This window comes from Cavia porcellus, unplaced genomic scaffold, assembly GCF_034190915.1.
Source record: "Cavia porcellus strain 051 isolate PalLab524CR breed Dunkin Hartley unplaced genomic scaffold, mCavPor4.1 scaffold_2, whole genome shotgun sequence".
Classification (NCBI taxonomy): domain Eukaryota; kingdom Metazoa; phylum Chordata; class Mammalia; order Rodentia; family Caviidae; genus Cavia; species Cavia porcellus.
This window is the reverse complement of record NW_026947485.1, coordinates 111,520,610-111,592,698: the sequence shown is the minus strand read 5'-3', so window position 1 is coordinate 111,592,698 and position 72,089 is coordinate 111,520,610. Positions and strand designations below refer to the sequence as shown.

Sequence of the window (72,089 nt, the reverse complement as noted above, 5' to 3'; positions counted from 1 at the left end):
CCTAACTAACAGCCTGTGCATTTGTGAGGTGCCTCTCCCACTCCAACTCCAGGGGCTCCTATTCTCCTGGGCATAGCAACGATTCAAACTAGGCTATATTAGAAAAGCAAATAGGCCACTGAATTCTGTGCTCGATATATAGACAGCAGGACTGGGGTGTCAAGCAGACTGCTGGATTTAAAGCCAACACTTTCAGGCCCAGCCATCTCCAAAACCCATTCAAAATTGGCTTGGTTTCTCACCATGGAGGTTAGGCCGCTGTGTCCTTCATGGCATAAGCCATAAATTTCTCAGGGGAGTCTATGGTTAGCCTGCACCTTCTCTGCAAATGTGTTTTGTGACTATCTACCAACCTGACCACTGAGGCATGATGAATCAGAAACCCTGAAGAGCGAGTGTACTTGCTCTATAGCTTAGTTTTAAACTATTAACCCTTTCCCCACATGTCTCCTAATTAAACCTCAAATATGGTAGGTGCTGCCCTGGGTTTCTTCTCCAACTCCAGCCTGTCACAAGGAAAGAGTAAAACTTTCAGAGTAAAACTTCACACTTTTTTGCAGTTTAAATAGCTGTGGGGTCTTCTTGAGGCTAGTACTGTTGGCCTGTTATGGCTTGTTTAAGTGTGTCCCCAAAGCCTCATGCAGTCTTGGAAGTGGCTGAATCTAGCATTTGTGATTAGTGCATGGTCTAGTGCTGGGATTGGTGATGTGACTGCTGCACCTGTCCAGGGGTGGAAGTGCCATGCAATATTTTTCCACTCTTATCGCTTGCAGCCACTGTGAACAATTGCCGCTAGCCATGCCACTCTGCTCAGGAACCAGCTGATTATGGACTGAAACCTCCAAAAACTGTGATCTAAATAAACCTTTCCTTCCCTGATTTTGGGCATTAGTTATTTTGCCTCAGTAACCAGAGAAAAGTAACCAAGATACAGCCTGATCTTTTGTTTTTCTCAGGAGCCACCAACCCTCCCTGAGCTTCCTTTCCATCACTATAAACAGGTCCCTCTCCCTTTCAAGACTGATTGGTTCTTTTCTCTACATTGTGCTCCATTTCTCCAGTTACTGGTTTCCCTCTCAATGCCCTTCCATTTCACAGAGATCTACTTTTCTCTCTCTCTCTCTTTACCAAGTTTTTGTTTTCTAGGAGTGGCTATATCCTGGAGAAGCTATATTTTACTGTCAGTCTCCACTGTGCCATTTTCCCACAAGAAATCTTAAACTGGAAGGTAAGACATGGAAGTGGGTATACTCCTTTCTTAACTCTGGGAGAATTTGATGGGGTCAGCTCCTATCCCAAGATTGAATGGACTGTCATGATGTGGGAATCCCAGGCCTGTGGCTTGTTCTACTCTTATGGTACTGACTCTGGCATTGCGAACAACCCAGAGAGGAATAACCCAGAGACAACCCAGCTTCTTTAGTTTCCAGTCTCAAAGAAGTGAGCTTTGTGAGAAGGCCTGCTTGGGAATGTGGGATAGACTAGATATAGCTTAATCTAAACATTTAGTAAATAGCACTTCTGCAAATGTCGGGGTAGTATTGGTCCTTCTGGCTCAACATTGCAAGCCAGGGTTTGAGTGCCGTAAGTCAGATTCAGACTTTGTGGGCCAGTCCAGGCCCCAGCTCCAGTTTTTTTCTCTTCCTCCTCAAATCACTATAGGAAACAGACTGCCTTTGGCACTACTGAATTCTGAGCATACTTGAAATCTGGCTCAGGGCTGCTGCATTTCCTGGTGGTGATGGGGGGGGTGCAAAATTTGAGGAGAACACAGAGGCAGCAAGATAACCATCTTGGTGCATCATGGAATGCCCTTCTCTCAGGCTTCCAAACAAAGGAGGACACTTCTCAACTGCCACACTCCTGACACACTGTGACACTTTGGTCATAGATGATTAACCTTGGAATTCTCTTTTCAGCTCCAGAGAGGCTGAACACTTCTGAACTAATTTTTTACTTATTTTTCATCTTTTCCTTAAATTATGTGATGCAATACCTTTCAAAAAATTACTTTTTGTTAATTTGAAACCTAGATCAGCTTCTATTGCCTACACACACACACACACACACACACACACACACGCACACACACACACACACATACCACCGCTTAACTGAAATTGTTAAAGAAGCTCTGGATGAAGAATCAAGGCAACTGGATTCATCCTTTTCTTTCTGACACTCCCATCCCTCTCTTCCTATCTTTAAATCCAAAACTTATTATCCAAAAGTAAAATATGAATAATACAAGGAAACGTAGTGATGATAGTAATACTTATTTTTAGTGCCGTTCATAACAGAAATTGTGTTAAGTGTCTTACAGAAATCCTTTTTTTGAGGTAAATCTTCATGACTCTGAGTCCATTGGGAGGCTTTTGACTTTACATAAGAGAAAGCTCAACTCAAAATAGCTCAAACACAAGGAAATTTGGAGTGTTCTCTGTAACAATAAGTCCTAGCAAGGGTAGCTTCAGGGTTCCAGGTTCTTGCCCTTGCTTTGCTCAGTTAGTTTAGATGTCCAGGATATCTCTCTTTATGACAGAAAATGGTTGCAGCACTTCCTGACATCCCATTTGAGTATGACAATGATTCTCAAAGGGATGGTAGCATTCTTGCATCTCTTTTTGAAGTGCAAAAAACCCCAAACAAACAAAACAACAGAAAACCTTTCTATGAAGTCTTCAGTTGAGTTAGCTGTCTCATTTCTGGCCAGAATGGCTCATTCACACATACCCAATCCACCTATTGGCCAGACAGTGGGGTTACTATGATGGGCTTAGGTCAAGTTCATTTCGTCTCTGAGTTGAAAGAGCAATAGACAAAACACTCAGGAGAGAAAAATAAAATGAAGGCTTGTCCTGCAAATGAAGAATGTTGTCCAATAGTGTCTACTACAAACGACAGGAGATAAATTAGACTAGCCCATAGTCAATGAACCGGTTGATTGCAGATGTGGAAACTGAACCCAAAATTGTCAGTCTCTAAAGCCCACTCACAACCTATATTCTGGGGGCAGTTACTCCTCATAAGACTCTTTTGCCTTTGAGGGACTCGAGTTTCCATACTTGTCATGAGTTCCATTGAAAAATTGCTCTGAGGACTACATTTAATCAGATTCATGAGGCAAAAGCACCGTAACAAACTTGTCTGATAAGTACAACATCTCATTCGATCAGTTTGCTCATGTCTCACTCAAGGCCCCTCACACGGCAGAGATGAAACTAAGAAGAATGTAAACTCAGCACATAGCAGGCTTCAGTACCAGGCTTTTGGCTTTCTGAGGAGGTATCACATATGAACAAATATTGTTTTCCATGTCTTTAGAGTCCTCCTCTTATTCTGCTATTTATTATCATGTTTATCCAAGATATTTTTTCTGTTCAGCTTCAATCACTTAATTTTTTCAATGACAACACTGAGAAATGATATCAAAATAGTTAAAAGATAGTAAAGCACAGACACCAACCAACCAGAAGGGACTCTTGTGGCAGAGGTACAGCAGGGTTTATATGTGGCTGTATTTCATTTAATAAGTTCTTAATTTCATATATTATACTTTTTGGTTCTAAAATGTCCATTTGATTCTTTTTTATAGATTCCAACTTGTTGAAATTGTCCCTTCATCTTTTTAATAGATGTGGTCCATGGGTAACACATGCCTGTGTTACAAATTTTTTTGTCTTTTTGAGACAAGGTTTCACTATACAGTTCAGGCTGGCTTTTAGCTGCTTCATAACCTAGGCTATCTCAGACTCACAATGATCCTCCTGCCTCAGCCTCCCAAGTGCTAGGATTACAGGTGTGTGTCACAATGCGCAGGTTTAAAATATCTTTAAAAAGGGAGTTTTGTTACTTTAATATAGATATAGATATGGATATAGATATATATGACAATGCATCTCCCTTCAGTGCAGCCCAGGAAAAACATGTTTAACGTGCAGCCTGAATTGTGTTGTTTTCCTCTAGTTTCCTTAACATGTTCATAAAGTACTTCTCTGCTAACTCAAATATTATAATAATTTGTGGGTCTGCTTCCATTGTCTCCTTTTCTCTTGATTATTGGTCACATTCTTTGCCCTTCACATGTTCTCTAATTGTAAAAATCACCCACAGAAGTAGCAGGAGATATTTTCCTCCAGAGATGATTCTCCTCCTCTTCTGTTAGCAAATGGAGTGAGGAGTCCATCATCTCAGTTTAGGTGGGGTAGGCTGGGTTAGGGCTTGAGTGCAGTGTCAGTTTGTCTAAGTCCACCTCCCGATCTTCCTAGTTTTTGCCCGGAGCCACCTGAGCTTTGGACTGACAACCTGGCCTGCCTGTCTCCTCATCCCTGAGAGCCTGTGGAAGAGTCAGTTCTGTTAGAAATTTGAATTAGCTCTTTGGTCTCTTGCCCTGCAGACTTCCGTTTAGCAAATATCATAAGGGCTATGTCTGATGCAGGCCTCCTCCTGTCCACAGGGCTTTGTGCCCAACATGCAAGTCTGTGGGAAATTTCCCTTGCAGTTAAGAGTCCAACCTCTTCTGCTCCATCCCAGAATTCAACAAATGCTCCATGGAGAAAAGTGGCCATGTGTTTAGAGCTCTTTTGAATTTTAATTTCTGCCAGAGCTCATTGATTTTCAAAGACTCCACTAGAATCTCTTTGCCCCAGTAGAGAGCATATGTCTGGATCAAGCCATAGCCTTGGCCTATACCCGGATTTGGCAAATACTCCCACAGGGAAGAAAATGGCCAGGGGTGATCAACTTATTTAGAAAGGTCTATTTTCTCTCAGAATTTTAGTTCAGTCATCCTCATTGCTGTCAAAATCTTCCCTACATTTTAAAAATATGATTTTTATAGCTTACCCGGGTTTTTTCCTAGTGTTTCAGCAGGAATGTTGGATTGTTAGTACATGTACCTCTATCCAGAAGAGGAAGTCCTATAAAATATTTTAATATTTAACTATAATAAACCTTATAAGTACATGTGACTAAATCAGCTTAGCTCGTACTCCAGCCCCTTCCCACGCCTGTACTGCCGTGACGAGCGGAGGCCCCCTTAGGCCGGGCAGAGTCTGGGGGCACTGAAGCTGGGGATCGAGAGTCTTCTTGTTTTTCAGTGGGTAGAATGTGCGGCAAAGCTGTGTAAGGAAGTCTGGAAGATTTCATTGGTTATATCCTATTCTTTTGGAAGAAACCAGACTCCAGCAGAACTAAGTGAAACCCTCACACAGGAAGGAGAGGCACACTGGTGTTCTGGGGATTCCGGACACTTGCACATGCTCCTGCTGACTTTAGCCACACATTCCAAGCTCTCTGGAGAAGCTTTTCTCTCTCTCTTTCTCTCTCTCTCTCTCTCTCTCTCTCTCTCTCTCTCTCTCTCTCTTTCTCTCTCTCTCTCTCTGTCTTTCCATTTTTCTCCTTGGGCTTTATGAAACACCCCTGTGTCCATATAATACAACATCCTTTTCTTCTTAAGCAAAGAAGAAGGGGGTCATGTTACCTGTAACTCAGAGTCTTAACTAAGGCTGTTGCTTTAATGATGGATTGTTTAGAAGAGCTAGGTAAATGGTACCTCTCTCACCACACACAGAAAGAAGAGAATGGATGGCAGTATTTCTGAGTCCCAGCTTTGGATCATGAATGCTCATTCCCAGGAGATACTGAAACTTTTGGCATCTGATGACCCAGGTGGTGGGAGGAACTTCAGACATGCCTAAGAAGTCATTTATATCTGTCTGCCAAAGCCATGCTCTTTGTCCTATAATAAAAATCAGAAAATGATGTTCCTATGCCTAAACAGTATCAAAACCAGGAGAGACTCTAAACAGGAGAGAGCCCTTGTTTGCACACATTACCTATTCCTGGGGCTCCACTTGCAGATGAGCCTCAGGTTTACACCAGAGAGTATACAAGATATCTTCTTGGACATCACACACCACTTTGCCAGTTTCCGTTCTATTGAATTATTTACCATCTAATTGTCTGCACTGAAACAGAATCTGGAAACCGACTCAGGCACACAGCCTTATTTGAGAGACAGGGAAGGAGCACTGGCTTTTAGGGGAGCTCCTGGAGTAGGAGCTCACCATGGTTTCCTGGAGGTTGCTTGCCTCGGGACAGCTGCGAATACAGGATAGCACAAGAGAGAGAGAGTCACAAGCTGGAAGGTGCCTCAGAATGCTCGGTCCGCCTGCTCTGAGGTCACAGTCGCCTGCAGGACTGGTCTGGGCTTTAGTCTGAATTTTGCACTCCGCTGGTTATGTCACCCAAGAAGACTCCTGAGCCTTCGTTTCTTCATCTGAAAAAGGCTGAGCATAGAAGAAGAGACAGGGAAAACAAGCCTCACTTTAGCGTGAAAGACTGTCACCGCAGTTTTCTTTTCATTTCCCACAGGAGAGCAGTTTTCCTCTTCTTTCTTTTCCAGTTTGGTATTGCTGTTTGTGGTGCTGCAAATCTACCCCGGAGCCCTCTGCATCTGGGCTGTGCTTCTGAACTTACCCTCAAACCAAGAAAAATATTTTAAAAATAAAATAGTAAAGTAGAAAAATTAGAAAACTTAACAAAGCACACTGACAGAAATAAAACTCACTTGTATTCCTACTGTTCAATATGAATTCCTCATAATTTAAAAAAATATTTTCTTACAGTCTTTTTCTAACAACTATATACAATTGGGGAATAATTTGTTGTTTTATAACCTAAGGTTTTTTGCTCTTCGATATTTGTAGTTAGCTTCTTCACGTTAATAAATGTTAATCAAAAATAAGATTTATAAGAGCTAATTATTTTCAAACAATTCATTGTAAAGAGGTACATGATTAGGATCCAGTGGACTCAGTTTGATTTCACGTTAAAATCTAATTGAATTGGATTAAGGAGGGTTGGAGCTCTAATTTTGTTCCTTTGTAGCTTTTAGACTATTCTGAATCTTTTTTATTTTTACAGGAATGTAAGGATTAAAATCTTAATCTATATGAAAAATGATGTTGACAGTTTGAAAAGGAAAAAAATAAAATAAAATCTAATTGAAGAAGTAGGAAGGATGCTGACAACTACCCAAAGTCACCACTGATAGTGAGGAGAACAATCTGGAAACAATGATTCCTTGCCAGGGCAATCTGAAGCAGCACAGTGACCCCACCATCATGCTGGCCCTGAACAGAAAGTGTCACCCTTCCTGTTCATATGGCCTTCCAGTACTTTTCTAGTGTGGCTTTTTCCTATTCACACAGTTGAAATCTATAGTATGAACACTACTGTTATGATTTTTTTATTTATACAAACCAGCCTTTAGGTTTGATTTGCAAGCTTAGGATGGAGGAAAAAGAACTGTGTAGCAATGGAACATGAAGACTTTTCCATTTATTAGGATCTTGTTTACACCAACAAAATTTCAGCTCAAATTGCCCATGCTTCTGAAACTTGGCAGGCAAACGAAGTCCTTCTTACAAGTGGATTTCAGAGTGCGGATGGAAGAGTGAGCAGACATAATGTGGAGCGGGCCTTTTCCTCACAGGCAACCAGGCAGAAAAGGAAGGAGGTAGGTAAAGGCATGCTGTGGAAAGTCACAGCAGCATCCCCACCTGCTCCTTATATCAAGTGTCTAGAGACACTCTAAATAATTAAGGTGCACTCGGCTCCCTCCAGGGGCAGGTGTGGAGAAGAGTTTCCAGACAAGCAGCTCCTCTTGCAGAACTGGAACAGACTGAGGATCTGATTACTTGCAGAGGGGTCCAGTTAGTAGCCATGGCAACTTCCTTCTCCAGCCTTAGAACCTCTGAGCTAAGGCGCAAGCGTTTTGGGGGAAAACTCTACTGCTATAGCCCCAAAGTGGTTATGAACTTTGAAGATCAACTGTCTGGGGTTTGAGTACAGATTCCTCCACCACTTACTAACTGTGTGACCCCGGGTGATTCAGTCCCTCTGATTCTCAGTTTTTGTACTTGTAAAATAGGTATAACAACCCCCTCACTTAGATTATTGTGATATCATATCCTACTAGGGTGCCTGATACATAGTAGACATGTTCCAAGACCATTTCTGTCTTAATTTCCTAGGAAGAGATGGCAGTCTTTAAATAAAAGGGCAGTGTTCTTAACTAAGAAAAGTTAATTCCTTAGAAGCATTATAATAATAACTAATAGGTTTGTCACATGCTGGATGTTATCTGAGAGTTTTACGTATCTCACAAATATATGGATAAATATTATCCATATATTTTCCCTAGGTCAAACAACTAGTAGATTAGAAACTCATGTCCAAATTCTGTTTTGCCTTGTAGCCAAAAAGTGTGAGTTCTTGTCCTGGAGTAAATGTGTTACAGGAGTTGTTTCCTTGTGCTAGTACTTCACTTCCCATAGGCAGTCCAAGGATGGGGTGGGGTCGTTTTGAAGCCGAGAAAGGATAAAAGTTCCTTAGGAGCCTGAAGCCAGACTGCCCTCTAGTGTGGCGAGAGGCTGGGGCCAGATGGCCTAAGAAGCAAGGCGTTTTTTCCTGTAGTGTGGTGCAGCCTTGTCTCTTCCCACTCAGAAGTATAATTGTTTAGTCTTGTGCCTTCCTACCGGCCAAAGAATTCCTCCAAGGAGTGGGGTAAAATAGTCAGTGAGTCCTGCAAGTTAAGGAGGGAATCATCTGGGCTTAGAGCAACAAAATTAGGTTAAGGTTTGAGCCAGCAGATGATGGGGTTGCTTCATGCCCTCAACCTGGCACATAGTAGGTGCTCACCGAATACTGAATGAAAATTTTCACTAAATGTGAAGTTCTGCTGATTTAAATGAATTTTTCTTGACAGCAGTTATAAAGTTATTAACTGATTTTTGCCAGAAGTACCAGTAGAGAAAATTTTGTAACATTTAACCCATCCCCCACTCTAAGGGATTCCAAGGGGACCTTCACAAGTAAACAAGAACGACATTCAACTGTAAAGAAATAAGTCGGGTGAGGAGAGACTTATAATCATGTTAGGCTGCCCTTAGTGTTCTATGGGTTTCAGAGAAGGCCCTCTTCACCTCCATAGTTTTCTCAGGTAGTCCTTTTCCCTTAAAAACTATACTCATACACTTCTATCTGCATGACTTCTCCTGGCCTAAAGGCAGGCATTCCAGAAGCCCCTGCTTGTGGGTTATACTAATGGCATTTCTTCCAGACCCACGTGTCCAGCCTATTAACTGATACTTTCATGGTGAGAACCATTCAGGGTAGTATTAGTTTTCAATTTTGTTCCAGGTAAGGAAGTTGAGGCTTATATCAGTAAGATAAATTTTGTTAAGTTCACAAAATATACACGTGGCAATCATATGACACTCATACATACTCTTCCACAAGGTCATTCTGACCACTTTTTTTTGAATAATCAGACTCCTTTTCTAATTTGCACATTATACTTACGGATTTACATATGTTGAACCATCCCTGCATCCCTGGGATGAATCCCACTTGATCTCTGCCATCTGTTTGCCAGTATCTTATTGAGGATTTTTGCATCAATGTTCATTAGGGAGATTGACTTATAATTCTCTTTCTTAGTGGGGTCCTTCTCTGGTTTTGGCATCAGAGTAATACTTGCTTCCAGAAATGAATTTGGGAGTATTGCTTCCCTTTAAATTTCATTGAAGAGTTTGAGAAGTAGTGGTCTTCACTAACTTCTAGTAGAATTCAGCAGTGAATCCATCAGGGTCTGGGCTTTTCTTTGTTGACAGGTTTTTAATTACATCTTTAATTTCATTTATTGATATTGTGTTATTTAGGATTTTTATATCTTCTTGATTTGGCTTTGGTAATTCATATGTTTCTAGGAATCTTTCCATTTCTTCTGTATTTCCCATCTTATTAGAATACAAGTTTTCAAAGTAAGTATAGATGATTTTCTGGATTTCTACAAGGTCTGTTGTGATTTCACTCTTTTCATTCCTGATTACATAAATTTGACTCTTTTCTTTCTTTTTTTTTATAAGATTGGCCAAGAGTTTGTCAATTTTAGTTAATCTTTCAAAGAACCATTTTTTCAATTCACTGATTCTTTGTAATTTTTTAATTCATTTTTTAAATTCATTTCTGCTCTGATCCTTATAATTTCCTCCCTTTTATGACCTCTTGATTTAGCCTATTCCTCTTTTTGTAGAAGTTTAAGGTTCAACATTAAGTTGTTCATATGTGCTTGCTCTATTTTCCTGACATGGGTATTTACTGCTGTAAATTTCCCTCAGGACTGGTTTCATTGTGTCCCACAAGCTCTGGTATGTTGTATTGTCATTATCATTGAACTGTAAAAGCTGTCTAATTTCTTCTTTAATTTCATCTGTGATCCATTGATTATTCAGTAGGGTAACATTTAATTTCCATGTGTTGATAAAGTTCTTGTGGTTTCCTTTGGCATGAATTTCCAATTTCATTGCACTGTAGTTTGATAGTATGCATGGGATAATTTCAGTTCCTTTGCATTTACTTAAGCATGTTCTTTGAGCCAGTATGTGGTCTGTTTTGGAGAATGTCTCACGTGCATTTGAGAAGACTATATATTCTGATGTTGTGCGGTAGAAACTCTATAGACATCTACTAAGTTCATTTGCTCAAAAGTTTGATTTAGTTCTAATATTTCATTATTGATTTTTTGTCTAGTTGATCTGTCTTTTTGTGTCAGCAGGATATTGTGGTCTCTCAACACAATTGTGTTGACTTATTTGATTTTTCATGTCCATTGTTTTATATAACTGGGTGCACTAATATTTGTTGCATATATATTTATGATCTCTTCCTCTTGGTTTGTTCCTTTTACCAGGATGTAGTAACCTTCTTTATCTCTCATAATCAGTCTTGGCTTAAAATTTACTTTATCTGAAAATAGAAAAGCAACTCCTGCTTTTTTCTGAATTCTTGTTGAATGGAACATTGTTTTCCACCTTTTAACTTTCATTCCATGAATTTTTTGGATTAAATTGTTTTTTGTACACAGCATATTGTTGGATCCATCCTGCCAGTCTGTCTTTTGACTGGTGAATTGAGACCATTAATAGTTAAAACATATGCATTGGTTTATTCTTGTCATGTTACTTTTCTATTATCACCCCCACCCTTTTTTTTTCTTTTTTCCCTCCCTCTAATTGTTTGCTTTTCCTGGTGGATTCCTTCTGTTGGAGTTCATGGAGCTGTAGTCCTTATTAACTCTTTCTGGAATGTCCTTCAAAACATTTTGGAGTGCTGGTTTCATGGTCATAAATTTCCTCAAATGTTCTTTATCATGAAAGTGTCTTATTTCTTCCTCAGTTTTGAAAGATAGTTTTGCAGGATACATCAATCTGGATTGAAAGTTGTTTTCCTTTAGAACTTGAAGTACTCAGAGCTCCCGAGATCTGGCGATGGAGGGACTCTGGCAGCTTATTCACCTGCCCTCTTGGTAAGCACCTGCAAGTTGGGCCTGGAGGAGAACCATTGCCTGTGAGCCTGCTGCCAAGTGGGCTGAAAATCAAGCACCCTTCCCTCGCCTGCCCCCTCCCTTCATAGCTACTGGGGATAGATGTCTCAGCATCTCTTGGGAGGATGACCATGTGCAGTATAGCAAATATGGAGGATTTCCTTCTATCTTCTGTTTGAAGGCATAGGTTGTTTTCACTGTTTTATTATGCTTCTTTTGCTCTATTCAGTATTCTCAATTGGTTTTATAATGTTCTATTTTTGGTTTAATTTTGCTGTACCTAATTGACTGAAAAACTATTGTGAAGTTAAAGAGATATACCATAGTAGCTAATTACTACTATCCCAGTATCCTACTGTGAAATCTTGTACCAGTTTCATTGCATTGTCTCAACTGGCTTTGTTCTGTCTTGTCCTGTTGCATTTTTACTACTTTCAAAATAAAAAAAAAAGAAAAGAAAAATAATCACCTTGATCCCTGAAAAAAAAAAAAAAAAAAAAGAACTTGAAGTGCTTCACTCCAAGCGCTCCTTGACTTGAGAGTTTATGCTGAGAAGTCAGCTGTAATTCTGATGGGCTTTCCTTTATAAGTAATTTATTTCTTTTCCCTCACAGCTTTTAAATTAATTCTATTCTTGTGCTGAATTTCGGGAATCTTGACTATTATATGCCTGGATGTAGATTTTTGTTTTGATCATTGCTAACTGGAGTTATATATGCCTCACTTATTTATATGTCAAATTCTTTTTCTCTACCAGGAAAGTTTTCTGTCACAATGTCTGTGAAGATGTTTTTAGTGTCATTTACTCTGACATGTTCATTGATTCTAGTTAATCTTAAGTTATTCTTCTTTGCATCATCTAACAGCTGCTGGATTGCTTTCTCCTGGTCCCTTGCCAGTTCTAAGAAATCTTTCTTTTCCTTGTCACTACTTCAATATCTGAGATGTCTTCAATATCTGAGATGCTGTCTTCAATATCTGAGATGCTGTCCTCACATTGGCATAATCTGCTTTGAATACTTTCAGTGGAGTTTTATTTTCCTGGATATCTGTTTGCATCTGCTTTATGGATTCTACTTGTTTCCTATGCTATGTTTCCATAATTCACTTAAGCGCATCTATTTTTTTTGTCTGTGTCTGCTCTGACATCACTAAGCATGGTATGTATGTGGGTATACATATATATATGTAGTTGTTTTAGAGATTATTTCTGATTTCATTTTTTCTGGAGCCTCATTCAATTGCTTTCTTACCACTTTGGAGAGCCCTGGTAGGAGGCTTTTAGATTTTCCAGCCTCATTGTCCCCCGGGTTTGCCTTTGGTGAGCCCGGTGTCTGAGGTTGTGTCTTGTTTAAGTGTCTTCTCATATCTTTTCAACAGGATGCAAAACAGTTATATACAATATGCAAGACCATAATATGTCAATTCTGTCCTCAAGGATTAAGATTCAAAATGGATTAAAGAGAAAACAGAGAAGTGGGAGAAAAAAGATTACAAGTAGATTGGAGGACAAAGATAGATCCCACCAGCTTGGGGAAACTGAGGCAAAAGACTGGGGCAAAAGAAAGCTGGGAGAGATAAAAGGTAGAACAGAACAAAACCACACTTACAGGGAGATTAGGAACCACACTCACACTCAAAAAAAAAAGAGAGAGAGAGAAAGAGATGTAAAAAATGTTAAGACTTTTTTGGTGCAGTAAAGGAGCAGAATATAAAAAAATGTAAAAGTGGCCTTTTATTCCAAGGATGTGCAGAGGAGCCCACAACCAACATAGTTCTGGCTTTCTCCTCTGCCTGGATATGGGGGTATAGGGTATATGTAACCTTTGATCAGAGGTAGTGTTTAGATGCTGTGTGAGGATCTGATTGGAATTTTTTTGCACACACTGGAAAAGGAAGAAGGGAAGTTGTAACAGGGAAAGGAGGAAGTGATCTCAGGGTAAACATCCCCGAATTGGCCTTCCACGAATATAATGTCCTATAATTTGTTCTAGGGCAAAACTCTTTCATTCCTGTCTTTTAATTGTTAGGAAAAGGGTGAAGACTCTCTCTCTTCCTACTTATTGCTGAAAGGGGGTGCCTTGTTGGGGTTCAGGAAGGTTGATGGGATGAAGATTGATGCCAATATAGAAGCTGGTACCAGGTGTTTCCGCTGGGACAACCTTATCATTGGTGAATGCTCACATCCTAGATTGGAGAAACAAAAAGAGAAGGTGCCAAGAGGAGGCAGGCCACTATCATATTTAAAGGGTGCAGAAGAGGTAGAAGGAAAAGAACCCTTGATCCAAATGTGTCGTTCCATCGGGGCCATGGTGAGGAAGAATCTAAAAAATAAGTGTGGAGGAGGAGGAAGTTATGAGAGGTAATTATTCCCCTAATTGAAAGGGTAAAAGTTAAAAGCGTAGGTAGGTAGGACTTGTCTTTGGTCCAGGAGTTGAGATGGAAAGAATAAGAAGCATGAGAAATATAAGGCCTGACAGTTGAATCATGTTTGGGAAATTTTAAGTAGAGGTAAGGAGGGTTGTGGTTGTGTCACTATAAGAGAGATGAGAGCCTAGACCCACAGGGGTCTCACGTTTAACTAAATAGCTGAGGGTAGAGAGAACTAAGATAGTTGTTATGTTGAACAACATGAAGACAATTTTACATGTGATGTGGGAGTCTTTAGGAAAGACTACCCAGAGTCCTACTGTAAAAAAAAATTAATAGAATGTAAGGGATCAGGAAGCAAATAGGATAACAAAACATGAGTTAGCCTGAAAGTTGTGGCTGTGGGCCCTTGGCGAGGTGGTATGGGTGGGAGATAGAAGATGAGATGACCACTCAGGATATTTAGATTCAGGGTTAGGAGGGCACAACTTAGCTTGAGTGATATGGAAACAGAATTGGCAGTGCAGCGACCTTGACAGCTGTTGGGGTTGCCAGGAAGACCAGGTAGGGGCCGCTCCACCTTGGTTGTAGTCCTGTGTATGTAGAAGATTTGAGATAAATTAGATCTCCTGGGGGTATGGAAGAATCTGGTTTGGTCCTTTCAGAGAGTTGGGGAAGGCAGAGATCAGCATGCTGGCGTAACAAATGTTGGAGGAAGGAGAGGACTGGAATGTAATCAGCAAGAGGAGGGAGACTTTGTGGGGCAGGAAAATTGTAGAGTAGGAATGGTGGTCCATATCTGAGTTCAAAAGGGCATAAAAATGGAAGAGCCCGGGAAAGTCCCCTGAGCTTGGCTAATGCTAGGGGTAAAAGTTGAGGCCAAGGTTGGTGTAGCTCTAAAATGAGTTTTGTGAAGTGTGTTTTTATGAGGCTATTTGCCTTTTCTTCTTTTCCTGAGGATTGTGGATGGTATGGAATTTGTAGGCACCAGATGATGTGTATGTGTGTAAAATCTACCTCCAGTCCTGACCAGGAGTGTGTCTGCAAAGCTGATGAGTAGAAAAGGAAGGGGGTGCTATGTGTCCCTGAGGAGAGGTCCTAGCATAGAGATGACAGGTGTGAGCAATCTGAAGAATGGTAGCCTTCAGAGAAGGATGTATAACTACTGGGGCTAAGAGTCTGTATAGGGCCTGAGATCCTACATGGAAACAGTTGTGTAAGTCAGTGATGATGTTGAAGGCCTGTTGGTCTGAGAGAACAAGTTTGATCCCTGAAAAATCTATCCCTGAGTGTTTTGTGTGTAACTTGCTTTATGAAGTAACTGTAGCTGCTTTTGTGAATAATTACATTAAGGTAGAGTATTTGAGACTAACGGGAGAAGATGAGAAGGATAAGGCCTTTGTGCAGCTAACTTGGCTTGTGTACCTGCAAAGGCATTGCCTTTAGCAATGGGATTTGCAAGATTCTGGTGTCCCCTACAACGAATAACTGCTGCCTGCTTTGGGAGTTGCGCTGCTTCCATGAGTTTAAGAGGCGCATTAATGATGGGGGTTCCCTGAGAGTTGATAAAACCCCTTTCTTGCCAGATAGCAGCATGGGAGTATAAAATGCTAAATGTATACTTTGAATCAGTGTATATTTTTGTGACTTTGTCCTTTGCAAGTGTAACAGCCCGTATAAGGGTGATAAGTTCTGACCTCTGGGAAGATGTCCCCAGTAGCAGTGAATTAGTCTCTATGACTTTTGACTGGTTAACTATTACATATCCTGCTCTCTTTTGTTTGTCTGTGTTTGTTGAACTGCCTCTGTTAACCATATGTCAAAGGCTAAAAAGAGAGGTGTGCTACTAATGTGAGGGAAAGGGGTGGGAGTCATCTGTAAGACCTCAATACAGTCATGGTGAGGGTGGCCTTCTGAGGGGGAAGCAAAGTTGCCAGGTTAAGAGAACCACTAGTTGCAATAGAGATAGAAGGATCCTGAAAGAGTCTAGATATACCAGTTAAAGGCGAGAAGGGGTCATCAGGGTAGGGAGTGCCTTATGTGAGATAAGCTCACTTAGATGATGAGGTGAGTGTACTGTAATAGATTGCCCTAAAGTAAACTTCTTAGCTTCCTGTGTCAGCAGGGCTTCAGCCACAAGGGCTCAGAGACAAGATGCCCATCTTTTTACTGTGTTGTCTAACTGCTTTGACAAGTAGGCTACTACTTGAAAAGAGGGTCCCTTTTTGTGTCTTAGTATACCTACTGCATTGTGATCCTGAGAGGTAGTGTACAGAGTGCAAGGATGGTGGGGTCAGGAAGGGTAAGGGCTGGAGCCCTTAGGAGAGCCTCTTTCAGTTTATGAAAAGAGACTTATATGGGCATAGTGGGGTCTAGGGGTTCTGATAAAAGGGGCCCTTTAAAGCTTTGTAGAGAGGTTGGACTAGAGCTGCAAAGTTAAGAATCCAGAGACAAAAGAAATTACCTAAACCTAGGAAAGATAACCTGTTGTTTGGTTGTGGGCACCTGGAGATCTCAAAGAATTGCCTTACGATCTGTAGTGATGGAACGAATGGTAGGAGTGAGAGATATTTGACTTTTGGGGAAGCTATTTGGGGTTTAGCAGGAGAACCCCTGGACCCACAACTGGCAAGAAAATTAAGGAGACTAGCTGGATGCTATATGGCTAACATATGGGATGGAGAACACAAGAGAAAGTCATCAATGTATTGAAGGAGAGTGCTAGGTCTGAGATCAAGAGTTCCAAGGTCAGCAGCAAGACCTTGGCTAAGGAAATGAGTACTGTCTCTAAACCCTTGAGGAAGCACTGTCCAAGTAAGTTGTTGAGATCTAAGAGTGTCTGGATCACTCCATGTAAATGCAAAGAAATCCTGACAATCAGGATGTAAGGGGATGATTTTTTTAAAAAGGCATCTTTAAGATCTAGGACTGTAAAGTGAGTGGTGGAGGGAGGGATATGAGAGAGCATGGTATAAAGGTTTGGCACCACTGGGTGAATTTGGCACCATTGGGTGAATTGATTACCCTAAGGTCTTGTACTACATGATGAGACCCATTAGGCTTGAGTACTGGGAGAATAGGAGTATTGTAGGATGAATGGGTAGGTTTAAGGAAACTGTAATCTAAAAGACACTTGATTATAGGTTTAAGTTCCTGTAAATGTTTTGGAGCTATGGGATATTGGGGAACACAAGGAAAATGTGAGGGATGAGTTAAAATAGGCATGGGATGGGTAGTGTGAGTGGGATTGGAGGTATCCCAAACTATGGAATTGACTAGAGAAGAAGAGAGAAAAGTGGATGGCTTTGTGGCACACAGTGAGGGTGTTTGGAGGACTAGGGCTGTGGGGAGGGAGAAGGTAAAGGAGAAGTTAAGCTTTTGAAGGAGGTCTCTACCTAAAAGGGGTGTGGGGCATGTTGGAATTACTAGGAAGCTATGGGTAAAGAAGAGAGTCTGGAACCTACGTAGAATAGGTCCTCTCTGCAGAGGTTGTTTAGGCTGGTCATCAACACCCACTACAGAGGCTGAGGACTTAATACAACATCCTGAAAACTCAGGAAGTACACTAAAGTTGCCCCCATGTCTACAAGTACAGATAGTGTCTTACCTGAGACTTCCATTGAGACTCAGCGCTCCAAGAAGTTAACCTTAATGGGGGCTGTGGGCCCCAAGCCCCATCAATCTTCAGCATCAAATCCAAGCAGATTAGCCAGCAATGAATCTGGTGGTGATGAGATCTCCTGTGAAGGCAAGGAGTTACAAGATGACTTACCCACTCTCTGGTGGTTAGGACAGTTGCTCTTCCAATGGTCCTTGAGATTGCAATAGGGGCAAGGCCTCAAAAGAATGCCTGGGTTGAGGCAGCCTCTTGCCCAGTGTCCTTTGTTGTCCTTGAAGCATGGTCCAGGAGGGGTTGGGCAGCTCTGTCTTGTTTTGGTTTTCCTGTCTTGGGAACCCCAAGTGCCACTGCTAAAAGATCAGATTGATATTTAGCAAGTTTCTTTATTGTGCCTCTTTTTCCTTTTTGAGTTTTTTCTCTGTTGTTGAAAACATAGAAGGCCATATTAAAAAGCTCTTCATGTGGGGTATGAAGGCCAAGTTTAGCCTTTTGTAATTTTGCACAAATATCAGGAGCAGACTGAGAAATAAGATAAGAGTTAATAACAATCATCCCTTCTTGAGAGTCTGGGTTTACATTAGTAAACTTAATTAAGGTGTCCCTAAGCTGACTTAGGAATATAGCTGGATTTTCAGTAGCTTCTTGGACCTGTTCTAAAAGCTTGTTATAGTTAGTATGTTTGTGAGAGTTTTATTAAGACCCACAATTATACATTCAATCATCTTATGTATTTTATAAGAACATTCTCCATTTTGGTAATTCCAGTTAGGATACTGTTCAGGCACTGCAGTATGCCCAGGGTCATTCTCAGAGGTATTTGCCTTATGTCTGCAATTGGCTTCTTGAGCTGACTGCCATAGCTGAACTTACTCTTGTGAGCTGAGAGTGGTGTTCAGAATCACATAAATATCCTTGAAATGTAAATCATAACAATTAGTTATAAATTCAAATTCTTTAATATAATTCTGTGGGTCAACAGAGAAGCAACCTAATTTATGGCTAATCTGAGATAGGGCAGAGAGGGAAAAAGGAACATGAATACAAACTAGTCCCTCAGGGTCACCCTGTTCCTGAAGCAGGAATAGGGGGTGAGGCTGAGAAGGCTGTGGAATGGGAGGTGTAGATGGCCACTGAGTAGTCAACTGCCCAGTAGGCATGTGTGGGAAATTACTAGGTGATTGACTACAAAACAGCCACTTGTCACCATGTTACAAAAAAACACAAGATGCCAACTGATTATCATGTGACCCACAGCAAGATAGCTGCTGCTGGTGACACAGCAAGTGAGCACAAGATGGCAACTAGTCATCGTGTGACCTGCAATAAGATGGCTGCTGCTGATCACATGATGAGGACTGCAAGATGGTGGCCATTGATCCTGTAACCTGTTGCAAGATGGTGATGCACTGTCACATGGTAGAGGGTTGCAAGATGGTGGCTATCCTCCATGTGAGCTGGCTGAGAACCATGTGGCCTGCTAGGTGGCTGAAATATATGAGACCAAGTATGGTGAGCCAGCCGGGAAAATGGCAATGCAGGATTAGGGGACAAAGAAGAGCCATCCTATAGAATAGATGGCTCAGGTGGAGGGGATCGAGAAATCTGAGACTGGGGAAAGAAACTAAGGGAAGGATTAGAAGCCACTGGAGGTGAGAAAGGGGGAGAAGATGGCTCACAGAGCACAGAAATCTCTGGCTGAGAAAGCTGCAGGGTTTGATCCTGGGGATACAGAGGAGGAGGAGTAAAGACAGGAGACACATCATCTAAGGGGTCTGGTGGGGAAAAAGGGATTGTTTCTGGTATAGGAGAATTAGCTAGAAATATTTGGGCTGCTGTACATGACTGAATGAAAGAAGAGCATGTCCTGAGGATAAGGAAGTCCTGTACATAGGGAATTTCTGCTAACTTGTCACCAGGGTAACAAAAGTTTTATAAATTTTGAAGAATACACAGATCAAACATTCTCCCCTTAGACCGTGGGCTGCCGTTAAGCTGGTAGGTTGGCCAAGCCACCTGTCAGTAAAAGATTAGTTTTTGAAAGTTATTAAAAAATAGCCATCTTTAGGCCAAGAGCACCAACGTTACAAACCAGGAACTCCAGAGGTGTGTTTTTTGGGAGACCGGAAATAGTATTCCCCATCACCGAGTTAAAAGTGACCCAAAAGAACAACTTTGCCTCAGGATGTAAGGGCTTTAACTTCCCCCAAGGAACGTGAAAGTTGTTGTAGATCACACTTAGCAAAAGAAGTCGTTACCTATTTTGGAAGCATGATATGGAAGGTTCCAACCTAATCTCATTGGCAATCACCAAAAAGCTTGGGTGGGGGTCCCAGAGGACAAGAGGATAACAGCTCTGCCTTGAGCTGTCCAAGGAACATGAGAACTGCTATTGTTGTTCAGTGATGGCAGTGGGTAACATGGCATGGGCCTGGCCCATGGAAACAGAAACCCCCTGATGAAAGGTGGCTCACCTGTGGTTAAATGAAATAGGCCAGTGTTGCATGCAGACTGATGGCAATAAATAAACAGGTCCTGCAGAAATGAGAAGTGGTTCCTAGGCAGGAGAGCTGGAACTGTGAGTGACTTTCAGGAGCCAACACACTAGGCCAGCTCCCAGGTTTCAGTAGCAGACTGTTAGAGTTTTTCAGTGCAATAAAGGAGCAGAATATAAGAAAAAGTAAGTGGCCTTTATTCCAAGGATGTGGAGAGGACCCTGTGACTGACAATGGTCTGGCTTTCTCCTGTGCCTGGATATGGAGGCATGGGGTATATGTAGCCTTTGACTGGTGCTTAGGGAAGACATTGATAACACACGAGGGACTGATTGGGAAAGGAAAAAGAAAGTTCTAATAGGGGAAGTAGGGGAGGGGAAGGAGGAAAGGTGACTGTCAGGGTAATGAGCCCTGATTTGGCCTTCCACCACCATAATGCCCTGTAATTTATTCTAGGGCAAAATTCTTTCTAAAAAACTGAATAAAACAAACAAGGAAGGAAGAAAAGGAAAACAAAAACAAAAACAAAACAAAAAAATAGTTCACTGCCAGGACTATCTCTGGATTCACTAGTAGATGCCTGTAGTGACAGCATCTTAAATCATGCCACCATATTCCCACAAGCCAGGAGTTGCTTTGATGGTGTTATGGATTAAAAACTGGTGGTCAACTTAATGCCAGCTGAATTAAATTATCAGGGTGCTGAGCATAGATGTTCCACCTAGGTAAGTTGCCAGGATAAATAGAGATGTGGAGAAGGAGAAGCTAGGCATTGATGTGTTGAGGTATTGTGGGTTCTCCTACATGTTGCTGTCTGAGCCATTGGTTCTTCTGGAGAAACTCTGGTCCTCACATTGAGCATTGCTTCCTGGCTCCAGAGGAGAAGACATGTGCCGTTTGGTCTCCAGGATGAACTCTTTATGCTGGCTTCCTGGCACATACTTGACTGTGCTTATTGTCCGAGGAGCTAGGGGCCTCCATGTTGCTGAGGATGGCTATGGTGCTTTTCAGGGCAGCCCTGGTCTTTATTGTGAGTGTGACTTCTCAGCTCCAGTGTAGAACCCTCAACCTACCAGCACAGCTCCTTCATCCCACTGGCATACACTTTCTAGCTTCCACCGCTGGCCTTGGGGCCTTCCCAGCACGGATCTGTAAGAGACTGGCGTGAGTCCTTCTTGTGAGCTCTAGACCTTCAGTCAGACTCATGAGAGGCATTGTCATGAGCTCTGGGTCTTCACCTGGACTCATGTGGGACATTGCTGTGGGATTGAGGCCCTTGGCTAAATATTCTATGTCTTTAGTGTTGTGAATAGATTTCCTACATTTTCTTGTGTTAACTCTGGGTGACCATCATAAAAATAATATTCTAAACTACATGTCCTGATTCTAATTGTTCTCTGCACAACCCCTGACTACAACAGATGGAATAGCAGACAACCTTAGCAGGCCTGCCCTGAGACCAGACACATTGGCTTACCACAGTCCAAGCAGTTTCCATGAGTCTGCACCTAGTTAGGATCTGCTGAAGGAAGCCAGCAATAGTTTTGGTTCCAGGCTCATCCAGCCCAACTTCAAAATGGCTCTTGGCATATCTCGTCCCGTGGGAGGACCGAGTCCTCTGTACTCACCACCAGCCAGCAAAGTCCTCCATGTCTGCCACTCCCCTCCACTGCCATGTCTCTCCACAGAGGCCTCTGGGATTGCCAGCCACCACTCTCACAGTGAGTGCATATCCCCAGGTTCCAGCAGCTCCTCTTACGCAGTGAGTCTGGCTCTAGGAGAAGGTGCTGCCAGCTACCGCCTTCTTCTTTGTTGAAGTTTTCCTTTTTACTCTCTATGGCTTCCGACTCAGACTTCAGACTCTTCCTGGGCCCAGGGGACCCACTTCCTTCCTCACAATAGTATTTTCCCTTATCTAGATGATGTCTCTCAGAGAGGCTATTCTTTTGCTGCCTATTATTCTGCCATCTTCCTGGAAAATGTGTCTGTATTCTCTAATTTGCATGGAACTCTTTTGCAAGTACCTCTAAAACTATAACTCCTGTCTCTGCTTGGACTGCCGTAATGAAATACTATACACCAGGTGGCTCAAGCAATAGAAATTTCTGGAGGCCGATAAGTCTAAGATCAAGGTGATGGCTGATCAAGTTTTTGGGGAGGGCTTATATATCTTCTTGTTGCAAGCTTTCTGGTGTCATATAACTGCACTAATTCCATTATTAGGGCTCCACACTCATGATATCATCTACACCAAATTACTTTTCAAATGTTCCACCTCCAAATACCATCACATTCCATTTTAGAGCACATGAAATTTAGGGGGATAGAAACATGCATTCCCTAACAATTTCCATGGCGCCATTCGCTTTAAATCATATGGTTTTCCTTGAACTTCGGTGTTTTCACTTTCTCCAGTCTGATTTCCTGCTGCCCCTCAGGCTGTGCCCTCTCCCTGGGGAGACCTACAGCTCACTCTTATCCAGAAATACCTAGACATTTGTTCCTTTATCTCTTAGAGAGTAATTAACTTTCCCCTACAAGCCTGCACACAATTGGAAAATAAACACTGCTAGTACTTTGCCCAATATTTATCCTCTCCTCTTGTTTGGCTAAGAATATGCCCATCTATACAGCAATATTTTGCAGTCTCTTTTGCAGTGTGAGTTGCCCAAGTGGCCCCATGAAATAATTCCTCTTGGTGAGATGTAAGTAGAAGTTCCTGGTTGGGGCTTCTGAGAAAATGCTTTAAACATGAGTTCGTTGGGCCTGCCTCTCGACTCTTGCTACAGATGAAGCACAGGTGCGAAAATGGAGCAGCTATCATTCTGCAATGGAAACCGTATCAGAATATCAAGGCTAAAAGTTGGGAAGAGTCTGGGAATCTCATGGCATGAGAGAGCCGCTTTGCCAGACAACGACAGCCTACTTCTGGACTTCTTATCATGAAATAAAAATAAAAGTCTCACCTGACTTACAGTGCTCGTAGTGTGGGATAAATGTCACAAGATTGTTACAAAGTTTTATTCCTTGCCCCAGAAACTTGGCATAGCAGATATAATGGGTGAGGGAATCTGCAGTTTTAGCCAGTTCTTCTGCTCATTTTGTGATGGTAATTCTTGAATCAGAGTTTGAAGTAATCTGAGGCACACAGATCTGGAAATTAGCTGAGGGGTGTGTGTGTGTGTGTGTGTGTGTGTGTGTGTGTGTGTGTGTGTGTGTGTATTGTGTAACAGAGGGCATCAAGACTCTGGATTTAGTTTTCAAATGCCCACCAAAGATTTGAGAGCAGCGGACATCAAACAGGAAAACACTGTGATCAGCTAATTGCAATTTAGTGATAGCAAGTGTCTCCTTCCAAATGGGAAGCTCATGGAGGCTCCCATTTTAAGGAGGAGGAAAGAAGAATAAATGTTTAATTAAGTTATTCAAGGTTACAGAGTCAGTTAGGAGTGGGAGAGCCTCACTCTGGTATGGAAGAGCAGAAACCAAAAGCAGCCCAAGTGCCTGCCATCCCCGTGCAGCGCTCACCTCAGCCTGGGGCTCTTTCCTTCCAGACCTCTTTTTACATGCAAGAAATATGAACTTTCATCTTCAATCTTACTGACTTGGGTTTTCTTTGGCATGCAGCTCATCTCAGTGTGTACATATACAACACTCAGACTAGTTTGATAGGAGGACACTTGGGATTTCTATTTGCTGATAGTGGGGATAAACAACTTTCTGTCCTCTCCTGCTGCCCATCCCATAATGCAGACAGGCTGCTGCTTGCAGACATGGAAGGTATGTCTTGAAATACGTGGACCTGGACCAAGGGTAGTGGTAGCAGCAGTTCCTGGAAACTTTTAGAGATGAAAGTTCTTGGCCCTTATCCCACATCTACTAAATCAGTAATCTGTTTTAATAAGCACTATAGGTGATTCAGAAGATTCTAAAGTTTGAGAACCACAAATTTATGGAAATCTATAGAATAATAAAAAGCTAGAGCCCCTGATCAAACTATGCCTGAACTTTTCTTCTGAACTTCTTCAGCTATGTTAAGACAATACTTCTTGTTAAGACTAGTTTCCGTTATCATAAATATATTCCATGATGTCGCTGTTGTTCAGACATTATCGTAACAGCTCATAAAATATCACCGAGAAATATTTTGTTCCCTGTACCCTTGAGAGGTATTTAAGTAATAATGACATAAACATTTGTCCCTAAGTCAAAAAAAGAGATTCAATTAATGTCTTAGTTAGGTAATATTTTCAGAGGCTTTGTCCAGACTTCCAAAACTTTCTTCTGGGAGATTGAAACATGAATTTCCAATGCATAGGAGCACACACACAGCTTTTATTTTGTACTCTACTGGAGTGCTCACATGCAAGCACCTGGAAACCCAAATTCTCTAGTTTTGCTCTATGATAAACACAACAGGCCTCCTCTGCTTTGCCCATCCCAGTGTCACTTCATCTGCAGGCAGTGGATGACATCCACCTGGGTTTACCTGCTGTTTCTCAAGCTCCAAATAGGGTGTTGCCTGCCTTAAGTCTTCCTTAATGGGGGCTGCTCATGTACACACGTGCTTACATGTGTGACCAGACTCTGAGCTCTGCTCCTCACTGCTCATGGGAAACACAAGGCTGACATTCTGGGGATCAGATGCAGCTGGGGTGGGAAAATCAGGCTCCTCAGGAGTAATGGAAGAAACCCTGTTTTATTGTGGAGAACATGTTGAGCTAAGTACGCAATTGGGAACCTGAAGAATCACAACAAGTGACTATCTCTTCCTTATTACCAAGTGTTTACATTTCTATTTACGAAGATACTCCAGTACTCCTATGAAGAAACAAAGGTAAACAGCCTCCTCAAAGTCACTCAGTTCAGAGAGTAGATTTGAATCCAACCTTCTAAGATGGTAAGGTTAGAAACTCAATGCAAAAAAGGAAATTACTGATCCCAGGAGTGGATTTCAGGGACAGTAGAGAGTAGGTGGGCAGATTGTATGTCCTCTGGCCTTCTTCTGTGTTGCATTCTTACACAGGCTCGCCCTGTGTGATGAGATAGTGGACATTATCACGACTGGGGCTCCCTCACCTGAGTTTATGGTCCCAGCAAAAGAGTAGACTTGTCTTTTTTAAAAAAATTGTAGTAAAAATTCCAACACTATGCTTTTGGCCAAATTTAAGCCATATCCCCAGCTCTGAAGTAATCATTGTACTCTGATTAGAGACCTGAGTCATGTGTCCACCACTAAAAATGGAGCAGTGGGGGACCCATCTCTCTTCCCTAAATCAAGGACAAGGTAGATTTACTGTCAAAGAGGGGGAAAGATGGTTCACAAGGATGCAGGGTAAACCAAACAACCTGTACCATCATAATGTATTCCTTGCTGTTTGATAAATGCCCTCATAATGTATTATATCCTCTACCATTGAGATATCTTCGGATGCAAGTGTAACTGGCTTAAAAAAAAAACCCTTATCGTATGTGTCTGAGAGGGCTATTTCCCCCTTGGTGGGGGAGATGGGAGCTTCTAGACTGGTTGGCTCAAAGGCATGTGTTGTCAAGAGATAGTGGCTAGGATAAGATAGGAAGGACCATCACACAGTGGATCTTAGAATCAAAATTCCTTCTTATAGGACAAGCCAGAAAGCGCCAGAAGATTGCTTGGGCATGGATACTTGAAAGACTATAGCTGTCTCCTGAATTCTTTATAGGAGTCGCTTCATTTTGGTAGAAAAAAGGAATGCTGGTGGTCCATAGCCTATATAAAGTCACTTAAGCCGAGTTCTCTATATAGAAAACATGGCCTCGTTTGGTAACAGAATTTTACTTGCCTTTCCCATTCCAACCCTCACCACTCACATCACATGCCTTGAGACGGTTCTGATAGATGATACAAACATTGCTGCGTAAGAAATACCTACTCACAACCTTCTGCACCAAATTGGCATATATGTTGCAACAGCCTTGCCAGTTTCATCCCCATCTATGAATTTTGCTCGCAGCCTGTGGCCTGGGTGCCCTGCCCACTCCTTCCTCACAATACTGCTCTGCCTCAGGCCCAGACCCAAGCCTGCTTTCATGATGCAGCCTGGCCCAAGGCCTGTAGCTCCCTGGGGCTGTTTTTCATTTTAGACCCCTGGGACATCCGTAGTCGGCTTGGGAGCTGATTGCCAGTACTTGCAATGTAGTTTCAGCAGGACTTTGTTTATTGCCTTTTCAGGCAAGCTATGTCCAGAGTTCCCCTTTCACAGGGCAGGTCAGGAAGGACAACTTGCCAGACCATGTAAGGGTTGGGATGAGTTGGAGCCAGCCTGGGAACATGCACCACACACCATAATTCTTGTGCTCACAAAACATCCTTGGAAGATAAGCAGCAGCGTATCAGCAAGTGCTTATTTCTGTGGGAGGGCCCCAAGACAAGAAATCTTTCAAATGCAGACTGCTGGGCACCACAGATCCTAAATGCAGAAGCTAGACCAAGGGAGGCGAGGGATTAGCATTGTCAGGCAACCATTAGGCAACAGAAGGGAAAGGTGAGAAGGTGAACTTCATTATATCCACAGTGAACCAAATCACGTCAGCTGGGGCCAGGGCTGAGTGTCGTCATGGGGACATGACAGCGACAGTGACCAGCTTCAGACCATCACCCATACTTGCAGCTGTTAGGTTCTCAGGGTTTATTTCCATTTTCCTTTTCTCCCGCCCAGTCCCTTCCCTAGGGATTTGCATGTGTTGCTCCCACTGTCACTGTCCCCACCAGCTTCCAGAGAACACAGCTTGTCTAAAGACAAGGCGAGAGGGTCTGACAAAAGAGAAAGGAGAGGATAAATGAGGCAGAAACTTTAAGAATACACACAGGCTTTTGATAAGAATTTTATTTATTAAAAAGGAGGGAAGAATTCAGAGTATTAAAATAATCCTCTAATCTCTGTATTGGAGGAAAAAGACACGATGGCAAAATAATTCATATAAAAATTTCAAGCATAATAGCTGTAAATATTCCTCCTGCTCATTGGGAACATCTTAACCTGTACTCAGGTTCCAACTGCACCACAGGTAGGCGCCTCTCCTGGATGGGGACAGCCTGCTGATGTCTGGAATGCTTATTTACCAATGCCACCAATCACAGAAAAGGCCAATCTTCCCATTTGAACTAATTCATACATTTCTGTCCCTGTTTCTGATGAGAATGCTAGAAAGAGCTGCTCCTTGTTTTAAATCTCAGCTCCTCCTGTTTGAAGAGGATTATGTGTAGAAGCAATGGAACACTGAAAGACTGACTTCCTAGGCATGATGGTTCTGTTACCGACCACGTGCCAAGGGACACTTTGCCTCACAAAAGCAGCCAGGATTATTCTCTTGCCTTTTATGAGAGAAAGCTGCAGCTTTGCTTCTATCACTGAATACAGCTGGACTGAGCAAATCGAAGTCCCTATCCATAAGAGTAATTTTCTTACTAAAAGAGTAGAATGGGATATGCATATTATCCAAGACCAACAGTATCAACTGAGCACTCCAGATTTGCAGAGGTTAATTCTACTACCCTAATGTACCCCAGATGTACTTTTCAACAGGTAGACCCTTACAGGAAGTAGAAAAAAAAAAAAAAAAAAACACGTGGCTTCTCCCCACAGGTCCTTGGGACTAGTATAAATGGGAAGATTCTTGTAACATCCTGGGTTTGCTGGCACTTTTCAATTGGTGTTTCTCTGGGGAACAGGGAGGTTCTCATGAAGATATTTTAAACTGCCATGTTCTGAGAAGTCTGAGACCACATGGTCCTGTCCTCGAAGCAGCCATTTGGTAGTAAGGAGTCCTTCAAGTCCCACTGGTCCCCTGGCATGGATTCGTGATGTGCTGATTCCCACTTCAGCTCCTACAAAAAAGTATGCATAAAGATGTGGCTTTTCTCACGTCTGCTTGCTGACCTTTCATCAGGCCCATGTTACTTCATTTTCCTCACTGGGAACCCTCCTTCCCCCACCAACTTCTGACCCATGCTCTCAGGCCAGCTGGAGTCCCACCATCCCAGTAAGTGCATTCCCTAGTCACTGCACATCATGGTGGACCACCTTCCTCTGAAATGTGTTGGTCTCTGTACTTTATTCCAGTACGTTCTACCAGTCTAAAAAAACTGTCTCTGGAATCAGTTTAGCATCTGAATTGTACACCATATTTGATATTTGGGCATGTTCTGAGGCGTACAGCAAAGTACAACACAGATGTTTCATCTCCCTAAATATTCTTGAAGTCCTAGAAGGAAAGAAATATGTTCTTAGTATCCTCCAGAAATCTGAGTACATAAGCACTCATGAGATAGTTACTGATTACAAGATAAGTTACTATTAATTTCCCTTCTTCCTACATATTCTCAGCTTAGACCCTGAAGATAGCAGGTTTTCCTGGTTCTGATTCTATGTTTTGCACTGTATTCAGTGGAGGCCAGGTTTTCTCATTCATCACTATTTTACTAAACAGGTACTATATACCGGCACCATACTGGGCCCTGGGAATAAAGTGATGAATAACAGACATAGGGCTCTGTTTTTGTGGAACTAAGACCTGGTTGGCAAGGGAGCTCAGGACAGCTCAATGAATATCACATGTGCTTGAGTGCAGTGAGGTGTACTAGACAGGAAATGGGGGGCAGAGCTGGTCCTCATTATCCAGATCACCAGAGAAAGCCTCCCTAAGAAGATGCCTTTGGGCAGGAACCCAAACCATAAGAGTAAGCAGGCTGGGGAGGAGAGTAAGGAGAGGTATTACATGCAGACAATGCATCTGGGGTAGTGGAGGCAGACAAAGTGGATCACTAGGGCCCATTCTGGCTCAAGAATGCACAGGCTATGGGACTCTGGGCACATTACCTAACTACTCTCATATTTCAGTTTTTTTCAGTTGAAAAATGAAGAAAACACAAGATTGTCTTTTGTAGAACTAAGTAATACAATATGTCTAGCACAGTGGCAGACATGTAATAAATGCTCAGTAAATAAATATCTGTCACTGTCACTTACATAGTTCACAGAAACAAAACTCAGCCAGAATTTGGGCTTTTCCTCTATACTCATGCTAGGACAGTGAGGAAAATCCCACCTGGATTTTCAGTTGCATTCTGGGGAAATCATCCCCTCAGAGTATGCAGTTATTTCTTTTTTAAGAACATAGAGAAGAAAGATCAGTACAAGTGATGTGATAATTAAACCTCAACATGACAGAAATGGGAACTAAAAATAAAGAATCTGATGACTAAGAATAACTAATTAAAATTCCCTTCAATAACTTTTAACAATTCAGTGAGAACCATTTCCACAGGAAGATCATCTATTTAAAAAGTTGAAGGGGATTAAAATATTTTAAGTGCTTGAAATAAAAACTCTCAAATATTCAGAAAATGTACTATAAATGTCCTATTGGAGTTCTGTATAATGGTATCCCTAAAAGCCAGAGACTCACTCGTTATAGACAGCAGACTTTATATATAATGGAAAGGGAGAGAAAGGTATCTTTCCAAGGATTTTTATTTCAAAGTCTGCTGTACCTTGCGCCTCTGATCTTACCTGTTTTTGTTTGTTTTGGTGCTGGTGATTCAATGAGGGCCTTGTGCATACTGAGCACATGTTTTTCTACTAGGTCCTGACCTACTTACTCTTTAGGCCAGTCTGTAGGCCCTGTGCAAGTCAGTACCAATACTTTCTCTTATCCTATTTTGTGGTTACTACCTCTGAAGCACTTGACTGAGTCAGTCAAAGTGGTAAGGCCCAGAGGCAGTGCTCTGGAAGGTCTGCGGTGTGTGCACCACGCGTGGCCTGTACTTTGGTGGGGGCAACCAAGCTTTGACTGCATATGGCCAGGCCTGAACACCAGAAAATCACGCTGTTTCTTCCTCAGTTTCCCCATCTATGAAAAAGGGAAATGAGTACTTCACTTTGTAACATGTAAAATGCGGGCAGAAGATGTTCGCCATCTCAGAAGATGTTTACTGGCCAGCATTCTAATTTCTCAACCTTGCTACAAGGTCTGTTATCTTGATCACATATGTGACAGTAAAAAGGAAGGCTCTCCTCCACCTCGCCACAATCCCTAGACCACACAGTGATGCACACAGGTCTCCTTCTTCCTTTAACCAGTCTTACCAAGTCCGAAACGGTAGCCATCAGAGAAACGTGTGCTGGCATTCCAGAACACACAGGCACTGTCAACGTGCTGGAGGAAGAATTCTGCTGTTTTCTCTGTAGGGTAAAAGAAAGAGAAACAGAGTTAGGAGAACCCTATGAAGAAAACCCATGCTTTTGGTACTCCCTGGTGACAGATCGAGGCAGGATTCAGGCACCCAGGAAGCCTCCCTGGATGTTCTTCTCATTTTTTAAACATGCAGGCTTTTGAAAGTTCTGAAAAGGAAGACAGAAGACCAGTGCCATCAGTCACAGTGGTCTGGAAAGCCTGGGTTGGAATCCGTGTCTGCCAGAACCGTGCCTCAGTGCTGTGTAGCTTGTCCACACTCCTTGCTGGTGGGCTTTGTGGAGCCAGATGGGTTGGAACCATAAAAGTTCATTCGTATAAGCTGAAAGAGCTTAGGCAGTAGTTTGACCGGCTCTGAGCCGAGTGAAAAGGGAAAGTACATGACCTAGTTCACCGGTGTGGCAAGGCTAAAGCAAAGTGGCACCTAAGAACACTCATCTCAGGGCCCGAAGTGTGTCACATGGCTTCCCTCACCATTGGTCTCTGTGGCCTGACACCTGGAAGTGTTCCTCTCAGCAGGTTATCTGTGGAACGAATTAATGCATGTACAGAGCTGGTTCCGTCCTTAACCTCTGGGGCCTCAGCTTCCTTACTGTAAAATGGGTTTCTTTGAACTGGTTGGCAGGGGAACTGTGTGAATTAAATGAAAACCCCCACCTCAGGTACACTGATTTTAAATGGGTGCTAGTTATTCTTAGGCATCCCTCCTTTCCCTCCCTAGTGGACCTGTGTAACACAATTACAAGGTAACAGATGAGGAAGCATTCGCCAAAACCTCCTGAGGTAGCTGGCACTAGTTTATCTAGACTGTTTTCCTGCAAGTCCACAGGGGCTGAGAGGAACAGGAGCACCTACAGATCAAAGCAGACAAGGCGGACCCCACGTACATGAAGCCCCCGCACACTGACCATTCTCTGTGACGATGACATCCGTGTGGGAGCTGCCGTACTTGTGGATGTGGTCAATGGCCTCCTGGACACTGTCCACCACTTCAATGCACAATTCCAGGTCCCCATACTCTATTCGGAGTGACTTCACTTCTGAGGGACTGAAGGTCAGATAGGAGGCAAACTTGGGGCCAGCATGAATTTTTACCTGAACAAAGGAAGCCCAGAGACCACAACATAAAAAAACAAAAGCAAGCAAGCATTAGATCAAACAGTAAGATGAGACTGTCTGCACCGTGGAGAAGTTTAGGCTGGTTTCTGAAATAAGCAGTACTTAATGTTCTTTTAGTAAAAACTGTGCTTACCTGACAGATTCCGATTGTGTCAGTCTCACCTTCAAGCTCTTGCACAAACCTTGTAAAGATCCTAGGCTGTCCACTGTGAGGCCCAGTCACAAATCTGGTTCTACTTAGGCCATGTTCTCATTTTCATCACCCTGGGACAGGGTGCATGGCTTGACACTTTGGAGCCAAGCTCTTGCTTTGGCTCCAGTTACAAGTGATGTCTGTCTTGTCCTCACTGTTCCTGAGGTGCTACTATGGTTTCCTATCTGGTACTCTTTTCCTCCAGAACTGGGGGGCTGCAACCTCATTTATAATCAGTTTACTTCTATACAGATACATGCTGCATGAAACATATACTGACTCACTTGGTCTGAGCCCTTTTAAGGTGACTCACATTTAATGGTTGAAGATATTACGGGTTTAATCACTAGCAGGTCTCACTTCTGGCCAAAGAAGTTTTCCTCCTGTCTAGTCCAGTTCATTGTGCCTGCCACCTTATCAAATGGACCACCAGTGTAAAGGACTCGAACATGAATGGTCAGGTAGTCTAACTCCCTTTTATTTTGTAGGGCACATTATCATTTTCAAAACAATTCTCTGGGACCATATCACATTTATAAGTAAACTGAAGCCTTTTATTTGAGAAGAAGGATGAAAGGACAGAGATGTCAGGGTCAAAGCAACATGGCCAGAGGACCCCTTTCCTATTATTGGGCTGGCCTGTATGATTCTAACAGAGTACCATGACATCAGCTGTCAAAACTGGCGAGGAATCTATGCAGGAAGCTTAACAGATTGTTCACTTTGCCTTGAGAGCTTCTACCACCTTCCAATCCTAAATGTAGGACACGGAACACAATTACACTTGAAACTTACTGGCTTTTGTTTATAGCCTCAAAGACATATTTCAACCTAGTCCAGAAAGGACAAATATACAAATATCTGACCCAAACATCACTATACAGTATTAAGTATAATAATATTGGATAACTGAAGATATTTGGGGAAAGGAGTAAATACATGTAAGTTTATAATTTGAAAACAATTCTGCACAAGTTTTTCAAATAAATCCAAAAAGGAAAGTGTGCTTGGAAACACAAACTTTAAACTCTGTTGCCTGAATAAAACTCTGCCAGAAACTACTCAGTATGCTGCCACACCCTATCAGCCCAAAAGACTGCACTTTTTAATGCAGCTACCTGTGCATCCGTCTGGACTATACACTAGTGCCAGAGGGCAGGGGCTGTACTTTATGTCTGTGTTTAGCACAGCACTTTATACACTGTACATGCTCCAAACCATTGTTTTCAGAATTGCCTTAAACACAATGATAGCTGCTCCTAGCCTAATCCCACAGACAGGATATACAGCAATGCCTTAGGTCTGCGGGTCAGTCTTACCTGTTCCACTCTCAGCATATCAATGATCTGGTCAAATAATGATGTTCTCAGAAGATCCCGGTGGATTAATAAAGTCTCCAAAGCATTACAGGCAGCTGGATATTCACATTTAGAGTCTCTGACTGAAAAAAAGCAAAGAATTATTTTTGTGCACATGATCCAAAGGCACAGATGACTTAACAGTTATCTCACGCTCGTTACGCAGGCTACTCATCCAGCTCACCAAGTCGGGTGACCTTATCGACGCTGGCCTCTGAATCCACATACATGTGGCAGATCCCTTCACTGTGCCCCATCACTGGAATCCCCTTAGCTGCTTTCTGGATGTTTCTGACCAGCTGGGAAGAGCCACGTGGAATGATCAGATCTATCATTTTGTCTAGGCGGCAAAGATCTTCAACTTCTTCTCTGGTATTCACCTAAACAGGGAAAAAATAGAAAGATAAAGATATCTTCTGGCCACATAAAATACAGAAACAGCCAAATCCCGTATATAAAGGTCTGCACGTCTTGAGAATGAGGTCAGCACTGTAAAGTTTATTGTGGAAATGAGATTAAATTCCTGATCATGGGAATTGAAACATCCAGCAAATTCTGATTAAGTTCTACCCACTTATGCAGTGTTAGGAAACACGCAGGACACAATCCTTACCCTCAAAGAGGTGAGCAGGGAATGCAGAAGTAGGACACAATTACCTGTAACACAGGGAAGATTATTTCTTAAAAGGAAGTACAAGTGCAATCTGTGAAAGTTACAGGTGGCAAGATGATGCCAGGCTATGAGGATCACCAAAAAAAGTGGTTGCTTTGTTGGTTCCCTAGTTGCAGCCTTGAGGAAGGGTTCGGTCTTGCTAGGAAGTCTTGGTTCTCCAGACTTCAGACAACAATCTTTATTTGGGGATGTTGACTAGATTGACTATGAAGTGCTTGTGTTAGAACACAGAGAGAACAGGTATTTTGTTTCCATTCTTGAACTTGTCTTCCATATGGTTAAGTCACCTATGACTCAGTTATAAATGCACACATGCCAGAATGGTCATGGAGACTTTATTTGCGGTAGCTGAAAGCTGGAAATGACCCAAATATTCATCATAAAAAGAAAGTAAATGTAATAATATATGGCAAATAAAAGGGGGGGAACCATACCTAGATGCAAGAATGTGGATGAAAGTCACAGATAATGATGAATAAAAGACATGAAAGTGAATTCTGGATGAATTGATTTATATAAAGTTCAAGAACAGGTAAAAGTGAATATAACAAAAGTCAAAGCCAAAGTGGTTACCTTGTGCTAAGAGTAGGGCATAATAATTGGGAAGGGTAAAAAGGAGCCTCTGGGATCTTGGGAAAGTGCTCTATTTTGTCATGGCTGGTGGTCACATGTGTGTATATGGACAAAGTCACAGTTTTTTATACAGGACCTGTATAGACCGCTATATTCATGTTACACATCAAAAGGAAGAAAGGGAGAGAAGGAAGGCAGAAAGAAGGAACCCATCGAATCTGAGCTGAGCTAGAGCTGAGATTTAAATCCCCCAAATCTGTGTTCCTCCCATGTGCTATGCTGCCATAAATAAACCAAATTCAGATTCTTATCACTGAGCGTATTTCAGTAGTCTGCAGATATCCTCCCAGCAGCCACTAGAATCCTCAGATGCTGGAGTGAGGAGGCCTTGTTGGAAAGAGATACAGATTTGATGGTGGTTTAGATCCAAATATAAACTCTACCACAGATTACATAACCTTGAGTGAGTACCACAGTCTGCTTTGTTCCGATTTAGAAAGTGGTCCTAATAACTAGTGGTATTTTCTTCATGTGGTTAGGATTAAACAAGGTAATGGAAGAAATGTGTCTGCTATGCAGCAGGTGCTCAGTTAACTGTAGCTAGTGTCATCAAACATCATTTGACAGTTGAGGAAAATGAGAAAATAGTCAGTTACCATAATGACTATGAACTAGGAATGGTGGCAAACGCTTATCATCTTGGCTGCAGGAGAGTGAGGAAGATCACAAGTTCAAGCCCACTCTGCCCCTCTCCATTTTGGCCACTGTGGGGAGCAGCATGCTGAGCCGCATCTGCAAGGAACTGCTTGCTCCCAAATGAGCAACTGGGTACCTTAGTTACATCCTATCTCAAAATAGAAAATAAAAAGTGCTGGGAAAGTAGCTCAGTGTGAAGGCTCAGTGTCAATCTCTAGTATCAAACAGTAACAACACACTCACCAAACCAGGATAGTAATAATGCAAACAGCATTATCTCACTCTTACAGGGGTCAGGACGGTTAATGACAAACTTCCTTAAAACGTATTTCATCTGACTTATCCTAAATCATTCTACCAATGAGAATAATCAAGACTCTCTTACTCTGTGTTTGTCTGTCTGTCTATGTCTCTTAGAGAGGGCCTCATTATGCAGTTCAGCCTGGCCTTGAACTCACCATGTAGCTAGGACTGGCCTTGAAAGCATGGCAATCCTCCTGCCTCAGCCTGCTGAGTGCTGGAATTACAGGTGTGTGTCACCATGCCTACCTCTAACTGACAGTCTTTAAATCACAGTGTGTTTTACAGGCATGGCCTTTTGAAGCTATCATATGGCTCTGTTGAATGGCCTAATGTCCACAAGTTCATGACACCTAACACCACCCTGACCAAGTCTGCTTGTCCAAGTGTCTTGGCCCCTCATGGCCTAAATTTTGCTTCAAACTCCCAAAAATCTGACCTGGGCCTCCATGGGCCTGATTTGGCTCCTTGACAGGGACCTACCAGCTGTACTGCCTCCTTTACTCCGTGGATCGCAAGGGCTTCCTGTGTCAGGAGATGAAGAATCCGGTTGCTGTTTGCAGCCTCCTTCCCACCCTTGAGTAACAATCCATTGCCAGTTGCAATAGCCAATGCTGCCACCTGCAGATCAAAGGGAGAACAATGGGTCACAGGGAAAAACAAGGAAAATTATCACGTTGGCATTTATTGAGTACTTTAAGGATTATGCTATTTGATAGCACTTCATACTGAAGCCCAGGAGGCTGGTAACTCCCCAGGCTATAGAGCATATAAATAGAAGGGCTGGGAGCTGTATTGAGGTGGTTTCCCTCCACAGCCAATCCACCTGGACCTTAGGCACTGAACTTCATAACTTCCTTACCACTGTCAGCAATGCAGCTTGAGTTCTGTGGCCAGGGACACACAGCCACTCTCTCCACTTTGGCCACTGTGGAGAACACGGTGCTCAGCTGCCTCTGCAGGACTGCTTCCTCCATGGGGCTCGGGCTCGGGTGAGTGGCTCTCTGGCCACATCATTCTCTGCTCTTGGAACTGCTCTGAGAACTCTAAAGGCCTTGTGCTAAGAGCCTGGAGTGAACCACAGCTTCTGCCAGCCCCAACAACAATGGTACAGACAGCTGGGAAAGGAGCACATGCTGTATGAGAGATGGTTGGGCTTGGAAAAGGGTTAGCTACCCTGTTAAAGCAGAGGCAGTGAAGAGACAGTAACCTAATCATCCTAAACATGAGGAAAAATTTTCTAAGTGGGACGAATGGAAATCCTTCTGCTTTTGCAACATAGGGAGAGACTTTTCACCATAAAACCTTGTGGGTATTACTCTCCAAATTAGCAGTTTTGTTGTTTTGTTTTGTCTTTGTGATGATGGGAATTAAATCTCAGGGCCCAGCCTTAGCACTGAGATATATAAGCAGACCTTCTTTATTATTATTATTTTATTTATTTATTTAGTGCCAGGATCTCACTAAATTAAATCCACAGGGCTGGGTTAAAACTTTGTATCTTCATGCCTCAACCTCTCACAGTCCTGGGATTACAGGCATGTGCCACTGCACCCAGTGTCAAATTAATTTTTTAAGCCTTCTCTGTTTTTTTTAAAATCATTTCTTGTTTGCTTATGTTACTCATAGACCCCTTATAAAAGTTATATAAACTTTCCCCAGATAAATGCAGGCACACAGCATTTGGCATCCAAGTTTTAGGATTTGTGGATTCTGTGTTGCTATGCTGAGTTAAGGTCCCAAGGAAGAAGCCTCAGCTAGAGGTGGGATGATGAGGGGTGGCAGAGACACTTCAGGCATATGGCTCAGATACTTAGGACCCATTTGTAATAGCACAGGTGAGTTTTGCAGCCACCACTGGGCATTTCCATAAAACAGGCATGTGGGCAGAAGGGTAATGTGGCAGTATCAGCCAGGGCTGAGGACAGATCCCTGGGGGATGGGCTCCTATGATGAACAGGCTGGTTTCAAGTTCTTTTAAGAACTACTCTCAGAGGACAGGCCAGATGCCCACAATCCCTATCACCTTGTATATAGAGATGCTAGTTTTCATTTTAAAACACATATAAGACTTTGAGGCTAATGTAAAGCAAGAACTGGTATCATCTTACTCACAGTCCAGTGAGTTTTCTGCAGGCATTTGAGGGCAACAAACTCTAATTCTATCTTGTTTTCCTGGCACAGCTGGGTGGCAAGACCTTTATCAAATGCTTTCCCAACATTCATCAAAAAGGTTCCCATTAACTACTGAAAGTTCTTTTTCTAACAGATGTACCTACATGAAGCCATCAGTCACAATAACAAAACAATCTTTTTCACATGGGCAAGGAGAGCTACTAGACGAATAACTACAGAAACTATCAGAGACTTCTGTTAGAGAATGACGTGTACCATGAACTAAGCTTTTTGGAAATGTGTTCTCCCAGATCATATAGTAGATTGACCTGGGCTCCCTCAAGTATCAGGTTGATGTGATTGCTCAAAGAGGAATAGTAATTTTGTAAGATTTGGTTTCTTCTGTAAAACTTTTAACTACCACCTTTAGGATTACTGTAAGAATGAAGAATATGAATTATCTTGTGATGAACGATCTGACAATAACAGCTCAAAAGATTATCTTGTCGGGTGAAAAAAAATCACCTTTTTTTCTTCTCACATATCTTTATAAGTATTTTTGGGAGATTTATCACCAATCCTGGAAATGTATGCTTTCTGTAAGCAGCCTTACTCATTTACCTGGGGCAAACAGTCAGGGCGAGATTCAAAGATCACCAGTAGAACACCGATTGGAACAGTCACTTGCTCAAGTTCCAGGTTTTTAGCAATTCGGGTCCTGCGCAAAACACGCCCCACACTGTCCTGCGAGGAAGCTGCAATCTGCCGCAGCCCGATGGCCAGGCTGTTCAGTTTAGACGTGGAGAGGCTTAAACGCTTCAGCAGAGGGCCTGCAAGTCTCCCTGAAAAAGTGTTGAAAATGTGTATTGATGCAGCAGATCCAAGCAGGCTACTGCTACCCATTTACATGTCTCAATGTCTTACTGAACATATGACAGCGCACTGGGAGCAGACAGTTAAACTTCTGAATCTCAATAAGAAAGCGACATGCCATTTACATGTTCCTAAGGGGGCAGTTCAGCAATACGTGTACATATGCACATTCCTTGTGCTGGAAATCTTGGGTTTCAGAAACTTATCACTTGTATGATCAAGCCTACATGTGACAAAGACATGTACCACAGCATTTTATAAAAGTGGGAAAATGGATTTTACCTAAATTCAGACAATGGACCACAGTGTTGCTATTATTATACATAAAACTAATTTATTGATAGGGAAAGCTACCTAGGATACAGCTTGTGAAAAAGTAAAACTATAAAACAGCATGAATAGGGTACTACTTATCAAACACTTTGATACACGTGTACACAGAGAAATTTCTGAAAGTCACCAAAATAGTGATTACTTCTACTTCTATCTTTCTGCATTAATTTTTAAAAATGAGTGAATTACTTTTATAACCAGAAGCAAAAACATATATTCTCCTGAAATAAGTTCAATTATTGTAGGTTTATATACAAAATTTCTTCAGATAAAATATACACACACACACATTTATATATACATACATATTCATACACACATATGTATATATATTCAGAAAACTACTTGGAATCACATACCATAAATCATTACTGTGGTTAATGCTAAAATGAGATTATGCAAAATTTTCCATTCTTTTTCATAGCTATACCCACTAAGTTAAAAATAATAAAGATCTCTACTATGGAGGGGACGAATCAAACTTAAAAATTATATAATCAATTAATTTTATTTATTTTGTACTATAAGCCAAAAACTGAGTTTCAGTTATAGTGAATGTTATATTGTAGCTTTTCACCCCACAAGCACATTTTCCATGTTATAAAATTATATGAATACTAAATATTTCACTGAGTTGATATTGCATAATGCACTTAACAGCCTGTGTTGTTATATACTCATGTGGTTTCTAGTTTTTCAGTGTCATAATTTTTTTTCTAAGAATCTTTACATACAGAGGTGTTTTCTCCTTGAAATATTTACTAGAATGAATTCCCTGAGTTGGGATTACTGATCAAAGGGGATTATCATGCTCATGTAGTCCCAGAAGTTGGTTCTTAACTAACTGTGCCCTGTGTATTTCCAAAGATATTATTGAGATTAGAAGTCTGAGAATGTTCACTAGCTGTGTGACCTTGAACAAAAGCTTTAACTTCTGTGAGCCTGAATTTTCTTCATGTTAATGTAAAAGAATTGGATACTATCAGGAATTTCTTCCACTTCTAAAAACCTACTTTATGACTTCGTACTACTACAAAAATCCAAAAGACTAGCAAATTCCAGAGCAAGTTCAGAGACACTGCTTCAAAGTACTATAAACAATAGAAGAAATGCCATCAAACCTTGTGAGGTTTCCTTGTGAGCGCACCATTAGCCTGGATATTTAAGTAATGGCACACTTACTCAAGGGAAAAGGAAAGTTAAAGCCTCATACACTCAACCCCTATTACCTTAGTGTAGAAAAGACAAAGAATGAAGAGGGAGACGGAGACAGCCTCTCCAACTCTACACACTCAGCTGTCTGCAATGTAAGTTCAACCTTCTCACTTTCTCTACATATGCACCTCAAAGGTATTTCTGGCAGGCACGTAGTCATGGAAGACTTCCCGCTGGTTGACAAACTAAGAGACAACCTCTCCAAGCTGCACAAATTATCACTACAATTCTTTTCATGTATCATCCACCTATGGTGGAATCTCAGGTCCATCACTCGCCTTTTTAGTTTTACAAGTGAGAATTTCTCTAAATGTCAGTTTCTCCTCTGTAGAATGGAGATAATAACTAGAAGCTCCAGACGTACCCTGCTGTGAAGATTAAATGCAATCCTACTAGCACAGTGGCTGGTAATACAGAAAGGCCTTATGATGGTTAACTGTTACTAGTCAAATGCCTAAAGCAATGGGATTTTCAGTTTTGTTTTTGGTCCTAAAATTGTTATAGTAGTCACAGCTTGTGTGAGCAGTAGGGGACAAGAAGAGTCCTACTGGGGTGGTATGAAAATATCTGGGGAAACAACAAAAATATCTGGGAAAGGGGGTAGGAGTAATATGAGCAGTTTTGAAAATAGCTAACTTGTACCAGCGACTTACACTGACAATAATGATGCATAGAAGTAATTTCCTCTATAACAATCTTGCCTTTAGGCAAGTTACCAGAATCACTAGTAAAACAACAACAAAAAGAAATAAAGCAAAAACCCTCTATGTGACCCTTTACCTTCTGCTTCTTCCAGGTCTTTTTTGTTAGCTAATAAGATCTCTTCTTGCTGGTCTGTCAGAAGATCAGCCAGATGATAGATGATTTCTGCTCTCTAGAAGGCAAACCATTTTAAAATCAGGTATGTTAATCCTAGAAGAACACACGCCAGGACTGACACCTACTCTTCTGGAGTATTAGTGCTGTTCTGAAGTCAAGGTCACGACTGACTGATGTCTCCTTACTTCTCATCAGTCCTTTCCTACCACTGCTCTCTCAAATGTTGAAACTTCTTATTTCTTCTTTCTTTCCCTCCTCTTTTACTATTTCTGATTACTGCAATGAGCAAACCATGGCCCAGCTGTGAGGGAGGCAGTATGATGAATTATTCAATTTATCAGTGAAGAAGGGGTCAGCACTATGTCTGAGCATCACTCATATGCCTTCAAAGAATTAATATTACTAGGCAGCTTATATCCCTTTTTACATCTGGTTATTTTTTCTCAATTAGTTGATGAGGTCAATCAAAGAAGAAAAATATCAGACCAAGACGCCTGAAGAGACTCTAATCCTTTCCCACCAGATTGCAGAATGTGGCTAACAGGTATGATGATTATTGAAGAAGTAGAAGGAAATGATCTCAGAGGTAAGTCAGGCTCCTCCTTTCCTATCTCTATTACAGTTTTTCTTAAAAACTGTATTAGTATATGTTTATGGTTTGTGTCCAGATGTCTCCCTAAAGCTTCATTAGTCATGGGGGTGGGCTTCTACAGTGTGTGATGATTCATGGTCCAAAGTCGGGATTATGGGTGTGAGCACCACAGCCACATTGGGTGGGTAGCTGCATACAGTGTAAACGAAGGAAAGAGGCTTGCTCTCTCTCTCTCTTCTCCCCTTTCTGCTCTTGCTACTATGCCATCTTCCACCACCCTGAACTGTTGTCCCTCAGCCATGCCACCATGCCTTAGAGTCAGCTAACTGCAGACTGAACCTCCACAAACTGTGAGGCGTCCTAATTTTGGGTAGTATTTTTTTCTCACCAGCAGTGAGAAAAAAGTAACGCAGAATTTGGTACCAAACAAGTGGCATCATTGCTGCAAATATACCTGACCATGTGGTTCAAGAGCTTTGTGGGAAGATTTTGGAAAGGTTCAGAGATGTCACCTGAAAAAGTAGTGTTGGAATGTCTTAGGCTATTCTGTATGGGAGATTCTGGTCCTGAGCTCCGAAGACCAGAAAGCTGACAGAAATTATGTTGGTAAAGACCAGGCTTGGGAGTTCCTGCTGCGAATAGACTTGGCTCCTAGACTCCAGGCCATGTATATGTGTTACAGCTTTTCAGAAAGTTTGTCTGCATTTTGTTTATGTCCAGAGACTTTGCCTGAAACTATGATTAAGGGTTAATTAATCTGGGAGAAGAAATTTCAAGGCAGGTGAATGTTGAGGCAGTGGCATAGTTCTTGTTGCTTTTTATTTATTTATTTTTTTAGCCAGATTTATGGCATGAATCAAGAGCATAGGACTTGGCCAGAAAGGTAAGCTGTGGACTACAAAGATAGAGCTGAGGACATCTCAACTGCTGAGAAGGAACAGGAGAATATAAAAGATGGCCTGAAGGCATCACGAGGAGCAGCAAGTCTCTACGCTTTGCATTCTCAAAACTGCAAAGGTAAAAGACTACTTTAGGGATAAAGCTGCACAGTACCATGTTCCAGAATGGCAGCAGCACAGAAAATTTATTTCCCAAAATTTGATTCAGAGTACCCAGCATTCCAGAATTCTAGCCCTATGGCCATGAGAGAGGAATGGCTGGCTAGTGCTCCAGCTGGCAGCAGACCTAGGCATCATCTATGTGGTGCTGGTGCTGGTTTTAGATGCTTGCGGAATGCAAGAGTTCTGAGGTTAAAAAGTCTTCCACTCAGATTTCAAAAGAAGGCCTAGGCTGTCAGGCAGCGTGCCCCTGAAAGGACAGTGTATGAAGCTATGAAGGAGAAGCCAAAGGTGCAGTGGAGACCCCACAAGTAGAAAAGCCAGAAACATGGATCATCTGAGGAAATGTGAAAGGAGGGAGCAGAGCCAGTCCAACAGAAAAGTCCTGGGAGACACAGCCACCAGCAGTGCTGTAAGGGTAAAGTCATTCAAGCCTTTTGGAGCTCAAGTCTTGCCACAGGTTGCTTTGGATGTTGCACACGGAACTACAGGATTAATATTTGCCCCACTGGATTTTGGACTTGCTTTGGTACTATTACTTTGTATCTCTTTTGTACCTTTACAATGTTTATTTTGTGCCACTGAATGTTGGAAGTGTTTAATTTTTTCATTTGTGCAGGGGCTCACAGCTAAGAGTCTGCTTTACATCTTGGAGGAGACTTGGGACTTGGACTTTTTAACAATGCTGAAACTGTTAGAACTTTGGCAACTGTTAGAGATAGACTAAGATGCCTTTTATATAAAGGGATGTGCATTAAGTCTTTGGGAGGCCAAGGGTTATGGTTTATGTCTAGATGTTCCCCCAAAGCCTCATGCAGTCATGGGAGTGGGCTTCTAGAGTTTGTGACTGATTCATGGTCCAATGCTGGGTGAGTACTACACCACCCCGGGGCAGGAAGCCTGCATACAATATAAGGGAGTAAAAGAGGCTTGTTCACTTTCTCCTCTCTTTTTTGTTCTTGCTGCCTTTGCTATCTTCTGCCACCATGAACTACTGCTCCTCTACCACATCACTCTGCATTGGAGCCAGCTGATTATGGATCAAAACGTCCATACACTGTAAGCTAAATAAGCCTTTCCTTCCTTAATTTTGGGCACTGGGTATTTTGTCCCAGCAACAAGAGAAAAGTAACTAGACAGTACATGTTGGCAGTACATGCATTTTACAAGCAGCTTAGGGGAACTGGTATGGGATACAGCTTGTTTTTTTTTTTTTTTTCCCTAATCCCCCCTGCCAAACTCCCCTTTCTCAGTTCTCATTCTTGATATTATTAATCTTAGTTCATGTTTATGACATACACTGTGCATAGTTACTGAGGTTATTAGGACCTCATACCTGGCATATCTTCACTCTATTTTCCTATGCCCCTCCTCCTTGCCCCTCAGCCTTGGTCCCCTGGATCCCTTCCCATCTGCAAGAGACCCTTCACCTTGTCTCGTCCTGTCCTTCCTTTTTCTCTTAGTCTACACACTACCTTTCTCAGAAGAGAGATACTATTTGGTATTCAGGTTTGTGTGTGTGATTTATTTCACTTGACATTGTACTTTCTAAGTGCATCCATTTTCCTACAATTGTTTATTTGTTCTACTTTATAGTTGAACAGTATGCCATTATATACAGATATTACATTTTCTTTATCCAATTTTCTGTTGATGGGTATCCAGATTGTTTGCAGGAGTTTGCTATTATGAATTGTATTCCTGTAGTGTGTCTTAAGCTCTCTTGGGAAGGTATGTAGAAGAGGGTAGCTGAGTCATATGGAATTTCCATTTTAGTTCTCAATCTCCATACTGATTTCTACAATAGTTGTACTAGTTTACATTCCCACCAACAATTTAGGAGGCTTCTTTTTTTTTACCACAGCCATACCAGCATTTGTTATTTTTTGATTTCTCAATGATTTGTTTTTTTCTGGAGTAGGACAGACTCTTAAGTGTTGCTTTAATTAGGATCTCTGTAATGGTCAGAAATGTTAAATATTTTTCATATATTTGTTGGTCATTTGTACATCTTCCTCTACTTACAATTATTTTAGTCTCTTTTTCTTTCTCAGGCACAGGTATTGCCCAGAAGAAACGTACATAATTACTCTAAAATCCATCCTTAATAATCAGCTTTCACCTGCCCTCCTCACAGTGTCCAGCCTTATTGCACCTGCTGTATGGACTAATTCATGACAAAATATTCATGGATAGGGTAAGGCACTAACCATGGAGCAGGCTCTCAAGCTTCCATCTCATAGTTAAGATAAATGATATAGACTGGGTTGAAGAAGTAACTATCCTACATTTCCACACCCATTATATGTCAACATTGGCTAGCCTGCTAATTGGCTAGCCTGTGTAACACATACACGTTCATTTTTATGATGCTTTTGGCTGAAACATCATAGTGAGCTCGGTGTGGTGACACACACCTATAATCCCAGCTCCTTGGAAGCCTGAGCAGGAAGATCAAAAGGTCAAGGCCAGTCTAGGCAACTGCGACCTAGTCAAACACACTCAAATACACACACACACACACACACACACACACACACACACACACACACACACCAATAAAAAGGTCTATAGATGTAGTTTAGTGTCGAAATGCCCCTGGGTTCAATCCCCAGTATCAGGGGTGAAAGGGGAATGATAGAGTACTATTCCGCCATAAAGAAGGATAAATTTGGGGCCTTTAATAGGAAAACGGATGCACCTTGAGCCCATAATGTTAAGTGAAATAAAACTTATTTTTTGCATCGTTTTTTTTTGGTACTGGGGATCAAACACACGACCTTGTGCTTGCCAGGCAGGTGCTTAGCCACTCAACTAAATCCCCAGCCTCCTGCATGGTTTCTCTTATATGAGAAATTCAAAATATAAATAAAGAGTGAAATAAAAGACAATAGGAAATAGTGAGCTAGGTCTTTAGCATATAGGCAGGGGATTAAGAGATAGAGGGAGGGAAAAGGAAAATGATATTTTAAAAAATAAGGGGAATTTTGATGTTTTGTGTACATGTACCAAGTTTTACGAGGAATGTGATCATTATGCACTACAAACACATACAAAACATGTATTAATAGACCAGAATAGATATATGAAGGGGTCCAAGAGATGGAAGGACAGTTAAGGAGGGGAGAGGGCAAAACAAGAATTAAGACATACCATATACATGTATCAACTTCCCATGATAGATGTAATCATTAAATACTACGAACATGTACCAATAAGAAAAGCTACTGTAGGCCTCAGCCTATGAAAGACAAACAGGAATATAAAATTAAGAAAAAGAAAAAAAGGCAGAGCAATTCTGTAATAATTCAAGTAAGCCCACAAAATTCCATGGATGCTAAGAACACAGGTGTGGGGGTCAGCAGTCTTCATGATTACACTATACCATATAGCCTGATTCGGTTTAAAAATGATTAACAAAACTATCAGTTAAGGTTATTACCTGCTCAGGTTCCAATGTGGCCAACATCCTTCCCCCAGATCGAGCCATTTCTCCCTGTTGCTCAACAGTTGGGCCTAAAAAGTGCATGCAAGCATCAGAACAAGGTCAAGTGCATTCTCTCTCACTGTCCCAGCCTGTGCTCAGACTCATGATATGCAAAAGGAACTCTCGGTGTGTCTCAGTGTGCTTGTTCCATACATATGAGGTCACTCTGACCAATAAAATAGTAAAAGTACTCACCAGGGTAACTCCACAATACCACAATAAGCACAAGAACTCATCTGTATTTCTGATGTGGACAACATACTTTGTCTTTTAGAGTTCCTTTCAATTCTACTTTGGTTTATATTTTCTCATGTTTGCACTTGACTACAGATTGTAAAAACCCTATCCTTGTCAACACATGAGAGAATATACCAACCATTTCTTATACATCTCTGCATCTCCAATGCTTATCAGCACCTGGCAATGGGCACTGGCTGAGTAAGTGTTTCCTAAAAACAGATGGAAGCGTACACTGTTTGACCTAGTGATTTTAGAGACAATAAGAGCCTTAACTAGGCAAGGCAGAGAATTTTAGCAAAGCAAAGTAAAACCCAATTGTTCTAACAATGTTTTAAAAATACCAGATTTCATGGCACATCCACAGTACCCAAGTGAGAGCTCAGACTTCTATCTTGGGTGGGGTGTCAAAGGCTACCACCCACAGGCCTGGGGACCTCATGAAGAACTACCTACCTGCAGGCTTTACTTCTGAAAAAAAAGTGCCAACCTTCTTCCCCTCTACAATGTCTGTGATGACATGCCCAGACACCTTGGGATGGGTTCCATTGGCAATGACAACAGAAGTGCCACCTTGTAGAGCCCAGAGAGCTGCCTTCACCTAATGGGACAAGTGATATCCAAACAGGAGACTCAGACTTGCAAAAGACATAAAACAGAATTTAACATTAAGCAAGTTAAATAAATGCAGTGATATTTTCAAAACCTCAAAAGCTCTGAAGAACACATGTATCCATGCTGACTTCCCAGCCAAGCCCTGCATGTTACCTGATGATGAACCAACTGTCCTCTGTTTTCAGCACGTTCTCTCTCAGACTCCCTGGTACAGGACTCTCAACATCTGCACTGTGACTTGTTTTGCCTCAGCATTGCAGCAGCTCAATGACTGGCCAGGGGTTTGACAGAACTTCAGTGCTTCTGAAGCTTCTATAAAAATGGGTTCCTAGCCTCACCTCTGCCATTGCTATGTATAATGCTTTACCTTAAGCAAATAACTTCTTAAAATGATTAATGGGACAGAAAATATGAAACGTGTATCAAGATATATTTGAGCTGATAACAGTAGATTTAAGAATTGTAAAAATTTTATGGGCTTTACCCTAGAATAGTTTATAATATGAATACACTGTTCATACGACATTAAAGAAAAATACATATACAGACAAAGATAGGCACACAACACCCATTCCTTTAGATATGTGCATATTTAAGTATATGTCTCTAGTATCTGAACTATTAGCTAGCCCCAAACAATAAGAAAAGTATAAAAGTGAAAAGGACTGATTTGGCTTTGTAACTGTTAAAGAGATTTAGGGAACCCAGTGCTTACCTTGGCTTCCATGCCACCCATTCCCACTCTAGACTTGGTCCCAAATGTCACAGACTGCTGATCCCCGGGATAAAATATATCTATGAGCTTTGCATCATCTGACCCTGGGGGGCTGTCAAAGAGTCCTAAAAAGTAGACAAAAATCAGTAACACTGCTGTGATGAAAGTGTGTGTCCCCCACACAGCCCTCCCCAGGCTCCTACTACTAGTAGGAAAAACTACCTCATGCTTTGGTCATCCACATGAACTACATGAACCACCACCTGCTCTAACCAGAAATGAGGACCAAGGGAGCTATGGAGCTGCCCTACACTAAAATACTGCTCCCAGAGGACTCACCTTACATAACCTTGTAACTTGGCTTGTGAGTATTTTCTAACCCTGGAGCCTGGCCACATCTTTGGCACAAAATTTATTAACCCTGTCCAGAGTCTTCTGCAAGTGTCCTCCTCTCTTCCACTGCTACCTATCATGCCACACCTCCATGATATAATTGAAAATGCAGAGAAGTTACTGCAGAAATAGTGCATCAGCCATATAGACTGTTTAATGTGACTGCTTCCAAACAGGGCGAAAAGTGAAGCAGGTACTCATTAACTCTCACTGTACCCTTTGAAACAGGCACCCATTTATATTCCTCATTTTATGTGTGTCACTGTGGAGGTTGGACAGAGTCAGCAGGAGAGCTCATGACTCTCAGCATGCACTCTGATTTATATATTGCACTCTGATTTATGACTATAAAGTACATGTCCCTTGTATAACTGAGTAAGATGAAATAAAAGTTACGTGACACGTTACACAAGTACGGCAATTTTACTTTGTAAATGAATACAAGCTTTTACTTTGTAAACAAAAGAGAAAAGGGGAAGGTGAGAGAGGTCTACGAAAACAAAGTAAAATTAAAATCTAAAGGGGACACAGCTGGAGAGGTGCTATCTATGGCAGGGGACTGGCTGGAGGACATTTTAGATGATGGTTTGGGTTTTAAGTCACTGCTTTTCCTGTATTATAACTTTTCCCTTCATTACTCTAGATCTTTAATACCATCCTGTTGCAGATACAGCCTTTCAAGAAAGTGAGGAAATCAAGTGTCCAGAGCAGGACAAAGCAGCCCAAACTGGGCAGCAAACACAGGAAAAGAAAGAGTAATCTCTTATAATTTTCATCCACACTGATTAGTACTCTGCAGCCTTCTGTGCTTTCCAATGGGTTCTCCCACAGTGCTATGGGATGACAGGCTTGGACTGAAAGGCTGTTAAGTTTCATAAAATAGTGCAGTAAACTCTGGATGATTCTAAGCTGACCAACCATCTCTCAAGAGGCTGAACGGCTTCCACTATAGATTCTGGCAGTTCCTCTTTTCCCCTTGCAGCAGCCTCTCTACCCAACCAGTGAAGCATTTAAAATTCTGATACTGTTCTATGAATCAATATTATATACCTAATTAATTAACCATAAGAGCAAAAGCCTGGTGAGGGCCAATTTTGGTGTTTGAAACTGCATCAAATAATGAATTTGACACTTCTTACCTTGGTTTCCATGCCACCCATTCCCACTCTAGACTTGGTCCCAAATATCACAGACTGATCTCTGGGATAAAATATATCAATGAGCTTTGCATCATCTGACCCTGGGGGACTGTCAAGGACGCCTAAATCTAGATAAAATTTGTATAGTGATCTTACAAATTCACATCTTCCACCTTGCTAGGCAGTGTAGGAGAAAAGGATGATTTTTCAATTGAAGAGACCTGGATTACAAAGCAGGCTTCACAAACTACTTGCTGTATGACTTTGAAAACAATATTAGCTGATCTGAACCTAATTTTTAATTTCTTCATCTGTATAATTGGACAAATCTACCTACTCTGTAGGTTTGCTACAAAGACTGAATACATTGACATTTATGGAACACACAGCGCACTATTCACACACACAGTAGAATTTAATGAAAACCTTTTAACCACATAAGGTGGCTTATACTTGCCCCAACTTAGCTATTCCTACCCTGAGACTTCAAATTACAGTGAATAAACACAATACCAAGATTTCTTACAGGTGAAGACACTGACATGTAGATAGAATATATCCGAAGTTTGACAGGAGCAAAAAACAGATTAACTCACTTGTATCTGCTCCTGCCTCCACCAGGCAGCCACTGCCCTTACCTTACACAGCTGAGTATAAAACAAAGAACAAATCTTCCCATGTTAACTTTCTGGGGAGAGGGTAGACTGGGAATTTAGCAGGGTTTTTTTTCTGACCTCCTGGGAATACAATGGAAGACTTGGGGTCCCGGAGGTCTGGTCAATTTAGGACACAACAACTATTATTTCTTATAGGTTACACTGTAAAACAGTAACAGAGTGAAAGGAGAACCAAACTGGAGCCAAGAAGGTACCTCCATGAGGAAGGGGAAAGCAGAAAAGAAGAGTAACATATAAAGTGGAGGTGGCCATAAAAGCCCAGGTTCCCTAAAGTAGCTCTAAAATAAGCTGTCCCCCTGATTTACATTAAAACCTGAAAGTAACCCACACCACAATGATATCACTTCTTAGTCACCAGGATGGCTATCCTAAAAACCAGACAATACCAAATTAAGAATTGGCAAGGATGCAGACAAATTAGATGCCCCAAATACTGCTGGTGGAAATGTAAAATGAACAGTTGCTTTGGAAAACAGCATGATGGCTCCTCAAAAGGTTTTTAAATGTAAAGATACTATGAAAATCTACATTCCCCCCCAGTCCTAGGAATCAAACCTAGGGCCTTACATGTGTTAAGAAAGCACTTTACCACTGAATTACATTCCCCTGCCCAACAATTCCCCTTTCAGAGGAAATACAAAACATGCTCATACAAAAAGTTGCACATGAATGTACATAATAACATTATTCATAACAGTTCATATGTCCAACTAATGAAAAAATAAAATGTGGCATATCTACAGAACACAATATTATTTGGCAATAGAAAGAAATACAGTACTAATGTACACTATAACATAGGTAAAGCTTGAAACATCATGCTAAATGAAAGAAGTCAGTCACAAGGGACCACATGGGGTATTATTCCATTTATGTAAAGTATCAGTAATGGCTAAAAACATCTATAGAATAAACTGGAAGTTGTTTAGGGCTGGAGAGTCGTGGGTGGAAGTGGGAAGTGACTGCTAATTGGTATGAGGTTTTTTGTTGAGGTGATGAAATTACAATTTTGACTGTGGTGGTAGCTGCACAACTGTGTGAATACACTAAAGATCACTGGACTGTAACTTTAAGTAGGTGAACTGTATGGTATGTGGATTATATTTCCATAAAGCTGTTATGAAAAATATGAAACTGAAAGCACTTGGAAATATTATTCTAGTACTGAAACTTCTTCTCTCACTTACCAACTCTGAGTCATAAAAACTTGTCAGACCATATAGCTCAGAAAATTTAGTAGTCAATAGGAAAAAAAGGTCAGAAAAACTCAAACAAGAGGGCAACTTATACATGTAGAAAAAGACATTATTTGTACCTTCTACATCTGAAAGAACAATCAGGAGGTCAGTTTTCATTTCCACAGCCAGGCGGGCAGCCAGGCTATCATTATCTTTAACACTAATAACCTGGAATATAATAAAAATGTCTTAAGTGAGTGAACTACGTGGTCCAAAAAGAAATTCACAGAAGCACCCAGCTAGGATCTGTTAGGCCAACCGAATGACCCAAATATACAGATGATAGCCATTGCAGGTCCCCTCCGCAAAGCACAGTGCCCCTTAGCAATCCCTTTTTCAAACATGCAGCCATCTACCGAAATACACAAGCCATGCTCACAGTACCACCTTAAGTCAGTCCCTGACTTCAGAAGAGTTCGTGCAGCCACTGTTCTGTGATGCCAGCTTTTCTCCCAATTTCTCCACCTTCCTCATGCCAAACTTCCAGTGTTAGTACATGCCACACAGCGTGCATTAGTATTGCCAGCATGCTCAACCCTTAGGAATACTATACCCACATTTACCCCCTGGAGATCACTGTTGGGCTCAGCTGGGGGGACAACAGCATCATTTGTGTTGATAATGGGGACTATGTTCATCCGAAGGAGTTCATGAAGTGTCCCGTTGAGGTTCCGGCGCTTCTGCTCATCGTGGAAATCCAGGTTGGTCACCAAAATCTAAAAGGATTAAGTAAATTAAAAATGGGCAGGAGGAACATGATGCGCTTCCTTGGAAAGGTATAAAAATATACTCAAAAATACAACTGCAAGTGTGTTTAGGGGTGTTAAATAGATGACCATATTAATGTATTTGCTTGGATCATTGAACACAACTGTTTGCAGTCTCACTGTTTGAATGTCCACTTTGTATGCTTTGATACTGTGCTTTGAGCAACTATCTCTAAGATGATAATGTGTAATCCATTAACTGGTCATTTCTTACTTTTTTTTTTTTGTAGTTCTGTATTACTTGTACCCTTTACACCACTTTGTTTTGTTTTTTCTCTTTTTTCCTTTTAAATAAAATAAAAAAAAAAAAGAAAATAATATACTCAAAGTAGGGGAATGTCTTAGTCACTTTATTGTCACTGGCACAAAATACCTAATATCCACAATTTAGAGGAAGAGAGGCTTATTTTGGCTCATGGTTTTTGTACGTGGTTGAACAGAAACAGAACGGTAGAAAGGCCTAGGAAGAGGCCAACTGCGCATCCCATGGGCTGTCAGAAAACAGAGAGAAGGGAAGAGCCAGGGACAAGAATACATACTTCCAAATCTGATTTGGCGCTTTCCACCAGGCCCTGCCTCTCAGAAGAGGAGGTAATCATAAGGTGTTCACAGGAAGAGCGGAAGCTGGGTGTGTGAAACAGTAAACCAGTCTGCTTTCTTGCTCAAGCAGACCATTGGACAATGTTAGGCATACAGAAAGGTAAATGAGAATAATAGCAATAAATTAAATGGCAGCAAACCCTGAAGCTCAAGATTAAGTGTTTTTAATCTCTCTGATGTTTAAGGATATAGGTCCTTGTTGCATAGGGCAGGAAAGTTTGGAAGCAGATCTAAAAAATAAGGGTACTTACCAGTTAAAGCAGGGACAATTAAGGCCTGCATCAAGGTCTGGCTATGATAACTACCAAGAACAACTGCAGTGAAGCAGCAGATGTAAAATGCTGACAAAGTGATCACACGACTACCCGGGAAGAAAGCACTCATTCTCTTGTGGAGCAACTCTGAAACACCAGGCCTATACTAGCTGCTTAAGTGGGGAATAAAATGTTGATGGTTTGAAAGAAGATGGAATGCAGCGTATTTTTAGAAGGAAAGATTATGTACTCCTTTTCAAAAAGTTTAGGTCTGTGGAAAATAGAACTGGGTCAAAGCTTAACATACAGATTCTAGTCATGCTGGCAAAAGATCAAACAACAAAAATAAACACATGTGTGGGAGAGGCAAGCAGGAGGTCTAAAGGTCCAGGGAAAATACATGTCACTAAAACACTATCAAAAACAAAGGGTGGAAATTTGACAGTGAAGGTAGAAGAGGGTCCCTGGGGGGAAAATTTGTGCTTGGAGAATGTCAATCTGCTGAGACAAATTGGTTTGGTTTCTACGAAGAAAAAATAAACTGCTGTATTTGTTTAAGTCTTTAATCTGGGCGTCAACTTGGAAATTCTCAAAACCCACTGCTAATGGTCTTCTTTGTAGGTCTGCTTAAGAAAAAAGGTACTATAACATAAGGTGCAAAGGGCAAAGACTGATTAGATTCTGTGGAGTGGTGGTGGGGCACAAGTGTGAGAGAGGCCCAGGGGTTGGTGCTTGTTGGGAATTGGCTTGCATTCAGTATTAGTGCAAATGTCTAATGTACACTGACTTTTTTTTTTGTACCAGGTGTCAAACTCACAATCTCACGTTTGCTAAGCAGGCACTTAGGCCACTGAGCTAAACTCCCAGCCCTGTGCCTTGACTTTTAATGCTACCATTATTTCAAACAAAGAAAAACAAAAACTAACTCTCAGAAAGCAGCAATCTTAGGAAAAATCAAAACGTAGTTCCAGGCTCACCTGGCTCTAAGCACTTTAAAAAATTAAAATATAAGCCAGGCACACCTGAAATCTCAGTACTGGAGAGGCCAAGGTGGAAGGATCACTTTGAGCCCCTAGATGTTTGAAACCAACCTGATCTCCTTCTCAACAGAAATACATTGAAGACTTCATCCATAAGCAACAAAGAGATAAAACACATGAATATTTCAAGTCACTTATTCATGATAACTTTGTATCAGTTCATCACTATGAACAACAACTATGAAAATGATGGAAAATCAAAAAAGCATAAAAATGACACAAAATCTGAAATGAGTTATAAATAATAGTATCATCTATGTAAAATAATGTTTCGTCAGAAGCAGCAAGAAATTTGAAAATAATAACTTACAGAATTATATTTTTCCAGTTGTACTATAAAGTAATTATTATTTAGTGCTTCTCTTTAATATGTAGCTATACAGCTGAATAAAAAATTCAGGAAATATAGGTAAAAAGAAATAATGTAGAAATAAGGTTGTAGGACATTCAAGGTAACCTCTAAAAATTTGTTAAGAACTGGAACCATATCTGACTTGCTTATTACACCATGGGTAATCAATAAATACTTGCTGACTGAATAAAAAGCCAACCACCTGCAATACTTAACAAGACATCTACTATAAAAGGCTGCCAGGTGCAAAGAGAAGAAACTCACTTGAAGTTAAGGAGACCATGAAATAATATCTAACTTTTCTGTGTTCAGAAATACCCGTATCTTACCAGAAAATTAGCACATCTCATTAGCAAAGACATAAAGAGACTGAAAGTAAAAGGATGGAAAATGATAGCTCATGCAAATTAAATCCAAAAGCAAGCAGGAGTAGTTATACTCATGTCTGATAAAGGCATACTCATATCAAGCCAAAATTAGAAGAGACAAAGAAGGTCATTGGTACAATCCACAAAAGAGATGTAATAACAGCTGTAAATATGCTTTGGACATCAGTGCTCAGTTTCATAAAACAGACAATACTTGACATAAAGAGACAGACCCCAAAATAATAACAGTGTGTGATCTTAAGACTCTACTCCGATAGGTCATCCAAACAAACAAACAAACAAAAAATCAATAAACATCAGAGTTAACTACACCATAGACCACACACTAAGCCAATATCTAACAACTGCAGAATATGTATTATTTTCAGCAGTTCACAAACCTTTTTCCAAAACAGATCATATTTCAAGGCACAAAGAAAGTCTTAACAAATACAAAACACTTAACAAATACAAATACAAAAACTTAATAAATACACATACAAAAACTTAACAAATACAAAAAAACTTAGTACAATAATTTCTTGCAACTTATAAGGTCACAATAGAGTGAAGCTAGAAATCAATAGCAAGGGAAACTACATAAACAAATGGGAATAAAAATACACTTTTGAATAATCCATGGGTTGTTGAAGCAAATTAAAAAGTAAATTTAAAAACTTCTAGAGTCAAACAAAAATAGAAAGGAAACATACTAGAATCTGTGGGATACAAGCAGTGAATGCCTAGATAAAAGAAATAAGTTTGGAAATAAACAATCTAATGATACATCTCAAGGTCATAGAAAAAATACAACCCAAACCTAATCCCAAACCCAAAAGAAGGAATAAAATAATGAAGATCAGGGCTAAAACTAATGAAACAGAGACAAAAAAAAAATCACTGAAATAAAGAGTTGATTCTATAACAAGATAAACAACATTGATAAACTAACCACCAGATTGACCCAATAAAATTAGGCACACAAAATGGTATATTACAATAGACACCAAGAAATACACAAGATCATCAGGGACTGTTTTGAAAACCTATATATCAATAAACTGAAAAATCTAGAAAAATGGCTAATTTCTAGACATATGTGACCTACCAAAACTGAACTGAAAGTATATTAGAAATCTAAACAGATCATTAACAATAAGACTGAAGCAGTAATAAAGTTTTAATTTTATCAGAGTTTTAAAATGCTCCTGAAATTATTCTTTTTTTTTTTTTTTTTTTGCACCAGGAATCCAACTCATGACCTCACACTTGTCAGGTAGATGCTATGTTGATGAGCTATAAGCTATATCCCTGGCCTAACCTCAAACTATTTTATAAAACAAAAAGAGAAAAAACACTTCCAAACTCATTCTACAAGGCCAATATCACACTGATACCAAAACTGAGTGAGGACATAACAATGACAAAAGAAACCATACACTAGATCCTTGATGAACAAAGGCATAAAATCCTTAATAAAATACTTGCTGAATTCAACAACACATTAAGAAGACCACACACCATGATCAAGCTGCTTGCATTCCAGGGATATATGAATAGTACAACATATGCAAACCAATAAATATAATATACTACATAAACAGAAGGATAAAAATCACATTATCTAACTCAACTGATACAAAAAAACCTAAGCAAAACTCAACCTTCATTCATGACAAAAGTTATGAAGGAAACAGGTATTGAAAGATCGTACCTTAACATAATAAAAGCTATACGTGACAAAACAGTATCACTGAATAGGGTAACTGAAACAATTTCCTCTAAAGTCAGGAGTAAGGAAAGGATATCTATCTACTTTCCTCACTCCTACTCAATACTGGAATATTAGCTGGAACAAATAGGCAAGAGAAAGAAAGGAATACAAATTAGAAAGGAAAAAATCAAATTATATATATATGCGGATGACATTATATAATCCCATACTTGAAAACTCCTAAAGACTCCACCAAGAGACATTCAGCAAAGTAGCAAGATACAAAATAAACATTTCAAAAATCATCAGTTTTTCTGTACACCAGTAATGAACTTGGTGAAAATGAACTCAGGAAAACAATTTCATTTATAATATCTTAAAGTAAATATCCAGGAATCAATCTAATCAAGGAAGTGAAAGACCTACACAATGAAATTACCGAACACTGAAGAAAAAAAACCTGAAGATACTTGAAAATGGAAAGTCCACTCACATTCACAGATTGGAAGAATAGTGTTAAAATGGTTATATTACCAAAAACGATCCAAAGAGTTGATATAATCTACATCAAAATACCAATGACATTTGTCACAAATTAGAAATAACCCTAAAATTCATATGGAAACACAAAAGACCCCAAAGAGCCAAAGTAATCTTGAGCTAAAAAAAGACTGGCACTGGAGGTTACCACAATATCAACTTCAAAATATCCTACAGAGATACAGTAACAAAAAAAGCACAGTACTGGCAGAAAAGAAACACTTATGCAAATGGAATAAGATAGAGGACAGAAAAATAAACTGATGTAGGACAGCCATCAGATTCTTGACAAAAGAGCCAAAAACATACAGAGGAGAAAGCACAGCCTTTAACCACTGGTGTGGGATAACTAGGTATCCATATGTGGAAGAGTGAATTAGATCCTTATCTCTTACCTTGTACAGAAATCAACTCAAGAATGGATAAAAGACTTAAACATAAGACCTTAAACTTTGAAACTGTTTGGAAAACACTTGAAAATACAGACCCCAGCAATGATTTCCTCAATGGACTCCCTCCCTTTCTCAATAGGACTCCCATAGCTCAAGAAATAATAGCAAGAATTGACAAATGGGATTGCATCAGCAAAGGAAACAACAGATAGTCCACAAAATAAGAAAAAACACTTGTCAGCTACTCTTCTAAGAGTGAAAACCCAGAATATATAAGGAATTCAAAAACTCCAAAAGAATAAATAGTCCAATCAATAAATAGACAAATAAAATGCAGATAATTCTCAAATTAGATTCTCAAATTCACTCTCAGAAATAGAAATGGCCAATAGAGATACATAAAAATGTTCAACATTTTTAGCCATCAAGGAAATAAAACTTTATCCAAGATTCTGTCTCATTCCAGTCAGAATAGTTGTCTTCAAGAATATGAAAAACAGTAAATGCAGGTGATGATGCAAGGAAAGAGGAATTCTTGTATACTATGGGTGGGACTATAACCCAATACAGACACTGTGGAAATCAGCATGGAGGTTCCTCCAAAACTAAACACAGAGAAACTAAATATAAGGCCAGGGATTTAACTGAGATGCACAGTGCCTTCCTGGCAAGTGCAAGGTCCTGAGTTCGATTCTTAGCACATACACAAAAAAATCCTAAACATAAGACTACCACATATATGATCCAGTGTCACCAGTCATTGGTATACAGCCAAAAGAAAGTCAGCATACTACAGTGATACCTGCAATACACATGTTTACTGTGGCACAATTCACAACAGACAAGATGTCAAAGCAGCCTAGGTGCCTGTCAAGAGATGAATAAAGAAAATGTGGCATACATAAAGCATATAATTGAAATAGTTAACTTTTTATTTCTTTCTAGAGTCTCACTATATTGTAAGCTCACCTTGAACTTGCTATGCAGCCCAGGTTGGCTTTAAACTCTTTAATATTTCTGCCTTAGCTAGGATTATAGGGATGTGATATTATGCATCGTTAATGTTCAAATTTTTAAAACTGTACTACAAAGACACACTACTATTAACCCCCCCTTAAAATATTCCTCCTCACTTCAAATACATGGAATTATTTGAATACATGGAACAAATACAATTACTCCATTACTCTTGCCACTTTCTGAAGCAGTTCTGAAAGTCCTCCTTGTTGAGTATCTTTAGTTGTGCTGTTGTTATCTTTATGTTCAAAACATTAACTTTTTATGGTCATTTCAACTTTGGGGAGAAACCAGATGTCTCATGGTGCCAGACCTCAACAGGATAGAATACGACACCCTGTCATATTTTTATGAACTTATATTTCTTTGGATCGCACTTAGTAGCAGTATTTATTGTATTTTGAGCACATCTTATAAAAATGCTCACCAAAGAGGCTTCTAGAACTGCTTCAGACAGTGGCAACATGATGGGATAAGTACTCAAAGCAAAGGAAGATTTTGAGGCAGATTAATGGTAGTGTGTCTTTCACTGCAATAAAGTTTTTATTACATTATTCTAAATACTTGCCATAGATTTTCTAAACTCTTAAATAGGCACTGATATTATTACTGAAATGAGGAAACTGAGGCACAAACTTAAAGACTTTCTCCAACTCTCCTAAGCAGAAAGCAATGAAACAAGACTATCCTGGCATCTGGTTCCCGAGCCCTGCTCATAATGCTCTTGGCTCCACAATAATCTCCCTCATAGGTTCCATACCCCCTGCAAAGCCCCAAATCTCACCTGGGCAGCACAGATGCTATACTGGGTAAACATGGCCTCATACAAGGCCATCAACCCACTCTGTCCGGCAGCTGCACAGGCTCGCGCCTCTAAGACTGGAATTGCCTGTAATATACCAATCAGACAAGGTACGACTGAGAATGAGGGAAAGCAAAATATAAGGATCCCTGTTACAGGGTGAGGGAACCAGTGCTCACCATCTCTTTCAGCTGGTTCTGCCCTGAGTGCAGGGCCTGTCGCACGCTTTGAGACAGAAGGATCTCATGGCGCAATCGCTGCTTGCCAAAGGCTACAGCTCCACTGGTCACCAGCATCATCTCTCGGCCCTGATTTTGTAGCACCGATACCTGGCATTAAGGAAGGAAAAGGTCACTGTATTATTCTATGTTCCCTACAGGAGAGCCCAGGCAGACTTTCCCATCTCTGGCCCTACCCGACTCTGTCATTTGGATCACTATTTGGATATTTACTGCTTTGATCTAACCTTTTTGGGAGTCCCAATACTGGCTGCCATGGGGGCAAAGATGAGACAGCACTGTTATACCCCTCACAATCTAGTTTCTTACTGTGATTTCAATGTGCCCCCTAAAAAGCATATGTTGGAAACTTGATAGTGTTGAAAAGTTAGGGCCCAGTGAGAGGTGCACAGGTAACAAGCACTGCACCATCATGTATGTGTTAATGACTATTATAAAAGGTTTGAGGCTCTGTGTTCTTCTCTTTGTCCTTCCATTATGGCAACAAGGCCCTCATCAGATGTGACCCTTCGGCTTAGATTTCCCAACCTACAGAATCATGAGCCAAATCAATTTCTGTTTATCATAAACTACCTATCTGTGGAATTGTCATAGCAATATAAAACTAAGACACTCCTTGATATGTATTTGTTAAACTGAATTGATTGGATACACTCAATATGGGAGGCAGATTTGATGACAACATAATACAGAAAACATGAAGATTCCATTAGGTTTCAGGCAAGCAACTCTGGTGTAAGGGTTTTTTTTTTTTTTTTTTTTTTTTGGGTCTTTTTCGTTTTTATCGGTACCAGGGATTGAACTCACGACCGCCTGCTTGCAAGGCAGGTGCTTATGCCGCTGAGCTAAATCCCCAGCCCCATGTAAAGGTATTTTTAAAAAATTGAAAATATGACTATGGAGGACAGAGTTGTGCTATAGCTAGAAGGAAAAAGCTTTTGTCTGTCTCTGGGATATCTGAATGAGTGGTTTGACTCAAACCACCAAACTAGGAAAAAGAAAAAAGAAGAAAGAACAACTCAGTATTTACATCCATCTACCCAGATTTACCCACGGTACTTAAACAGATGCTTGAGCCATGTCCCTGAGATATTTTATAGTTGGGAAGAAGGCCTAGCTATCTCCAGGCTCAGATGATGTAATTCACAGCCATAATGAAGAATCACTGACATGCATAGCTCCTTATCACTAAGAAATATAAGAAACTGAGCTACATGGTATATACTATGCGCACCTTAACATCCCCTTTTCTTGCTCTGGTGTGCTACTGGTATCTACACAAAGAGTGTTCTCAAGTTGGATTAAAGTGATCACACATTAAGATTAGTTTTACAAGTTGATATGGTGGAACTAACAAAGACTATTTCAGCTCAGTAGAGTCTTCCACTTTGGCAATTACCTGCTCCACAATAGAAGCCAGACGCCCCAATGCCAGGCCACACTCATCCCCTCGGGTCACCACAGCACTGCCGAGTTTCACGACGATTCTCTTGGCATGTTTTAGCTCACTGCGGTGGGCAAAGGACTTTCCCTGGGCACGACTGAGGGGTACTGTGATAAAGGGGATGTTGCTCCAAGAACGCACATGTCTCATGGCTGAATGCTGGCCACAATCTGTAATTCCCAAAGTCAAATACAAGAAAAATACAATATGATTTCTCTATGAAAAGATACATGTACAATATTAATCAGTTCAGCTGCCAGAAGACAGCTTTATTATTATTATTTTTTTAAGATACAGTCTCGCCGTGTAGCCCAGGCTGACTGCAAACTCATAGCAATACTCCTGCCTCAGGCTCTCAAGTGCTAGTATTGCAGGCAGCTTTATCATTAAATAAGTGAAACCAGTATTATCAAAACTATATTTAGCATGTCCTTATCCTGGTAGTGTATGCAGTTTACCCCTGTTACATAGGTCACATGCACTTAAACACTGCTGAAGAGGACAAATGTCCTGAAAACATGCTTGTAAACAGTATCAAAACCCTATGCTCAGTCTTTAGATGCAGCAATTCCATGTTCAGAAATTTATTCTAGAACAAGTTAGAGATGGAGAAAAGGAAATTTATTGGAAAATTGTTTATAAGAATGTTATTTATGATAGGAAAAATCAGAAGCAGAGCAAATGTCCAGAAGAAAGAAGGAAGATTAACATTAGAATTTTTAATAACAGGAAAATGCCCATGTTAGTTTCATATGTATGTCTAAATGTATTAAAAGACAAATTAAACAAATTGAAATATTAACACATCTCTTGATAAGATTATAGGCAGTTTTTTTTTCTTTCCTGTATTTTCCAAGTTTATGCAGTACATTACAGTGTTTTTGTAGTCAGAAAAATGTATGCTTTTAACAAAACTGTACCATTATAAAAAGAAGGAAAGTCTGGTTACCATAGACATTAAAGAATAAGTTTTTCATAATTTAAAAATCATAATCTTTAAGATTTGAATTTTAATTAATGTTTGTAATATATGATATTTACATTCATTGTGGGGAGTTGGTACACATATGTGACACACCTTAAATTCTTTAACTTTCCCTTGCCCAAAAATCACAATTAGTTCATCTATAGTTTTTCTTTCTGACATGAGAGCATCAATAAAGATGCCTGTAACAATGATAAAAGAAGCCAAAAGGAAAGCTTTTTGAAGGGAAAGCAATAGCAGAGTTAGGTATTTTCTATCTCTTTGGATATCTATTCCCAAGTAATCTTTCTCCGATACTTTTTCCTGCAACTCTGTAAAAGACTTACAAGCAGAAACAATTTAATTAATAAGCTGCAAAGTAAAAGGGTAAAAGAGTAAAAGGGTAAAAATCCAAATATCGAGCAAGGAACTCTACCATTTCTCAGCTCAACTACTACCAGCTGCTTGCCGAAGACCCTTCTCACAAATGAACGGACCCCTGGACATAGCATTACATTTCATAGCTTTTCTTGCTCAGCTACATCAGAGCAGGTGACTTACATTCTGGCTAACAAGTTGTGTGTATCAATGTTTTAAGGGATTTCCTTAACAGAAGACAAGTACTGTCTTCTTTCCTTTTCCATCTTACCTCTTAGTAAACGAGTATAAGGTGACAGCTCAAATATCCATTTTGTACTGTAGCAAAAAATGCCCACTCCTCCATGCCAGAAAGTTTCAGTGTTCAGATTGTTAGTTGCCCAGGTAAAAGCTCTGGTTTACAGTTCCTGTCACTTTTGTTTCTTAGAAACAGCTGGTCACTGTGATAGACAGCTGGTCACTATAATACATATTGTAAGAACCAGTCAAAGACAGCCAAGTACTCTGCATTTGTACTTCCCCTTGCAGACCCCATAAAAACCTTCCTTCCTGAGCTTTCAGGGCCTGACATTTTGAAGGATAATTGATTCCTTGTCAGTGCCCATCCGACATTAAATCTGCCTTCAAATCCTGGATGATGTTTCAGTGTTTCTGTCTGTTGTTGCAGGACCACAAGACAAGATAGGAACTGTGAAAGAGTATGTGGAGCACAAATCCCTGATGACTCCGAAGTGCTGCTCTGCAAGCCCTGGACTGTTTGTCTCCTTGTAGGGCTCCTGGCTTCTTTACAGGAAGAAAGAAGAGAAATTCATTGCTATCCCACTTGAGCCATTGCTACTTATTTCTCATTGCATACTGTAACTGACCAGAAGGAGAGAAAATACATGGCAGATGGGTGGGGGTCCAGGCAGGAGATCAGTAATTTGGGGGTCAGTAAAAACACCTTCCCCTAGTTGGGATTCTCTAAGATCAAGAAGTAAGAAAAGATGAGATGGGTAATTTAGGTTCTCGGCAGGAACAAACTTTAAGCCATTCCTTGCAAAGAACTTCCTATGTATCATTCCAGGCAACTAAAATATTTGACACTAAAATAATTGGTCTAAACCACCATTAATGCTATAATTGTATCATTACAGAGTAACTATCTTCATTTGAACTAGCCATTATCATACCTCCTTTTGTATTTACAAATTTTTCAATTTCTCCACCTCTTATCCCCTGGCCACAAACTTCCCCTACCATAATCTAGCGCCTACTCTCCATTCTCTATGCTGCCACTACGACAGGTAGAGCAGGCAAAAGCTCATTCTCGGGGCTGGGGATTTAGCTCAGCGGCATAAGCACCTGCCTTGCAAGCAGGCAGTCGTGAGTTCAATCCCTGGTACCGATAAAAAGGAAAAAGACAAAAAAAAAAAGTGCGTTCTTTTCCCCTGGCCTCTTTCAGGGTAGAGTTTTTTTTTCCCTCCCTTAAATAATTATGTTTTAAGCTACTATGTTTCAAGTTTCTGGCACTACAAGAAAGATAAACTGACCTTTTGTCTGAGTTACTTGAATGAAATATCTGACACCCAAAGTTAAAGGGGGAAAAGGTTTACTTAAGCTCACAGTTTGTAGAGGTTTGAATCTCTAATGAGCAGGCTTTAAGGTAGGATGGCATGGCAGACAGGATTGGAGAGGAGAAACAGTCCATGGCAGGCAGAAGGTAGCAAAGCAAGCAAACAAGGGACAAGATGAGCCTCTCTTTATCCTTTATACTATATCCAGGCTACCGGGATTAGGGTGATGCAAATCAATCAGTGGACTGATTTAGTAATTGCCCACCTTTAATCCTAGCATTGCACAATAAATCAATCACACTTTACATTTAGTCACCTCTGAAAAAGCCCCATTTATGACTGTCTGGGGCTTTAGTGGGGACATCTAGACACAAACCATAACACCTTTTTTCACACAGGGTGTAGTCTAGCTCCTGGCAACTATCAGTAAAGCATCAACTGAGCTAGAACTGTGGCTTTTGCATCCTTGCTGGAGGCACAAGTGCAGTTTCAGCTGGGGATGTCCCCAAAGGACTTGGTGTGTTGTTGGGCTGCCTATATTCACTATGCTAATCAATATGGGTACCCTGTCTTCAGGGATATCATCTTTAGCAATAAATATACCCAAGGCTAAGCTTAAAAGTTGTACATGACAGTTTGGTCCCAGTTACCTAACAGAGGTAGTAGAGGGACAGACTTTCTCTACTGGGGTTTGGATCTGCGATCATTAGTAGTATTTGTGGAACTCAGAGGAATGTCAAGTTTCACGTACTCCTTTGAAAGCTGTCAGCACTAAGTCTTTTGACCATTTGTCTGTCCTGTCCATTGCAGGGCATGTTCTGACTTGGAAGGGTACGAGCACGGGAAGGCAGCCTGATAGGGCACCTTATGAGCACAGGTGGTGGGCAGTAAATCAGTCCAGGTGATCAAATGGTAGAAACCAATGAGAATCCAACAGCCAAGTCCATATCTACATTAGTAAAGGATGGTATAACAACTAAGTCCCAGGCAGAGAAACATCACGTGGCTGCAGGCAACTGAGTCACAGTACAGTAGAGCTTAGAGGATTCAAAAGCAGGTCACAATTATCAGTAAGGTTTCAAGCAGATAACTCAGTCAAGTCCAGTGCATCTTAGCATCAGGCAAGATTCATGGGACACAGGACATTGGGGGTTTTCTGCTGAACAATGCAGTTTATCTTCAGACTGACATTTGGTACATTTTTTACGTTCTGTAGTACATTATATTTTTAAGGTTTGTACTGAGAACTAAGAAGACCTTAATCAGTTAGGAAAATCCACAGCTTCTGGATGATTCATTTTTTCTTATTTTCTAAGGAACCTTTAGGCACTGAGCCCTGAAAATCTGTTTCCCTAGCAGGCCCAGGGTGCTATCATGGTGTATGTGTGTACTCATGTATGTGGGACACTTTGGATGGGAGGAGGGATGTCCACATTCCTCAGAAGTTGCATGGATAAAAGGCCAAGGGATGAGAAGCCCTTTACTACTTCATCAGAGTCCTCATGTCCAGCAATCAACAAGACTCTTCCAGGCCTCAAAAAGGATCCCTGCCATGACTTCCCCCTCTCTTCTTGGTCTTCCATTGCCTAGGTCTTCCTCACTACACTGTTCAACTTTGTCTTTATTTCTTTTCTGCTGTTCTGGCCATCATTTTGAGTGTACACAAAGCTCTGAACTTCAGAAAAATCTGGATTTAAAGTAATCTAAAATTCTAGAACAGACCAGAACATGCTTACTTCTATAAACAGATTTAAAGAATTACAATGTTGACAATAAAATACTGAAATGAACCTTTACTATATACTAACAGCTGTACTAAGTAGTACTGTATAAGACTATCTTATACATATAGTACAATGATTAAGGCTGTAAAAATGATGGATATAGGTTATGCAGCCATACTAATTAAATTAAAATCTCAATGCCTCCTCTTGTTTCTACCTTACCTATCTCATAAAACTGCTACAGAGAGAAGACAACTTATACATGAACAGGGACTAAAACAAAGTAAACACTTGGTGTTAGCCAGCTTTGCAAAAAAGTGTTAGCTGCTACCATCTTATCAGCTTTCTGAATTATGAGTCAAGCCTTATGAGTATTATTATGATCTCCATTTTATAAATAAGGAACCAGAGGCCCAGATAAATTATTTATCACCATTACCAGATTGAAAAATATGAGCACAACATTCTGCAGATGAAGTTTATTTTCCCAATCTTTGAATGTAGGCTAGCCTTTTGATGTGTTTTGACCAGAACAAGGTAGCACAAAAAACAACATAAATTCTTCGCTTAATCCTTGAGAGGTCTTGCAATGTCCCTGTCTTGCTGTTCTTGGGAGCCCACAAGCACCAAGTGAGAAACCTGTGAACCACCTGCTGGAAGATGGGAGATCACATGGAAGAGAGATGATCTCACATTCCAGCAGGGGCCCCTGTTCAGAGCAATCAGTCCTGAATCAGCCTGAAAGCTGACAAAGACACATAATCACTGTGAGTTCAGCCCAGTCCAAACTGCCAACCCATACAATTGTGACCTTCATAGACAACTGTTGTTTTAAGTCACTAAGTTACTTAATTTATAAGTAGCAGAGCCAGTTTTAAATTTCAGGGAGGCAGGTTTCAGTTTATACTCTAAATCTTTACACTTCTTTTTACATGAATGGGAAACAGATGTATTTCCAGATGATAAGCAAGATTAAGTGATATCAAAGAAATACTTAACTTAAAAAACAGTGTGCCCCAACAAATGATACCAGAACAACTAAATAGCCTTAGGTCAAAAAATAAAGTTTGATCTAAACCTTACACACCTGTTACAAAGATTAATCTCAAATGGATCATGAATTTACACGTAAAATCATGAAAATCATAAAAACTCATTTTTAGAAAAAAATAAAAAATGTATAGGATGTAGAGATATACACAGAATTCTTAAGTTTGATCCTAAATGTACAACTCACAAAAAAAAAAAAAATTTAAAGCTGGGAATGGTAGTCCATATTGATGCCTGTATCTATCAGGCAAGGCCTGATCTCAAGGAAGGATCTCAAGTTCCAGCCCAGCTATAAAATAAAAAGGTCTGATAGTGGAGTTGGGGATTTAGTTCTGTAGTAAAACTCCTGTCCAACAAGAGTGAGACCTTGGATTTGGCACCAAAAAATAAAAAAGAAAGACAAAAAGAAAGAAACAAAGAAAAGACAAAAAGATTTGGGAATGTAGCTCAGTGCAAGGGCCCCAGGTTCAATCCCCAATACCAAACAAACAAAACAAAACAATATAAATTGGCTGTCATCAAAATGAAAGTCTTGCCTCTGTGAAAGATTCTGGTAAGAAAATGAAGAGTCTTAGGGAAGAAATTCAATGTGACTTGGTGTAGAATGTTTCCAAATCATGTATTTGACAAGGACTAGTATCCGTAAGAAAGAATTCTTCAAAATTTCACAGGAGAAAAACATCCAAATTCAGTTAAAAATTAGCAAAACATATGACAGACCCTACACTGAAGATGCATTACATAAACAGCAAATGAGCACATGAAAAGCCGTTAAATGTCATTAGTCATTAGGGAAAGCTTAAAGCCACAATATGGTATCAAACATAAAATGGCTAATATAAAAAAATCATAATATACAGTGCTCATGAAGAAACAGTAAGTGGATCACTCACAGATCGCTGGTGGGAATGCAAAATAGTGATTACCCTGCAAAAACTGGCAGTTTCCTATAAAACACACAACCACCATTGAAAATAACACAACCACCATTGAAAATAACAGTTGAAGTTTTAGGCATTTAATCCAGAGAAATGAAAACTATGTTCACAAAAAATTCTGTAAACAAATGTTCAAAACAGCCTTATTCACAATAGAAATAAAAAAGGTAAAAACTCAGATATCCTTTCCAGATGTCCTTCAGTGGGTGAATGGCTGTACTAACTATGGTGTACCTTTAACAATAAATGCTATTCAGTAACAAAAACAAACCAACTGATACAGCAAGCTCAATGAATATCTAGAACATCACGTTGAGTTTTTTAAAACCCACGTATTGTGTGATCCCATTTATACAACATTCTTAAAATGATAAAATTATTAAAACTTTAGATTAGTTTTGGCCAGGGAACAGGGAATAGTAATTAAAAGAGAGAAACATGAAAAAGCCTATATCATTAAGATATTCTGTATCTTGATGATCTCAATGTCAACAACTTGGTCAAAATGTTGGGTGAAATTGGGTAAAGGACGTAGTGGACGTCTTTGTTTTATTTCAAAATCTGACAACTACTTTTAAAAAATGAGTAAAAAATAGCCTGTACAAACAAACTGTACAACAATCATTGGGAAATAACTATAGGGAACGCTTTAACAAGTACACACACTTGGCACATTTTGTCAGCAGGCACTCTCTTCGCTTTCGTCCAGCTTTGCCAAACTATATTTTTCCCCTTTAAAAACTTACCTGAAACCCACTTGACTATCAAACCTTTCACCTACTCATCAATTGATACATACACAATCTGGAGGCAGCTGTGGACTGGACCCAAGGCAGAAGACGCTGGTTGAAGGGCTGGAATCCAGAGCGGTAAACTTGACTCAACATGGTGAGACGTAGTCACTAATCCGGTATCTGCACAATGTGTTTTTAAAAGTAAATGATGGGGACGGGGATTTAACTCAGCGGTACAAGCACCTGTCTGGCAAGCACAAGGTTGTGAGTTCAATCTGTGGTACCAAAAAAAAAAAGAAAAAGAAAAAGGTAAATGATTTTCTTCCTCCTCTCCAGAATCTCAGACTAAAAAAATCTGACTCTCCCAATCCATGTTAGCATGTTAAATGACTATGAGCATATCCTGTAGAAGATGAGCACATGGATAGAAATCTTAGCTTTTGAGGACATGGTGGTTATGAGCATTTTGCTTTTTCCTTCTCTAGCTTAAACTAGTGGTGGGCATGTCCATTTTGCAGCTCACTGATTTTCTGTGCTGGTGAAGAAGATCTTGTACTACATATAAAACATAAAATAGTGAATGTGTATGTTATAAATTTTCCTTTAAAATTTTTTATTATAACCTAAAAAAAGGGCAAAAACAAAACAAAACAGTGGGCCACAGGTTGAACATACTTGCTTTAGATGAATTGTTTCTTCAAAAAAAAAAGATAGGCAACATCTTCCAACATGTACATGGAAAGGCCATTTATTACTGTAGCTTTTATTATGCTACAGAGACACTGGTGTTTTCTCAAGACAAGAAAAATACTTGCTTTGCTTGAGCAACTAATTTATGTTTTATTTACTGTGGACATATTCCAATTCTCTTCTTAAACATTCCTCAAATATCTAGCAAAGAAGCAAGAAGGAATGGAATATACTGTTTCACAATTTATACTGCAACAAGGTACAGAAATGGGAGAAAGAAGAGATAGACAAGAGTATCTCCTACAAAACATATGGGATCAGGCAGGCAACTCAATATGTGAAGGATGTATTTGCTGGCTTCCATTTTCTGCATAACACTGAAATAGAATACAAGCTCGTGATCTATGTTTGTCATTTATATAAATTCCTTCAATGGTTGTTAAATAATTGGTTACATGCCAATTCTCTAAAACACCTACAGAGAGCCAGAGAGTAAAATAATCCAATAGCAACATTAAACTGTAGTTCTACTTTCTTTATGAAACTTTCCCCCACAACTCAAACCTTTTTGGTTGGATTTAACCTGCAGGTAGCTTTTACCTGATTCATGTGCTACTGTCACTTTTCCCAACTGGTTTATCAACAACTTCCTACCGACAGCATGGTAAAAAGGATAGGGAACCCAGGCTTCAAAGCTGGACTTACTTCGGTTTGAGTTGTACTTCTATGTGCCTTTTGGAGTGTTGCCTAATAATTCTAAGCTTCACTTTCCTCATGTGTAAATCAGGAACAATAACAGAAAAGTCTTCATGAAATTACTGCGAGTGTTAAATAACACACGCAAAGTGCTTGGGCTCAGTAAACATTTTCCTGTTTCTGTCTTTTGGGTACTAATATGGCTTATAATCCCCCCCGCCTTCCAGTACCTGTCATAAGGCGATGAAGTCAATAGAGTTACTGATGGGTCCGATCACACACACTTATACACTGTTTACCTCCTCTTATCTAAGGTAATTGAAAGCTCTGAATGTCTAAGGTCCATTGAGTTAACCCAGAAAACCCCATCTCAGGCCTCTTCCCAGCTCCACTTTTTCTAGAGTGGCGGAAGCTCACTGGAGTTTAAGTCCAATTCCTCACTACTCCAACAGATGGTTCACCCTGCCAGTTTATTATGCTCTCAAGAAGCAGACAGATAGATAATCCTAAGAAGCAAAGGGTGAGGGCGCAGTGTGTGTGTGTGTGTGTGTGTGTGTGTGTGTGTGTGTTAGACTTAATGTCATTAGGTGGGAAGTTTCTGGTTTTGACTCAGGCTTATTCTCAAGTATCTTCTTACATGTTCTGAACAGAAAGCCTTATCCCTGATTTAGACACGGAACAGAACCGCAGTCCCAAAAACATCACCCAGAAACACACGGTTTACTATTCAAACACAAAGACAAAGGCTGGATGATAAACCTCATCATTTTAGGAGGGCAGAGGACAATAAGGAGGGGGCGAGGGTAGGAAACTCCCTTGTACTAGGAAGGCTCACACACCATATAGCACACAGCAATTGGCGGTGGTGAGGGAACTGATCGGCTGCAGAGAGGTTCACAAGTGCCCATCAGGCCACGGAGAACTGCAGACACAGGCCCCTGAGAGTCCTTATGTGTACGTTATAAACCGGATTACTGGTACCGCCGCCGCGACCACCGCAGGTGCACAGGAGGCTGGGTCCGGACTTGGCACAGAAAGCTGCAGTCTTTAAACCTCCTACCTGGTCTTCTGCGGCAAGGGAGGTCGGGGCCTGAAGGCATCTGTAGAGCCTGGCAGTCTGCGCCGTGGCATACGGCACCACGCCGGAGCCCTGCAGCGCGCCGCGGGCCCACTGCAGCAGGGATCTCTAGGCCGCGCCCACACCCGCCGGCCGCGACCCCGGCGCCAGCACCTGCCTCCCGGCGCCCGAGCCGGAGTTCACTCCCGCCTCCCCGCATCGCTTACCTGTCTCGCCTGCGCTCAGCCAGCCACCCTCCCGGCGGCGCTCCACGCCGGGCTGCTGCGGGCGCCCGCTCCGCCTCGGTTTTCTTCCGTCTACGTACCCCACGAGGACGTCACGTCAGCACCGTTGGCGTAAACCCAGGCCGCCAGGCTTACGCTGTTGACGTGGGGCACCCGGAAGGCAGCGAGCTGCGCAGCGCTGTAGGCGTAGGCGCCCTACGAGAATCCCGCCCGCGCTCCACGTGGCGGGGCTCTCTCCAGACTGGAGCCAGCTGGGGAAGGCGGGGCCCGGCGAGCGTCGTTTCCAGCGCATCCCCAAGCAGCCTGGCGAGCATTTCGGGTGGTAGCCTAGCTGTTGGTGGATTTTTAAAGGTGTGCTTGTTGATATTGACCGTTTATAGCCTCGGCTCACCTCAGAAATAGGTGGCGTCAATTTATTACAGCGCCTCCCCCCTCCCAGCCCAGCAAATTTTGGCTGTTTAGGTGGGAAAATCTGGGCACTACCGTCAACTCTTGTCACGGAGCCTTCCCCCGCGATCTCAGCTCAATTGTTTCAGCAAAGTTGTTAGAATATTGCATTTTGAGATAGTGAATGTACTCACTGATTGGAATTATTCCGAAGGCGAATGCAGATCAATTGTTAAAATGGTAGTACAGATTTTTTTTTTTTTTTTTTTTTTTTTTTTTTTTTTTTTTTTTTGGCTGCTTACTGTTTTTCTTGGAGGGCACGTTCTTGCATGGGCACATAGTTTGGGGTGGGCGCAGTACTTGATTGTGAAGAAGGGAAAAAAATTAGGAGACAAGGAAAACTATAATTTTAAAATTGTACTTTTAAGAAAAGTGCACCTTAAGGACACACAGGAAGGGATGGCTTTTCATTTTCCGACATTCTCTTTAATTTCCTTTTTGGGGTACTGTAGTTTTCAATGTAGAGCTCTTTTACTTCCTTTGTCAGAATGACTCCTAGGTACTCCTTTTTTTTTTTTTTTTTAACTATTGTGAAAGGTATTGTTTCCCTAATTTTTCTATTAGTGAGTTTCATGTACAAGAGGGCTATTGATTTTGAATGTTGACTTTGCATTTAGTTATGCTACTGAATTTGCTTATTAAATTTAGAAATTGTTTGGTAGAGGTTTTGCAGTTTTCTATGTAGAGTATCATGTCATTTTGCAAGTAACGGTAGTTTACTTTATTCCTTTTCCTTATGTTGTTCCATTGCTCTAGCTAAATTTTCCAGAACTGTATTGCATAACATTAGTGACAGTGGACATCCCTGTCTTGTTCCTGATTTTAGAGAGAAAGCTTTTAGTTTTTTGCCCATTTAGTATGATGTTGGCTGATTTATCATCGATGCCTTTTATTAGACTGAGATAAAGACCATCTGTTTCAATTTTCTGTAGGATTTTTTTTAATCATGAATGAGCACTGAACTTTGTCAAAAGTTTTTTCTGTGTCTATAGAGAAGACCACACAGTTTGTGTTTTGGCTCTGTTAATATGGTGTATTACATTTATTGATTTATGTATGTTGAACCATCCCTGAATCCCTGATCAGAGATAAATTAATGCATTGGAGAGTAAAAAAAAAACAATACAAAGAATTCATCAATACAAAGTTGGTGATGGTGTATAATCTTATTTATGATTTGCTGTATTCTGTATGCCAGTATCTTACTGAGAATTTCTGCATCTATGTTCATTAAGAAGATTGACCTGTAGTGCTCTTTCTTAACTGGGTCCTTCTCCAGGATAATGCTTGCTTCCAGGAATGAATTTGGGAGTATCGATTCTCTTTCAGTTTTATTAAAGTGTTTGAGAGGTAGTGGTGTTAGGTCTTCTTTAAATCTCTTGTAGAACTCAGCAGTGAATCCAGCAGGGCCTGGGCTTCTCTTTGCTGGTAGGTTTTTAATTACATCTTCAATTTCATTGATTGATATTGGTTTATTTAGGATTCTTATATCTTGATTCAGCAAGATACATTTACATGTATTTGGGAATTTGTCCATTTCTTCTGTATTTTCCAACT

At 40.7% G+C, this 72,089-nt stretch overlaps 1 protein-coding gene across 4 annotated transcripts; it reads right to left on the bottom strand.

The window, feature by feature from the left end:
* Nucleotides 1–26,721: 26,721 nt before the first annotated feature.
* Nucleotides 26,722–70,208, bottom strand: Aldh18a1 (aldehyde dehydrogenase 18 family member A1). Of its 4 annotated transcripts, none has more exons than XM_005008038.4 (18): nucleotides 70,068–70,208; nucleotides 67,463–67,577; nucleotides 60,009–60,223; nucleotides 58,550–58,699; nucleotides 58,353–58,457; nucleotides 51,082–51,240; nucleotides 50,602–50,692; nucleotides 47,078–47,202; nucleotides 46,204–46,348; nucleotides 45,466–45,539; nucleotides 40,335–40,428; nucleotides 37,755–37,975; nucleotides 35,502–35,639; nucleotides 32,961–33,156; nucleotides 32,738–32,859; nucleotides 31,015–31,201; nucleotides 30,001–30,096; nucleotides 26,722–27,740 (listed from the first exon to the last, which is right to left on the bottom strand). In XM_005008038.4, exons 2-18 carry the CDS (start codon nucleotides 67,548–67,550, stop codon nucleotides 27,559–27,561), a joined length of 2,388 nt encoding a protein of 795 aa, XP_005008095.1. In that variant the 5' UTR covers nucleotides 67,551–67,577; nucleotides 70,068–70,208; the 3' UTR covers nucleotides 26,722–27,558. The 4 variants fall into 4 exon arrangements, with proteins under 4 accessions (XP_005008095.1, XP_012999002.1, XP_003479808.1 ...); XM_013143548.3 differs by having other exon boundaries at nucleotides 67,463–67,672; nucleotides 70,068–70,207; XM_003479760.5 differs by having other exon boundaries at nucleotides 51,088–51,240; nucleotides 67,463–67,672; nucleotides 70,068–70,207.
* Nucleotides 70,209–72,089: the final 1,881 nt, after the last annotated feature.

Excerpts from the sequence above, each read along its gene's own strand:
- Aldh18a1 (XM_005008038.4), bottom strand. The coding sequence starts at position 67,550 with ATGTTGAGTCAAGTTTACCGCTCTGGATTCCAGCCCTTCAACCAGCGT. Across the intron at positions 40,429-45,465 it reads CCACATTGGAACCTGAGCAG|AGAGCAGAAATCATCTATCA; the intron begins GTAATAACCTTA and ends TTTGCCTTCTAG. Across the intron at positions 33,157-35,501 it reads TAAAGGAGGCAGTACAGCTG|GTGAATACCAGAGAAGAAGT; the intron begins GTAGGTCCCTGT and ends TTCCCTGTTTAG.